At 37.7% G+C, this 72,089-nt stretch overlaps 4 protein-coding genes, 1 long non-coding RNA gene and 1 pseudogene across 8 annotated transcripts in view; 3 read left to right on the top strand and 3 right to left on the bottom strand.

The window, feature by feature from the left end:
• The window catches only part of LOC137731741 (xylose isomerase family protein), a 5,859-nt gene extending 5,720 nt beyond the window's left edge, over positions 1 to 139 (bottom strand). The window contains exon 1 of the mRNA XM_068470935.2: positions 1 to 139. This exon is cut by the window's left edge and continues 240 nt beyond it. The gene's annotated coding sequence lies outside the window, so the exon portion shown is untranslated.
• A 3,277-nt stretch (positions 140 to 3,416) lies between these two features.
• Positions 3,417 to 17,957, top strand: LOC148690194 (uncharacterized). Its single transcript, XR_015957547.1, has 4 exons — positions 3,417 to 3,608; positions 3,807 to 3,849; positions 15,280 to 17,299; positions 17,395 to 17,957. It is a non-coding gene; the product is annotated as an uncharacterized LOC148690194 (long non-coding RNA).
• On the bottom strand, positions 4,540 to 8,675 carry LOC148690195 (uncharacterized). The gene is made up of 4 exons (XM_088687830.1): positions 7,301 to 8,675; positions 5,378 to 6,286; positions 4,873 to 5,125; positions 4,540 to 4,600 (listed from the first exon to the last, which is right to left on the bottom strand). Exons 1-4 carry the CDS (start codon positions 8,673 to 8,675, stop codon positions 4,540 to 4,542), a joined length of 2,598 nt encoding a protein of 865 aa, XP_088543956.1.
• Positions 17,958 to 22,340: 4,383 nt separating the features above from the next.
• Positions 22,341 to 29,036, top strand: LOC148690196 (uncharacterized; annotated as a pseudogene).
• Positions 29,037 to 36,243: 7,207 nt separating this feature from the next.
• LOC137731877 (putative lipase ROG1) lies at positions 36,244 to 40,865 on the bottom strand. Of its 4 annotated transcripts, none has more exons than XM_068471121.2 (10): positions 40,373 to 40,865; positions 39,036 to 39,103; positions 38,627 to 38,697; positions 38,143 to 38,421; positions 37,760 to 37,923; positions 37,605 to 37,660; positions 37,443 to 37,495; positions 37,197 to 37,317; positions 36,908 to 37,005; positions 36,244 to 36,521 (listed from the first exon to the last, which is right to left on the bottom strand). In XM_068471121.2, the coding sequence occupies exons 1-10, from the start codon at positions 40,690 to 40,692 to the stop codon at positions 36,450 to 36,452; spliced, it is 1,302 nt and encodes a 433-aa protein (XP_068327222.2). In that variant the 5' UTR covers positions 40,693 to 40,865; the 3' UTR covers positions 36,244 to 36,449. The 4 variants fall into 4 exon arrangements, with proteins under 4 accessions (XP_068327222.2, XP_068327221.2, XP_088544405.1 ...); XM_068471120.2 differs by having other exon boundaries at positions 38,627 to 38,700; XM_088688279.1 differs by lacking the exon at positions 36,908 to 37,005 and having other exon boundaries at positions 38,627 to 38,700; positions 40,373 to 40,823.
• An 8,947-nt stretch (positions 40,866 to 49,812) lies between these two features.
• Positions 49,813 to 50,502, top strand: LOC137730615 (pathogenesis-related protein PR-1-like). Its single transcript, XM_068469597.2, has one exon. The coding sequence runs from the start codon at positions 49,821 to 49,823 to the stop codon at positions 50,334 to 50,336; it is 516 nt and encodes a 171-aa protein (XP_068325698.1). The 5' UTR covers positions 49,813 to 49,820; the 3' UTR covers positions 50,337 to 50,502.
• Positions 50,503 to 72,089: the final 21,587 nt, after the last annotated feature.

The raw sequence follows: 72,089 nt of genomic DNA on the forward strand, positions 1-72,089 counted from the left end.
ATTCTTTGTTATCTCACTGCGGGAGACGTAAGTGATCTTCCTTAGATAGGAAGACACACGTGGCAATGACTCAGCGGTGACGATTATCAAATGATCAATAACCAACACTTTTACTCACCCAATTGCGTTTAGTTCGGCTGTGAGAGAATTGAAATTGTCTCAATGCTTGAGAGCCTTTCTCACCGTCTTGTGTGAGTAGTTGCAATTTCGTCAATATTCTTTGTCATAGATTTCAGTTCTGGTTGGAGTCAGCGGCAATTTCTTCTTTTTCCGTTCTGCTTTTTCCCTTGTGTTTCTCTTCTGCATTTTCCCTTTCCTCTTAATGATGTTGTAGTTTGTTCTCCACAATCATTTGACATCCTTTTTTCTGGGTCAATTTCAATTTAATATGTAGCCACTTTTACCTCACCGGTTCCGGGGTTATCAACACCACCACCTTCTCTCTATTTGCCTTTAGTATCGTTGCATGTAGATTTCCACGGGCTTCATGGCTGGTTTTTTCTAGCTTGAGGTTGCGATTGAAGAGTTGTTCTTAGCTAGTGGGGCTGATCAGAGCGGGATGTGTCATACCCTGGACCCAAGGTCGGCGAAAAAAATAACCTTGCACCCGAAGCGAATATAAATAATAATAAAAAAAAGAAACAAACTTCTCTAATAGAAAATAACTGCAAAATCTTTACAAGGTGTACAAATTAAAATCAAATTCTTAAATCTCTTCTGTAACACAACCTCAGCTCGTCTAACACTAGTCTTGCCAAGTAACTCATCTGAAAAATAACAGGGTGAGGGGTGAGTAACATCTATTGTTGCTCAGTGTGTAAAATATGGAATACGCCAGTCCAGCTTGCCTTTGGCACACACTACAAAATATGATAATAATATCAAAGCCTTAGCCACATAATCCCTTCACATGTTGGTTATTCTTCATAATAAGTAGCTCACCACGTGACCCCTAAAATGGCATTTTATCCCTAATGTCCCTATGTGCCATACATTTATCCATCAGATAACCCAACGCTAAAGTTCTCATGCTTCATGAACATATCTAAATAATCCACATATCACCATATATAATAATTTCGAAAACATTTCAACAAATCTAACATGCTTGACTTGAAATAGAGAAAGATTTGAAAAATAGAGTATATCCCGCAATAACTCATGATTTTCAGTTATCAGAAAATAAGATATTTCAACACATTACATAAACCACTCACCTCAATAATCCAAGCTTCGACAAGACACCCCAGCTAGTACAATTTCTAGTCAAACTCACTAAGCCTAAACTCATTCTTTTGTCTTCTTAACTTTCTCCATCTACATCCATACATTATACCTATACTAAAACCCAACACAAAAATACTGTTCACCAGCAGTAAACTGGCAAAAATTCCCAAAAATTCCTTTGTTATCAACCATTTTGATCACTTTTTACACAGTGAAGGGACATATTTACACTCCTTGCTCACGCGTTATCATCGTTGCACCTGCTTGGACAAATTGCTGTTCACCTGTTTTGCACGTGTCGACCATCTTGGAGTAGGAGGAGGATTCTCTACCCTTTTAATATCTTTACCCTTCCATCCTGTCTTATTTGAACGGTCACGGTTAAGCCACTTCAACATCTTATATTGATTTTTTTTATAGAGATAATAAGGGACAAATTGCTGTTCACCTGTTTTGCACGTGTCGACCATCTTGGAGTAGGAGGAGGATTCTCTACCCTTTTAATATCTTTACCCTTCCATCCTGTCTTATTTGAACGGTCACGGTTAAGCCACTTCAACATCTTATATTGATTTTTTTTATAGAGATAATAAGACAAAAAATAATGTGTGAGAGCAGAGGATGGAAGAGAATAGGAATAGGAGGGTATAGAATCCTCTTCCCTTGAAGTGGGAATTTTCTTGACTTCTCTTTCTGTTTCCATTTCTCTCTCTCACACAAATCTATTGCTTTCAAACCTTTACTTCGACTACGTTGTCTGGCCTCAAGTAGTCTTGCTAAAAAAAAAGGAACCTCGCATGTAATCCCTTTTCTCTTTTTGCAAGAAATAAAAAAACGTGAATCCCGTCCCGGTTAAAAAAATATTCCTGAAGCAGCTTTAATTTCACGGTGAGTCCTCTCTCTTTCTCTAGAATTTTATTTGGGATTCTCTCTTTCTCTTCTCTGCTCAATCTCTATGGTCATATGTTGTTTCAGAAATTTGGAATGTTTGAATTTCTTTCTAGGTTTATATGGCTCTGCCTCTGAGTGAATTTGTTTCTTGCTTCATGAAATCATATGGGTTTATTGATTTGATTGTATTTCATAAAATTAGGGAGTTTTGCTTTTTATTTTATTATTATTATTTTTTTGGGGTGTGGGAATTGTTGAGAGCAGCTCCAGCGGGAGCAATTGCTTGATGGACATGCCTCAGCACAGGGTCTGATTGCCCGAGGGAGGAAGTTCAGCGTTAGTTGGTGAAGGAGCCCGAGCAAGCCTGAGCGCCAGGCCCGTGGATTCGTGCCAGCCCAAGCGCCTGAGGTGAGTTTGACATCAGCTGACGTCAGACGCCTGTTATATAAAACCACAGATTCAGCAAAGCCCAGTTTCTATTTTTCATTTTTTTTTGTTGGGTTTTTCAGAAACAAATTCACAAACCCAACAAATTATGAAGAATTGAGAAACAAAACTAGCTTTATCTGTGTGTGTTCAGTAAATTCGATTCAAAAAATCCTTTTTTTTTTTTTTTTTTTTTTTTTTTTTTTTTTTTTTTCTGCTATCTTGTGGAATGATGGAGTTGCAGAGATCAGCAGCGCTGAGATTCTTTCTAAGGTTTCTGCTGCTGTCTATGGTGAATGGGAGATTCGTGGTGGAGAAGAACAGCTTGAGGGTCACATCCCCGGATAAAATCAAGGGCACGTACGACAGTGCCATTCATGGTGGAGTTACGTTTTTTGTTGTTTTGGATAATTTGAGAATGGTATTGCGAGTTTTTCGGTTCGAATGTCGTGTTTCGGTTCATTTTGGGGTTAACTTTTTGTAATTCTGACTCCTGTTCTGAGTAGTTTGTTTGCTATTGAAAAATATATGCTTCAATTGGTCTGTTTTGGTTGGATTTGGAGATGCCATTTTTGCCAATTCTGATCAATTTGCCTTGTTTAGCTCTTCTTTTGTTTAGTCAGTGCAGGCAATCGATTCTTAAGTCTGATTAATTTGCTTCTTGTTAGATGTATCTGTAAAAGTTTCGTATATTAAATTTATGATCCTACTTTGGTATTTTTAATATACACGTGGTGCAACGAGAATGATTAAAAATCTTATCCGAAATTATAAATAAAATTATTTTGTATTATTTTATAAATAAAAAAAATAGTAATATTTTATTGCCAATTGCCAGGGTTATTCAAGTGTAGGGATGGAGATGCAAAATGCGATTACTGTTCATTAAGGGCGGTTATTGTTCATTGAGTGGATATCATAGTGTATTGCATGGGAGAGGGTTCTCACGTTGGAACTGCTATGAAAAGAAGAAAGTGAATCCCGTGAGGGAGATCAAGGTCCAGAAGCCAGTCCTCAACATCTACATCGATGAGAGCGGAGATCGACTCACGAGAGCTGCCAAGGTACCCCTTTTGCTATCCTCGCCATCCATCTCACACAAATTATGTACTACTATCATATAGTAGAGGAATTTATATTTGTTATTAGGGTATTTTGAGGTATCCAAAATGTGTAATTCACGAGAGCCACCAAGGTACCCCGTTTGCTATCCTCACCATCCATCTCACACATCTTGAACATTAATTATTTTTTGTTCGAAGGTGTTGCAGCAACTTAGTGGCCAAACACCTGTTTTCTCCAAAGGTAATAATTTTTTAGCTCTTTGGATCTTTATTGGTAATTCATTTTTTGCATCATTTTATCTGTCTGCTACTAGAAATTCCAAAATGTGTAATTCACAACCAAATTGATGTTCAAGACATGTTCAAGTCCATATGGTATTTTGAAGTGTACTCAATTTATAATTTTAGCTAATAATGTAGAAAAAGAATGTGTGGCTGAAAGTATATTATTGATACGTGAAGAAAAGGAAATATATACAATTACATGCCTTGCACCACAAGGTACTATCCCTACAAGATAGGAATACACTTATAATTAGGATTACAATCATATCTAGACTCCAACTAGGAAGCTATTTCTAACACTCCCCCTCAAGTTGGAGAGTGGATGTCAAGAACTCCCAACTTGCGTAACATAGTCGAAAACTTATCCTTCCCGAGAGGCTTGGTGAATAAATCTGCCAACTGGTGTGCCGTACCAACATACTTGGTTGTGACTGTGCCATCCGCAATCTTATCTCGTATAAAGTGACAATCCATCTCAATGTGACGAGTCCGCTCATGAAAAACAGGATTAGCAGCTATATGTAACGCTGCTTGATTATCGCAAAATAATGCAGAAGGACCATCCAAAGGAATGTTCAAGTCCTTTAATAAATATCGAAGCCAAACTAACTCACAACAAGCACCGGCCATAGCCTTATATTCGGCCTCAGCTGAAGAAAGTGAAACAGTTTTCTGTCGCTTCGTCCGCCACGAAATCAAAGAATTGCCTAAGAAAACACAATACCCAGAAGTTGAACGACGAGTGATAGGACAACCTGCCCAGTCAGAGTCGCAAAATGCAATCAACTTGGTGTGGTTGTCTGAACGGAATAACAAACCTTGTCCTGGAGTAGACTTTAAATAACGAACAACACGAAGGGCAGCATCCATATGAGGTACACGTGGCTCATGCATAAAACGACTCAAAACATGCACTGAATATGTGATATCCGGCCGAGTGATGGTGAGGTAGATTAACCGTCCTATTAACCGCCGATACTTTTCAGGATCCTTGAGAAGTTCTCCTTGATCAGATAATTTTGTATCATCCATAGGGAAAGCAATCGGCCGTGCTCCCAGAAAACCATAATCCTTGAGGATCTCTAGTGCATACTTCCGTTGTGAAATATAAATCCCACGTTGAGATCGAGAAACCTCAATACCCAAAAAATATTTTAAATCACCAAGATCTTTTATTCGAAAGTGATCTCGAAGAAAAGACTTCAGAGAATCGATGGCACTAACATCATTGCCTGTAATTACAATATCATCTACATAAATGAGCAAGGCTGTGAAAGAAGTACCGGATTTTCTGGTGAACAGTGAGTAGTCAGCTTTGGATTGTTGAAAGCCGGCAGAAAGAATGGCACTAGTGAACTTGGCAAACCATTGACGAGAAGCCTGCTTGAGACCATAAAGAGACTTGTGAAGGCGACACACAAGATTCTCCCCCTGTCGCCGAAGACCAGGAGGAGGAGACATGTAAATTTCCTCATCCAAATCACCATGCAAGAAAGCATTAGTAACATCAAGCTGATGGAGAGACCAAGACTGGCTAGCAACAAGGGCAAGAAGGCAACGCACGGTAATCATCTTGGCAGTAGGAGAAAAAGTGTCATGATAATCAATATCGGCGGCTTGAGTGAAGCCTTTAGCCACCAAGCGAGCTTTGTAACGCTCAATAGAACCATCAGACTTATGCTTTAGTTTGTACACCCACTTACAATCAATAGGAACTTTGCCAGGAGGTAAGGGAGTCAATGTCCAAGTACCGTTGGCATGTAAAGCCTCAAGCTCCTCATTCATGGCACGATGCCAATTAGGATCACGAGCAGCCTCTGCAAAAGAAGAGGGCTCCAAACTCCGACTGACAGCATAAATATATGAAAGATGATTGGGAGATAACCGGTGGTAAGAAATAAAATTACAAAGTGGATATCGCGTACCTTTAACAGAACTGGGCTGCGAAGACGATGGGTGTGGAGGCAAAATCACTTGCGAGCAAACATAGTCTTTTAAATAGGACGGGGGATGGTGAGTGCGAGATGAGGTGCGAGTGGCTGGTAAAGGAGGGGGAGGTGCCGTGGGGAGGATAGGAGGAGAGGTGGAAATGTCGGTGGAGGGTGGGACAGGTGGGGCCGGTGGTAGGGCCGGGACTAAAGTGGGAGAAGCGGGTGGCATAGAATTGAAGGGAGGAAGAGGTGATGGGGTGTCGGTGACAGGAAGCAGGGGAATAGGTAGGGTAGGAGGAGGGGAAGGGGACGTGGGGCCAGGAGAAGGGGAATAGGTAAAGTCCGGGGAAGAGGGAATGGGAAGAGAAGGTGTGGGGGGTTGGGAAGGTGGAGACGAGGCAGCAAAAGGGAAGGAATTTTCATGGAAAATAACATCTCGGCTGGTGAAGGTGCGGTGAGTGTCTAAGTCATATAATTTGTATGCTTTTTGGCCATGAGGGTAACCAATGAAAGCGCATCGTTGGGCCCGAGGGGAAAATTTTGTGGTAGGATGGATAGAGGTGGCATAAGCAAGGCAACCGAAGACGCGAAAATGGTCATAGGATGGGGTGGTAGTATGGAGGACCTCAAAAGGAGATTTATTATGTAAAAGTCGAGTAGGGAGACGATTTATGGTATAAGCAGCGGTAAGAACACATTCACCCCAAAATTTGAGGGGAAGGTGTGATTGAAAGCGAAGGGCGCGAGCAGTTTCAAGAAGATGCCTATGTTTGCGTTCAACAACGCCATTTTGTTGCGGAGTGTAGACACAAGAAGTTTGAAAAAGAACCCCATGATCAGAAAAAAAAGTGCGAAGAGAAACAAATTCGCCCCCATTATCGGTACGAATGCTTCGAACTTGAGTGTGAAATTGGGTATTAACATAGGCAAAAAATGATTTGATTAGTTGTTGAGTATCAGATTTATGTGTCATGAGAAAGACCCACGTAAAGCGGGAAAAATCATCCACAATAGTCAAAAAATAATGAGCACCAGTAAGGAAAGATTGACGATTCGGACCCCAAATATCACAATGAATTAAATCAAAAGGAAAAGTTGTAGAAATTGAACTTAAACCAAAAGGTTGACGAGTTTGTTTGGCCAAAGGACAAACAGTACAAACATGACTAGAATCAAATGAACAATTAAGGAAATTAGAGGCTAAAATTTGCAAACGGCTAGGAGAAAGGTGACCAAGACGTCGATGCCATAATGAGGATGGGATGGTGATGAGATTGCACAGAGGTTGACGGGTGGGAAGGGAGGAGGTAAGGGCTACGAGGTAATAAAGGTCACCACGTCGCTTACCCACACCAATCATCGCCTTCGAAACCAAGTCCTGCAAAACACACCAAGAAGGAAAAAATGTTACGGAACACGATAATCCATCTGTAAGCTTACCAACCGATAAAAGGTCCACTTTAAAATTAGGGACACATAAAACATCTTCCAAGTCAATCAAAGAATTTAAACGAATAGTGCCAGTTAAAGTAATGGGAGCAGTGTCACCGCTAGGCAAAGAAACAGGTAGCAGGTGCGAAGCAGAAGTATTAACCAAACATGAGGCGGAGGAAGTGATATGATTCGTGGCGCCACTGTCAATGATCCATGGACCATGACGAGAAGACACGGGGAACAAACCTGTAAAGTGATCACGGGAAACAACATGAGCCTGAGGAGTAGATGTCGTGGATGCCGTGGGTGCTGGGTTGTCATTGAGGGTAGCAAGGAGACGATGATGCTGTTCGGCAGAAAGATGTGGCATGGCAATCTGCAGGTCATGTATAGTAGGCTGCGGTGTGTGAGGGGCTGGTGGGCCAGGGTGTGGAATGAGATCATCCAAAGTGGGCTGGTGTGCATGATTAGCAGACGGGCGTGAGAGGTTTGAGGAGCTGCGGATGGGCCGAGATGTAGCAGTATGGCTGCGAGCAGATGAGGCAGCAACGCTGCGGGTAGAACCTGCGGACGTGGAGGAGCGGCGGGGAGGTCTCCACGGTTGACCATGGAGAGGATGTCCAACTGGATACCCATAAAGCTTGTGGCAAGTATCACGGGTGTGGAAGTCATAACCGCAATAGGTGCAATGTAGAGGAGGCCGATCGGACGAAGACCGAGGAGAGCTGCGCACCACCATGGCAGCAGGAGGCTCGGCAGTGCGTGAAAAACCAAGGGCACGTTGTTTTTCGGCCTGAGAAACAGAGGAACAAGGTTGGCGGACTGTGGGTAAAGGATTCATTAGAAGAATTTGGTCCCGAACGGCGGCAAACGATTCATTGAGACCCATAAGAAACTGCATAAGTTGTTGGCGATCATGTTTGGTGCTACAAGAACAAGAACATGCATCATTATAGGAGGCAAGCTCGTCCCAAAGACCTTTGAGGCGAGTGAAGTATGTGGAGACCGAGGAGGACCCTTGGGAGATGGTGGCAATTTCACGATTCAGGTGGAAGATACGGGGAGCATTAGACTGTGAAAAACGTTCATGAAGATCGTCCCAAACAGCCTTGGCGGTGGTGGAAAAAAGAACGGATTCGGCAAGGTCGGGCTCCAGAGAATGAAGGATCCATGAAAGGATCATATCATTGCAGCGCCTCCAAGAGGCGTGAGCATCAGGGTCTTCGGCAAGGTCGGGTTCTGCAATGTCACCGGTGATAAAACCAAGTTTATTCTTGGCGCTTAAGGAGATGTGCATCCCGCGTGCCCAGGTCGTGTAGTTATCTCCGTTTAATTTCTTGGAGACAAGAACAAGATTGGGATGGTCGGAATGGTGAAGATAAAAAGGGTTGGGGCCATCGGAAGAAGAGTCTCCCATGAGAAAAGGAGAAACGGCAGGGATGACTGCCGAAAAAAAAAAATTGTGGTTTAAAAAAAAGCTAGGGTTTGTAACCTGCTCTGTATACCATGTAGAAAAAGAATGTGTGGCTGAAAGTATATTATTGATACGTGAAGAAAAGGAAATATATACAATTACATGCCTTGCACCACAAGGTACTATCCCTACAAGATAGGAATACACTTATAATTAGGATTAAAATCATATCTAGACTCCAACTAGGAAGCTATTTCTAACAAATAAGACAATACTATGTTCATTCGTCTATATTCGAGTTCACATCGTTCTATTTTCAGTTTTGTAAGAGATGACCTTTTACTGATTGTTGATAGGAGCATATTCATGCGACTTAAATGGCTTGTTCTCGTGCATTTACGTTATGTTTCTTTAGTTATTTTAGTACTTTAAGCTATTTTCGTGTGTTTATAGGTCCAAAGGGCTAAAGGAGCAAAAAGATGCATTTTGGAGACTTTTGGAGCACTTTTGGGCTAAGGATGGATAGCTTATGCTTGGAGCCAAAGTGTTGGACGAAATTGAAGACCAAATTGAAGACCTAATTGAAGACCAAAGTGTTGGAACCTTGTTCTCTTTAGTTTTAGGACATTTAAAACCTTTCCTAATCCCAATCATGCCATGCATAACACACATCCATTCTAACACATTGTCATTGCACATGCATTTCCTTCATTAGTTAATTCACATGCTCCATACTTATCATCACCACTCATTACTTATCACATATCATCACCACTTATCACTTATCATAACCACATATCATATCACTTATCACATATCATCATCACTTATCACTTATCACTTATCATCATCACTTATCACTTATCACTCCACATGCACCCATAATCTTTCACTCATCTTTAATCCACATGCATCTTCCATAAATCAAATCAGCCACATCCACATGCACTTATTCCACTTCATCATTACACCACATTCTCTCTTTAATCCACATGCATTCATCATCATTCACTCTAGTTTTAATTCCCACATGCATTTCCACCCACATGCAACCATAATCATTCATAAATCAGCCACATGCATTCATCATCATAACCTAGCTGTCATTCCACTTCATTGCACATGCATCTTCAAATAAATCAGATTTCCATCATATTCACATGCATTCCATCCTTTAAAACATTGCACATGCACTCCCTTTAATTAATTAAGCCACATGCACTCCCATCCATTTCATCATTGCAGCCAACACATGCTTTCACATGCACACACAAGCATTAGCACATGCAACCTAGCTGTCATGTTCCCCCCATTTCACCTATAAATACTCATTCGTTCATTCTCATTCATACACATTCATTTCACAACAGAAATTGGTCCCTTGGGGCCGTGCCTTTCACAAAGTCCATCCATTTCTTCCATAAACTCTTCCATTTCAGAATGTAGACATCAAACACCCTTGCCGTGCTCTCCCTTACAATCCAAACACCATCCTTCCATTTCCACCACTCCCCAAACCATTCACACCATCAAACTATCCCTAGACCTTGTGCTACAACGAAGAGGAAGAGAAGAGTGCCTAAACGTTCATACAATTCAAGTTTGAGTTGTTGGAATGTTTAGGTGTTTCTTTGATTTCAATGTTTAAATTCAATTCTCTTTGTTTTGTACGTATGAGGAATGGAAGAAAAGAGTGCTTAAACGTTCATACAATTCAAGTTTGAGTTGTTGGAATGTTTAGGTGTTTCTTTGATTTCAATGTTATGAAGAACTAAACCCCCCTTAGCTAGGGGGTGATTCGAAATATATGTTTATACTTGCATTTTGATTCGATTACTTCTAATTACGTTTCATAAGTTGTGAATTCAATTTGTTTAACTGTTTTATTTATAACCTATTTATGTATGTTTATTGAGAGTGCACGCTTAATTTTCATGCATGAATATGACGCTAGAATATAAGTGAGTTTCACCTAATAGTTATGAACTTATATTCACAAGTAGTGGAGGTTGCTTATAAACAATCGCGTTAAACGAATTCTTGGCATAAGTTTCATGCGTATTCCATAGTAACGAATGCCTCGTCAACACTTATAATTTTCATAGAGCGTAATGATTCTTGCTTGTATCTCTTCTATGCATTCATGTTGAGGACTTGTGGGGAATGTTTTGAATTGTTGTATGCGCTAACCCATCCAATTCAATAACGTTAGGAAGATTTGAAGGTTAATTAGTGCATCACGGTTAACCCGGGGTGTTGAGTTTCATGGTTTATTGAAATGCAATTGGAAATCATTTTATTATGCAAGTCTAACATGTATGGAGATGAACCCCTTAGCCATTCTATCATCCATTCATTCCATTCCATCAAATTCGTTTTACAATCTGTTTCGTTTATTAACTTGTTTTGTTATTTCAAATTTGATGCGAGAATTATACGCACACAAATTAAACCCTCTTTTTATCAATTGTAGTATAGGTGCAAGTAGGGATCGTTCTGGACCGGGGATTAGGAGGGATTGTTAATCACTTGGATTTGACTCAAAAACGTAAAAACAAAGTTAAAAACGTTCACAAAGACTCAAAGGACTCAAAACAAGTTCAAAAGACTCAAAACTGCCTAAAAACACTAACTAGGCAATTTCTGACCTTAAACCCAATGTTGGACGAATTTAAGATTATGGCTTGATTCAAACGTAAAAACACAATATAAAACACTAAACTAGACTCAAAGAATGTAAAACTAAACACTTAAAACACTAAAACAAACCAAAAGACTCAAAACAACACAAACACACTCAAATCTGCCTAAAAACCACTTTCTGGGCAGATTTGAGCACTAACACAAATTTGGACGAATTTGTGTAACAAATTGAATCAAAACACTTATAAACACATACTAAGACACTTTCTAACTAAATTAGACATTAAAGTAAAGGGGGATTTAGGTTTATACGAAATTAACTAAATGTACAGATTGTAACTTAAAGCAAAATGTAAATGTGAATGTGTGATAGAATTGAATGGAATGAAGGCTAGCTAAGGGGTTCATCTCCATACATGTTACACTTGCATAATAAAATGATTTCCAATTGCATTTCAATAAACCATGAATTCTCAACACCCCAAGTTAACCGTGATGCACTAATTAACCTTCAAATCTTCCTAACGTTATTGAATTGGATGGGTTAGCGCATACAACAATTCAAAACATTCCCCGGCAACGGCGCCAAAATTTGATGCGAGAATTATACGCACACAAATTAAACCCTCTTTTTATCAATTGTAGTATAGGTGCAAGTAGGGATCGTTCTGGACCGGGGATTAGGAGGGATTGTTAATCACTTGGATTTGACTCAAAAACGTAAAAACAAAGTTAAAAACGTTCACAAAGACTCAAAGGACTCAAAACAAGTTCAAAAGACTCAAAACTGCCTAAAAACACTAACTAGGCAGTTTCTGACCTTAAACCCAATGTTGGACGAATTTAAGATTATGGCTTGATTCAAATGTAAAAACACAATATAAAACACTAAACTAGACTCAAAGAATGTAAAACTAAACACTTAAAACACTAAAACAAACCAAAAGACTCAAAACAACACAAACACACTCAAATCTGCCTAAAAACCACTTTCTGGGTAGATTTGAGCACTAACACAAATTTGGACGAATTTGTGTAACAAATTGAATCAAAACACTTATAAACACAAACTAAGACACTTTCTAACTAAATTAGACATTAAAGTAAAGGGGGATTTAGGTTTATACGAAATTAACTAAATGTACAGATTGTAACTTAAAGCAAAATGTAAATGTGAATGTGTGATAGAATTGAATGGAATGAAGGCTAGCTAAGGGGTTCATCTCCATACATGTTACACTTGCATAATAAAATGATTTCCAATTGCATTTCAATAAACCATGAATTCTCAACACCCCAAGTTAACCGTGATGCACTAATTAACCTTCAAATCTTCCTAACGTTATTGAATTGGATGGGTTAGCGCATACAATAATTCAACACATTCCCCACAAGTCGCCTACATGATTGCATAATAGAGATACAAGCAAGAATCATTACGCTCTATGAAAATTATAAGTGTTGACGAGGCATTCGTTACTATGGAATACGCATAAAACTTATGCCAAGAATTCGTTTAACGCGATTGTTTATAAGCAACCTCCACTACTTGTGAATATAAGTTCATAACTATTAGGTGAAACTCACTTATATTCTAGCGTCATATTCATGCATGAAAATTAAGCGTGCACTCTCAATAAACATACATAAATAGGTTATAAATAAAACAGTTAAACAAATTGAATTCACAACTTATGAAACGTAATTAGAAGTAATCGAATCAAAATGCAAGTATAAACATATATTTCGAATCACCCCCTAGCTAAGGGGGGTTTAGTTCTTCATAACATTGAAATCAAAGAAACACCTAAACATTCCAACAACTCAAACTTGAATTGTATGAACGTTTAAGCACTCTTTTCTTCCATTCCTCATACGTACAAAACAAAGAGAATTGAATTTAAACATTGAAATCAAAGAAACACCTAAACATTCCAACAACTCAAACTTGAATTGTATGAACGTTTAGGCACTCTTCTCTTCCTCTTCGTTGTAGCACAAGGTCTAGGGATAGTTTGATGGTGTGAATGGTTTGGGGAGTGGTGGAAATGGAAGGATGGTGTTTGGATTGTAAGGGAGAGCACGGCAAGGGTGTTTGATGTCTACATTCTGAAATGGAAGAGTTTATGGAAGAAATGGATGGACTTTGTGAAAGGCACGGCCCCAAGAGACCAATTTCTGTTGTGAAATGAATGTGTATGAATGAGAATGAACGAATGAGTATTTATAGGTGAAATGGGGGGAACATGACAGCTAGGTTGCATTTGCTAATGCTTGTGTGTGCATGTGAAAGCATGTGTTGGCTGCAATGATGAAATGGATGGGAGTGCATGTGGCTTAATTAATTAAAGGGAGTGCATGTGCAATGTTTTAAAGGATGGAATGCATGTGAATATGATGGAAATCTGATTTATTTGAAGATGCATGTGCAATGAAGTGGAATGACAGCTAGGTTATGATGATGAATGCATGTGGCTGATTTATGAATGATTATGGTTGCATGTGGGTGGAAATGCATGTGGGAATTAAAACTAGAGTGAATGATGATGAATGCATGTGGATTAAAGAGAGAATGTGGTGTAATGATGAAGTGGAATAAGTGCATGTGGATGTGGCTGATTTGATTTATGGAAGATGCATGTGGATTAAAGATGAGTGAATGATTATGGGTGCATGTGGAGTGATAAGTGATAAGTGATGATGATAAGTGATAAGTGATAAGTGATGATGATATGTGATAAGTGATATGATATGTGGTTATGATAAGTGATAAGTGGTGATGATATGTGATAAGTAATGAGTGGTGATGATAAGTATGGAGCATGTGAATTAACTAATGAAGGAAATGCATGTGCAATGACAATGTGTTAGAATGGATGTGTGTTATGCATGGCATGATTGGGATTAGGAAAGGTTTTAAATGTCCTAAAACTAAAGAGAACAAGGTTCCAACACTTTGGTCTTCAATTAGGTCTTCAATTTGGTCTTCAATTTCGTCCAACACTTTGGCTCCAAGCATAAGTTATCCATCCTTAGCCCAAAAGTGCTCCAAAAGTCTCCAAAATGCATCTTTTTGCTCCTTTAGCCCTTTGGACCTATAAACACACGAAAATAGCTTAAAGTACTAAAATAACTAAAGAAACATAACGTAAATGCACGAGAACAAGCCATTTAAGTCGCATAAATATGCTCCTATCAATTGTCAAGGTGCTTCCAACCATAAATTGATATATTACGTATCTTTATTTTTTCTCTTAATTTATCAGGAATTTATTTGCATATGTGTAGTGTAGACAATTTTAACCAATGAGTTTTAACTTTAATTGGAATTGATCTTTGTCTTACTTATGGCATATACAATGAAAATATGATATGTGTCTACTTTTTTTTCTTTTCATTTGTCGTTATTTTTCATACATTTGTGTTGATATAGGGAAGCAATGTGATATCTAACTTTGTGTGTCACATTTTTGTGTAGAATTTTTATTTTTATTTGAGACGTGGATATAAAGAGATGGATTGTGTTTATCCGGTTTATATTAATTCAAAGAAAATTGTGGCTCAAGGGAACAATTAATGATCCACAGGGCATCAAAGTATCTTACTCAATTGTATATTACACGTGTGTACTACATTATGTCTGTGCGAATACCTCTTTTCACTGTCAATCTATGTTAGTTTTGAATTCTAAGTTGATTTAACAAATAGGTCTCTTTTTATTTCAAATTAATTTGGTTCTCGCTAAATGAATCAAAGATCACAAGACTAGAACCAATGGTTTCCAAAAATGGTTGGTTCTTGAATATTTTCATTTATGCTTTTTTCAGTTCTTTGAATGGACTTCCTATAATCCAAAATGAGCTATTGAACAGCTCTTTTGCTACATTGTGTTTGCAAATCAATATTTAGACTAATAATTGAAGGCTAATTCTTTTTTGTTGAAAAATGTAATTTGGTTTTGTAGGTAAAGATTGCAAATTTGATGCAGGTATGAATACTTACACTTATTCGTCTTTGCGTTTTCTCCTTCTTTCAAGAAATTACATTTCCTTTCACAACTTCAGCCAAAACCATTCAGCAAACAAACATATTCACGAAGGAGGTTGTTAGTTCAAGTGCCAATTTCAGGCATTGATACACTGACTTTATATCAACATTTTTTGGATTGCATAGGTTATTTTTAGGAGTTGACAGAAATGAAAATTTTGTTTAGTTTCATATGTTTCTACTAAATTTTTCAGGCTAAAAAGGATGACAAGAATATTAGTGGTCAATTGTATTCTAGTTTAATGAGGGGAAGAACAAGTAAACTTATTCTACGTTTTCTTTCGTTTTTAGTTGAGCATTTATTTGTATTTTTCAAAAATTTTGGATTGTTTTTGTTCGACATTGATGATTGTGGCATTTTAGAAAAAGGTATATCCCAAATAATAATTTTGTTTGGTTTTTTATTCCTTTTCCGCTTCTCTTCTTTTGATTCCCTGTTTATATATTCTGTGTTTTCTTATGGCAGTTTTGAAACCTTATCTTTTCTGAATTTGTATGCCTTATGGTTGTCATTTAATCTACTTAATTATCATCGTGAGCATAGGAGGATGTTCGTGGCACAATACAACAAGTTTTCTTTTTGGCAAGTTAATTCATATTCATGATTCCGTTATCAGTTGCATTTGCTTTCCCATGATTTCTCATGAATTGGACGTGAATGTATTTTTATTGAGCAACAGATGCTTCAACCATATATTATTATAATTGTACGAAGCCTCAGCATTACAAGGTTTTGAAATTATCTCTTTCTTTGTCTAATTTGGTTTTTGACAAATTATATGAAATTTTATTGCTGTTAATTTTGAGGAAGTTCTCAAATTCAAGACCATATATTTTTTCAATTTCTACCATTTGGTTTCTGTTGACTTTAACTTTGAGTTGTAGTGGTGTTTGCGTTTTCTAAATTTCTTCCAATAACTTAGTTTTGTTGTAAAATCGATGGTGTGTGCAGTGGAATAAAAGAAACAAGACACAAAATTTACGAGGTTCCTCTACAGTAGTGTGACTGGAGTACGTCCTCGGAGCAGCGGTGATGCTTTCATTATAAATTAGAATAATAGGAGTACAAAAGTAACTCTCTCTATTATCTCCTCTCCTCTTCCTCTCTTTTCTCTCTTCCTCTTCCATGAACTTCATTTTTCTCATTTTGTGTGTTGTGTTCCACTTGCTTTTATAGAAGCAAATCACAAGCAACATAGTGATTAGTGGCTAGCCATCTAGTCACCTCTACAACACTCCCCTTTGGATGATTGACTCGTTAAAAATTTGATCTATTTTTGGATGCTCTCGCGGATGAGTATCTCCCCCTGATTTCAAATCATTTAGGCTGATCGTTGATCATTCCGCTTCAGTATCTTAACGAGAATAGTTGCCTAAAGATGTGCTTTACTTGTTGTTAATTTTCCACAAGCTTGTTCTTGAACTGGGTTGGAGGGTCTTCTGATTTCCTCCAGAGGTCTGAATTTACTTCTTTTATCTGGAGTTGAATTTGATTCAAGGGTGGTGGACACTTGATCTTGAATTGGACTTGTGATTTCTTCAAGGGTCGTCTAAACTTGATCTTGAATGAAATTGGACCATGAGGAGCTTCATGTGACAAGTGATCTTAGGCTTTGTCGGGGATAAACTGGCAAGTGTTTTGTTGTGCTTGTCTCCACATGTTTCAATGTATCATTTTCACTTGCCTTATTTGTATCCCTTGCAGAAGTGGTATTTTCCCTTTCTAGGCTTGGCATCTTCTCTTATAGTATTTGTCTTCTAATGCAGGAGTGGAATGCAAACCTTGCATTTGGATGGTCCATCACTTCTTGGTGACTCATCCATGCGTGGCAGCTTCAGTGTAAAAAGCCAACGACGAGCCAATTATACTGCGGTGTTGATGACTTGAGACCCAGCTCCATCAATAGTTGAAGATGAGTACTCGAGAGCAATTCTAGGTAAGCAATCAGGAAAGGTTCTAGGCAATCGGTTCCTTACCAGAAGTTTGAGTGGAAGTTTCGACATATTGCTTTCTTTATCCTTGTCTTTGCAGGTAAAAACAAGGACAAATGAAAGGACAGGGAAATTGCATGATATGAGATACTCTTGCTCTCGTCCTTGATGATATGAGATAATCTTGCTCTGGTGTGACTGGTTTGAAGAGGTATTCTCAGAGAGGAAGAAAACTGAATATTTCGAGATGCTTTGTTGAAGATGCATTCTCGGAGATGAGGAAGAGTTGGGTACTCTTGCAAGTCTGCCTTGTTATGGAGAACGAAGGTTGACATTTATAGAGATTTTTCAATAGCAAGTAGTGATGATGTGCCTTTACACTTGTCAGCAACTGTGGTGTAATTAGAACAGTAAGATTTACGCGTTTTCAACTTTGTCAGAGATCTTTGACAAAGTTGCATGCGATATCCAAAAAAACTGAGATTGCGTCTGAAAAATGCCAACGAACTTTATTCAGGAAAATCTGGCTTTCGAAATTCAGAGAGCGGTGCCTCTTCGATTCTGAACAAGTAGCTCTGTTGCCTCTTCTTTTATAGAGACATCAATTGTGTTCAAAAGTATGCTCAGAAAGTTGCTGCCTGTAGAAATTTTCCCTTTCTTGCACTTCTAAGATTTTATTTGACCTCCTTTTTCCTTCATCATTTTTGAAAATGGCTTGCCCATCTAACATTTGCTTAGATTTGAGTCTTAGGAGTGATACAGACGAGCTACGTCAAGATAATATATGACGCCCGTCCTTCTTATCTTCTAATGGTCCTCTTACAGTTGGGGGCTCTGTGATGAAGAATAACATTACTGCTACAGTGGTAGTTAGGAATCTTCTCACTCCAATGGATAACAAAATCCTTTCAAAACGATTTGATGAGTCGGCCGTTTAAGACTCCTTGGCTCTCAGCGTTCAATATGCGAGCTCTGTACCCAATATGGGTCAACGCTTACTTGCTCGAACTCACCAAGTTGAATCATTGATGGCTAAGGTGGCAAGCCTTAAACAAGATGTCAGAGGACTCAAGCACAAGAATAGAGTGTTACACATGCTTGCAAATAATTACTCGACGAGCATGAAAAGAGATCTCAACCAGCTACAGGAATCCAAAAGTCGGATTCAAAGTGATCACCAAAGGTTCGTTGCTAGATTCCGAAGGCAACTGATGTCTTCCCCTTCTGGTGTTTTGTCAAGTACTGGGGTGCCACATGATCAATCTCCAGTGCCTCCCCCTTCTGGTGTATTGCCGAGTACTGAGGCTTCACATGAGCAACCTTTGTGAAGGCTTCATCCTGTTTGTTTGTTTTAACTCATGTGTATGTACATATCTGTAATTTCTCAGAGATATCAATAGATAAGCTTTATTTCATTCAATGTATTATGTCAAATACAATAAAGCATATACTTCACTAAGATGTGGTACTTCTGGACCAAATATCAATTTATCTTTACCCTCACGAAGATAAATGATCATTCTTAGTGTCTACATCATTTGAGTATTCAACTTATAATCTTCAATCCATATGATTATTTAATATCATAAATATCATGGGTAAAATTCGTGTTGGTAAATTGTTCGATCTGCAGCTTGAGACAATATTCCTCTCAACACTTTATAATCTTTCTTGACTCTTCAGGAGTCCCAATTTAATATCAACAACTCTTCAGGAGCTCTAATTTAATGGTATTGACTTTTACAAGAGATTTTAGTATGTTGCAACAATATCATAATGAAAGTACTCTCTAAGGCAATTTATACCATCCATTCGTATTGAGTACATATTTTATGATTTACTCTTCCGGGGCTTACTTCAAGCAATTTGAATCCTTCAGGAATTTTCTACACTTTATGACATATTTTTTTTTTCTTTGGAATTTGTACAAAACAATTTGCTCCCATGTATACTTGAGGGATTTACTTATGGAGATATGATGTGGACGACTCATAGCCCTTCGTATATAATTCTCCATTCATATGAACTTGTTTATAACCTTGTATCATATCATGTGAATGTATTTCACGGTATTACAAATGCCCATATGTAACCTTCTAGGTTCAACATCTTTTGGCTATTTGTATTGTATTCAAGTACATAGGTCTATTTTTTCACGTTCTTACAAAATTGTAATGGAATTGCCTTTCTCCATTTTGGCCAATAATTTTGTTAACGGAAAAAGAACGGGACTCAATATCAACACAGCTCATTGATGAATTTAGTAGCTACTTGTAAAAACCAAAATTACCATTGGTTATCATCAATCTGTGATCCCATATTCTCATGTGCATGCGCATGCATAAAAGCTTTTCATTTCTTTGGATATCCATTGCCTCTTCAAAGGCATTACACCATCTCTTCTAGGATAGTCATAGTTTAGAGAATGAGGATCATAACCTCCTCTTGAGCATTATAGAGCTTGGATTTTAATCTCCACTTTGGGAGTTGAGTCATTGGAACCTATATGTCTATCATGCTTCATGCATGAGACATCAACATTCCCATGTCCATGGATTATCCTTTCTGGGATGTGTATCCATGCAGCGAATGTCATGCTTCCGGCATGTTGCAGTTATGCTTCGGAAATGCAATAGTTCAGTAGTGTCATATTCTTCTTCTTTCAAATGATTAAACCTTTTGAGTCCAAAGGTTTGCCACGCTTCAGGCGTGCAATAGATAAATCATTTACTGCATCATTATTTTTGTCCAACAGGAACATCAATTCATGTAAGCACATTTGCAACAAGTATATGTGATTTCATCACTTTCATTGCATCATTAAATGCATCTGGCATTTGATTTGCGTAATGTTGCAACATTCAATTATTCTCAATTCGTTTTTATATTGATTGCTTCATGAATCAAAATAAGACAAATTCTCTTCGTTCTTCTGGAACGGTCTTTTCTCATCATTCTTCTGGAATGATATTTTCTCATCGTTCTTCTGAAACGATGTTATTTTCTCCCCCTCACTGTGGGAAAATTGTCTTATCAAAATGACAATCCGCAAACCACGCGGTAAACATATTCTCAGTCAAGGGTTCCAAATATTGAATGATAGATGGTGTTCAACATCAATGCCCAATCCGCGATGATGCCTCATTTCAGTACGTTGTGGCAGTGCAATAGGCACAAAGATAATACAACCAAAAACTCGTGGATGTGTAATGTTTGGCTTGTGTCCAAACACAAGTTGTACTAAAAAGTATTGATGGTTGGCAACAGGTCTCAACCGAATTAATATTGCATCATGCAAAATAGCATGTACCCATGTAACAACTGGCAATTTTATTTTCATTAGCAGAGCGCGGGTAATCAATTTCATCCGCTTAATAAATACTTCTGCTAAACCATTTTGAGTATGGACATGAGGAACTTCTAGTCCTTATTTAATAGCCTGTAGACTGAGACTTTTATGGCTTTTATTACAATTAAGTTGAGGCACTTTGGCTCTTCAAACTTAAGGTACTCAACAAGGAACTTCATGTCTTGATCTTGAAGATCTAGGGACTTCATGCCCAATCTTTTTGCATGATGGACCTTCAGATCCAATCATTTTTATATGATGAGGATCAAGAAATTGCAGGTTTTGATCTGATCAAGGAACTTCAGGTCTTGTTGTAGACATTGAAATTTCAGTGAAATAAATGTTGACTAATGTATTAAAATTACAACCTTTATTCGTTTCACCTACATCACACACTCATTTCACCTACAACTTCCACTTACTTCACCAACCTCACACACTTATTTCACCTACATCACAACACTCATTTCACCTACAACTTCCACTTACTTCACTAACCTCACACACTTACTTCACCTACCAACTCCATTTATTTCACCTACAACATCCACTCACTTCACCAAAAAAATGGATGGTGGTGATTCACTCTCAAAGCCTATAAATAGGCCTCTCCATCAAGAGAAAAATGGGAGGAATTTACATTACACCAAAACCTTGAAGCCTTGAAACTCTAAAGCTCTCAAGCAAATCCCGAAGGATCAAGAAAGAACTATTCGTTCTTCGTCAAATCCTTCTTCAAGATCAAGCCCCAACGGCCCTTGAAGAACTTCCACCAACTCAAGATCAAGCCCCGACGGCCCTTGAAGAAAATGTTCATCGTTCATCATCCGTTCATCCTAAGATCAAGCCCCAACGGCCCTTTGGATCAACAACCTCAACAAATCCACACATCCAATCGTTCTTACAAGATTAAGCCTAAAAGCCCTTGAAGATCCGCTCATCCATCAACCTTCAAGATCAAGCCCAAAAGCCCTTTGAAGAAATCCGCACAACCATTATTCAAGATCAAGCCCAAAAGCCCCCTTGAAGACCTGTTCAGCAACCTTCAAAGATCAAGCCCTGAAGGGGGCCCTTGAAGAAACTTTCCTCAACCTTCAAGATCAAGCCCCAACGGCCCTTGAAGAAACTTCAAACCATTCATTCAAGATCAAGCCTCGACGGCCCTTGGATCAATCGCACATCCACAAATCAACACCTTACGGAGATCGAATCAAAGGATCAAATTACAAAGAGATTGTAACCCTAAAATCATTAATTAATACAAAATATATTTTTGTACACGTGTTCTTGTTTTAGGAAAATTCGTGTTTAAAAATTTGGCACGCCCGGTGGGACAATCTCTACCTCTCATCTCTTTCTCCGTTCAAGAAAACCAAAGCACACCTCCAAAATCAATGGCATCAAGCAAGGGATAAGCCGTTCTTGCAACCACCAAGGGAAGAAGCATGAGCACTTCCGCCACGAATAGAGCATCCATTTGTGCCACAACCACTCCTCAACATGCCGCTGCAAAGTTAATACCGCTAAGCAAGCAAGATGAGCATCAAAGGCGCGAGTCGATCATCAACCTGACCTTGCTGAGGGCACCAAAGCATGCTGCTAAGGCGCACAAGATGACATCCCAAAATGGCCAATGGGGTTCTTCATCAGCACCCTAGATGTCTGAAGGAAAGTCGTGTCTATTGGTTGCACAAGTTATGACCATCGGCGTCACCTCTGTTGAAGAACAATTGGCTCAAATGAGTGAAGCAATTGCAAAGCTCACACGGACTGTGGAAGAGAAGGATTTGCAGATCGTCGCACTCATCAACCAACTAGATGCGCGACTCGACATGAAAGTCGACCCAAATGTTGGTTCATTAAAGAAAGAAGTCGACGAAGAAGAGGAGCCTCCAGCGGAGAAAGTTGAAGAGAAGCTGAAGCTAGACCAAGTAACGACGTTCATGGGATCTCTCTCTATCCAGCAGCTACAAGAGATGACTGCAAGCACCATCAAGACATAATACGAAGGAAGCTCAAATGACTCCGTACTGTACTCAAAGCCTTACTCCAAGAAGATTGATGCTTTGAAGATGCCAAGGGGTTATCAGCCCCCAAAATTCATACAGTTCGATGGAAAAGGCAACCCAAAGCAACATGTCGCCCATTTCATTGAAACTTGCAACAATGCTGGGACAGAGGGAGACTACCTTGTCAAACAGTTCGTGCGCTCTCTGAAAGGTAACGCCTTTGATTGGTACACCGACCTCGAACCCGAGTCTATGAACAGTTGGGATTAGCTAGAAAGGGAATTTCTCAACTGCTTCTACAACATTCGTCGCACTATGAGCATGCTGGAGCTGACCAGTACGAAACAGTGGAATGATGAACTTTTCGTCGACTACATCAATAGGTGGCGTTCATTAAGCCTGGATTGCAAAGATCGGCTTTCTGAAACCTCCACCCTTGAGATGTGCGTTCAAGGCATGCAGTGGGGACTACACTACATCCTTCAAGGCATCAAACCACGAACATTTGAGGAGTTAGCCACCCGCGCCCATGATATGGAGTTAAGCATCGCCCGTCATGGGAAGAAAGAATCGATCCCCGACTACAAGAACGACAAAGTTTTGGGGCCACAGGTGGATAAGGCTGCGTGGAAACCCACCAAGGAAGCAATGACGGTCAACACAACTCCAGTCAAAATCCATACACGAGACAAGGCGATTCAAACCGAAGCTTTTCGTGATCAAGAGATACGTAAACGCACTTTGAAAGAGCTTGAGGAGAAGACTTATCCATTAACCGACTCTGATGTGGTTGCCATGTTGAAAGACTTGCTTGACAAAAAGGTGATCGACCTACTTGAGTGCAAACGGCTGGAAGATATGAATCGTACTGACAGTCCAAGGTATTGTAAATTCCACCGCTTCATCAGTCATCCGACGGAAAAGTGCTTTGTGCTAAAAGATCTCATCATGAAGTTGGCTCAGAAATGGATCATCGAGCTAGATCTTAATGATGTGGTGAAGTCAAACTATACAACCGTTACTTCTGGCTCTTTCAACTCAAAATCTTCACCTCAACCGCTGGGGGCATGCTTCAAAACCATGTCGGTCAAGTCAAGTGAAGTTGAAGGATGGACTTATGTCACTCCAAAGAAAATGCACAAGAAACATACGTCTCCTCCATAAGTTCACCAATCGGAAAGGGGGCAAAGCATCTACCGTCAACCTTCAAAGCTACATGAAAGTGTTGAGGATGATGAAATTATGACACGAAGATCGTCCGTTGCCATCACGTGCGCGATTTCTTCCCCAAAGACTTCTTCAATCACTCAGTCAAGACTCCTTGCTATGAAGATTGCAAGGAATGCCTCTCTAAGATCGTTTGACAAATTCAAAAAGCTCCTCGTTCGCACGAGCCTAAAAGGCGACAACTAAACGCTCCTGGCCTGCAAGAGCATAAACTGTGTACGGCAAAATCATCATCAAAATCACTATTAAAATCATTAAAAAAAAAAAACCATCACTCATTTGAACTACGTCATGACTTGATCCCTCCTCAACCAAGGGTACGTAGGCAACTTGAAACTTCAAAACTTCAAGTACAGTCACATCATCAACAAAAACACAAACACTTTGAAGAATAAAGAGCAAATTCAAGAATGCAAACACTTCATTTCTTTAAAAGAAAAAAGTCGGCCCTAAAACCTGATTACAAAAAAAACAGAAGACACTACTTAAAAACTATGTCCCTAAAACTACGGAGGTGATCTTCAAGCAAGCCTTCCAAAGTCTTCAAAGTCTTTACCTCGGTGGGAGACAAGATGGGCAATTCCATAGCCATGCCTTTCTCTTGTTCTAGGCGTGAAATCTCCTCTTAGCATCGAGAAAGTGTAGCTCCCTGCTCCCCGAGAACACTTTCAAGTCGTGATGCTTCGATGCCCAGCTGTTCTTGCTCTCGTATCAACGTATCTAGACATACCTGGACGGAAGCTAAAGAAGTCTCTGTGGCTTGATAATCTCCCGAATCAGCTTGCTGAGAAGACCAGACTTGGGTTAGTGACAAGTCTATTGCTACAAGCTGGTGAGCTCTAATATATGGACTCAACTTCTTCGAAAAAATAGCATTAAAAAGACACCAGCTGCTGGGTGGCTTTGACTTCAATAAAGGGCTGCCTGATTTAAGTGATGCCTTCTCTCCTTCCTCCACCACAAGACAGCAAATATTGCAGCGACTGTGCAATGGTTGCGCAGCGATGATGCGATCCCATATATATATATATATATATATGTACAAGAACCCAGAGAAGCAGATGGAGTACAGCGACTTTGCAAATAATGGTGCGGTGACTATGCAAACAGCAATTCGCATACAGTGAATGATGTAATAAGATGACTGTGCAAATAAATAAAAAAAAAAAAAAAAAAAGCTCCGCATGCGGTGCAGCAAGGAACCTAACAGTGCCAATCTACCATACTCGTCATCAGAACAATGTACAAGCACACAAAAAGAAGGCGCAAGCTACTGTTAACAAGTCAAGAAGAAAAAGGAAAAGAGATGGTGGCGACAGAATTATTGAAAGAAGAAAATAGGGGGAAGGATGGTGCACGGCACCAACTTGCAAAAGTATCATTTAAAAAAAAATAAAAATAAAAAAAAAGGAAGTAACACATCTTAATATGTTTTGTTTGTACTTAACACAATACGCTGAATGAAATAAAGCATGTCTATTGATATCTTCAAGAAATTACAAATGCGTACAAAAAAAAAAAAAAAAAGAAAAAAAGGAGGGAGCCTTCACAAAAGTTGCTCACGTGAAGCCCCACTACTTGGCGAAACCCTAGGAACGGGAGGCATTGAAGATAGATTATTCGAAGCCTCAATACTTGGTTGAACACTACATGACGAAGAATGTAAGAACAATGTAGGTCTTTTGTTTTTGGTCATATGTAGGTCTTTTGTTTCTTATTTTACCCTGAGTTCCAATTAGAATGTAAGAACCAAAATATTAAAGAAATAAATATGACTTTGAAATCATTGCAAATGATTGGATGATTACTTATGTGTTGATTAACGTGTTTATTTTTTGTTAGTGGCACATCATATGATTTGCATATTTGGTTCAAAAAGTTTGTTTACCTAACATTACTCTTAGGTGAGACCCACATGCAATGTACGAGCTCACATCTTCTATGTCTAAAGCCAACACAAAGGTGAATGGTGTTTTTGGTGTCATCAAGCTTCAACAAAAATATTTGGACAAAAATGGCCCCAAGACAAAAAAAATTTCAAAGGCATCCCAAAATAATGCATCAAATAAGGCAGGGGTATTTTTGTCATTTTAATAGTGTTTTTTAAATAATTAATTTTTTTGTGCTGTTTTTGTTTTTTAATTAATACCTCACAATAGGCTAGCAATACTGTGATTCAATTTCTCTATTTTTTAAATACGTTCAAAACATCTTAAGAGGTGTGTAATCCTAGTTATAAAAAAGGTCTTTCAAATGTGGATAATATTGTGATTAAATTAGTTGTCAAATGATTGTTTTTTTCTTCTAACAAATGATATTATCTACACTAAGGGGGATGAAGGGTGGACTTAGCCTCACAATGGACTAGCAATAATGTGATTCAATTAGTTGTTTATTAAATATTATTTTCTTTATTCTTAATGTAAATTCTATAGAGACCGATTTTATTATGTGGATTCAACTGCTTTAATAGGTTTATGATGGGTTTCTTCTAGCATAATCTAAGATTATTCATTTACTTCAAATATTTGACTTTTCTTTTGTCAATTTACACATATAAATACATCTAAAACGTGTAACTCGCGAATAGCACGCCGTGATTCAAAAAATGCCATCTGCACGTCCATGAGCACTTGCATGAAGGCTAGTATGTTAGAAAATGTGTGAACAAGTATGTTAATTTTTCTGTTCAAATAGTTTTATTGTACTATTATATAATAGAACGATTCTTACATGACACACCCCGACCTAAATCAAGGCGTGCTAGCCGTCACGTGAGAATGACGTAACCATGTGCACAATGCGGAAGCAAAATGATATAGGGAAATACAAATAAATAAAAACCAAACTGCTAAAAGTACTGGCTAAAATAAGGTGTTACTGCGAGATTAAGTGTGAAATACACAATCAGAGCATAAATAGCTTAAGTGCAGTCAGACTGGACAAGTACTAATTAAACAACACCCAAAGGTGATCCCACATTTGTGAAATTTGTCAGAACCACCACTAGAATCCTCGTATGCCACCAACAATAACTCCTACCTAGAACCTGGAGAGGCGCAAAACAGAAAGTGTGAGTGGGCAAAAACAAAGCTTTTCAAAATCATTTCATTTCTCAAAAGTTCTAACCCCTCGCCGTAAAACTTGTATAATTTCCCAGAAAATAGAATATATATATATATATACACACACACATACATATACCACAACCATACTCAAAATAGCAAAATTCACCAAAATGTCATGTCAAATATCTCAGCATAACAATATATGTAAGCCAGGTGATATAAATCAATGCAAATGATATGTCAGCTGGAGTCACCTAACGTGACCTGTACGGTTCAAATCCACATCTCAACAAATATACCTGCACACGAGTCGGAACCACCAAAAGTGGTCTATAAGACAAGACTAGGTGTAAATAAATACACTCTCAAATGCTACGATCACGTGAAGACTATGCGAATAATCGCGGGTCACCTACGAGTCGGAACCACCTATAGTGGTCTGTACGATAGGACTGTGCACCTAACTTGGATCCAAGATGAGCGTATGGTGCGGAAGGTGAACATCATATGAAGGATTGTACCTAAACTCCAGGCGGGAGCACTAACACCGGGGTGCAGGTTTATGAGCTCTCAATGCATCACATCGTATCTCGCATAACTAAAGCAATCTCATATATTTAATTTATGAACTTACCTGGCACTTACCTATGCGTCCGCATCACCAATCATAAATATATGCAACTACTAAAGCATAAATAAAATAGGCGGATACTTTGCATAGCATTTCAAGACATATAATCATTCAATTTCATTTTCTGGGAAAAATCTCAAGTATATAGGTATATACAAAAAACCAAAAGCCCACTCACTGATATGTGGAAGGGTCGTAGCCCCCAAGCCTCGATTGACTGCGCTCGTATTGAGGATAGGTCTCACCTATATGTGAAACAACTATATAAACGTTAATTTAAAGCACATAAATGAAACTAGCTAATAACTTCTCAAACATTGCTCAAATGGGGTGATTGAATATACCAACGTGATCTACTCAACCCCACGAACATCCCCATATTTTTAGAAAAATTTTCCGACATCCCACGCGGCGCCACGCGCCGGCCAAGGCACTGCCAGACGCACCCCCACGCGCGGCCACGTGTGTGGCATGCTTAACGGTAACCATTAACGCTATTAGGAATATTCCGTTAAAACTAACCTGACGCCGCTAGAATATTTCGTCAAACTTGACGGAATATTCCGTCGTCTTCAACCTTGGTTTGCCAGTGACCGTCGCCGTCGTCGAAAACTAGAAAAACTCCAATTCATCAGTTCTCTTCCATTTCTCAACCAAAATTCATGAACTTTGCACCAAAATGAAGCTTATCACAAGTAAAACAAAACCTTACCACTTTCAAGCCCTAAAATTCACAGGATCTCACCAGAGAAGCCTTGATAATCCGGCCAAAACTTGAAACTCGCTAAACTCGACTTCCCGACGTCCAAAACACCTTGTTTTTCTTCTCTGAGCTTCGGGAGAGTGTTCTAAAGCTTTCTAGCATCTTAGAATCTCCCAAAAACTTCACATTTACGTGTGCATGAACAGTACCTCAAACCGGAGATTATGGTTCTTGGGTTTTCCGACAGCTTCACGTCCTAAAAATGGTATAGATGTACTTAGGCGCTTGTATGGAACATGAAATCCACCTTCAAGGTCTCGATCCGTGCAAAAAATGGCTGATTCGAAGGTTGTTCGTACAACTTGTACGGAATTTGCAGAAAAATTTGAGAGGGAGGAGAGAGATAGTCAACAGGGTTGTTTGGGTGTATGAGTATGTGGTCTAGTTTGCAGCCAATCAAAACAAAGAAAATTTACTTCTAATTGGGTCCAACATAAAAGGAACAAAATGAATTGATCCCAATCCAAAGCTTAAACCGCACAACACCAGACAACGCTCAAGGGTAAATTCGTCATTTCACACCATCGATAATATAATTCAGGATGGGCTGTCACATTACATCTTGATGAAAATAAACAAACAAAAATTGAAAGAGTAATATGATTTGGATACTCAAAATTAACACATTTGTTGACATTCTCTAATACAGGTGCAGTTCATATACAGTGGTAAGACTTAGGCCTGGCAATTCCTGACATGACCTGATAACCCAACACGACACGACACGACACGAAATTAACAGGTGTTCGGGTCGACACGATAACGAATCGGGTCGTTATCGGGTAACCCGATAAGCACCTGTTAAGATAACGGGTTGGTTCGGGTATACACGTGGGTAACACGATACACGATAAGCAGAATATTAATTTAATAATTTTATAACCCTACAAAAATACTATAATAATTATATATATTAATTTAACAATTTTATACCCCTAAAAACTATAATAAATATATATATATATATATATTAAATTAACTATAATAATTATACCCCCAAAATATTAACTATAATAATTATATATATATATATATATTAAATTTTAAATTAAATTTTATACCCTAAAAACTATAATAATTAATATGCATCATGTCGTCCTTTGAAGAAAAATGGAGGGAAAAATGAAAATTATAAGAAAAGCTAAAAAGGAAACAAAAAAGAGAGGGAAAGATGGGACCTAGTGGTATTTTCAATTTTGCTTGCTACTAGTAGGGTGGGTTTTTCTACCGTGGTCTCTCAAGTGTGCACTTGTTATTGTTAAGATAAGATCCGACAACTGTATTCCTATCATTTGTACGTCATTTACCTCTCTCTTCCTCCTTTTTTTCTTGAGAAATTTTTCATTGTGACGGGAATACAAATAGTACACCATGTGTTTTAATAGAAGTGGTGAGAACTTTTATTTTTTTAAGTTATTAACTTCTTATCACACATATCCCACTATTTTTATAATGACACGTAATGTACTACTCCGTGTGCCGGTCAATTATACGTACAAAATAAATAGATTTAAATCTACTGAATAAATATATATATACACACACACCATTGAACTTGATGGGATACGCATTCTACGAAACTAGTTTCAATGATCCAACCGTCAAACATGTTTGTATGTACTTCGAGATCGCATACGCCAAAATTTGAAAAACAACAAACATTATGAGATCAAGTAACAGGACAAAATTTTTCGACGGTTATAAAACAAATCACGATTTAACGGTTATTTTAACTCCGATTTTGATGATTTTTTACAAGTACACTCCTTGACCCTATATGAATACAATGATTGAATTCGATCTTCAATTTAAAATATTTACACTAGTGGATACCACAACATCTTATGTTATACTTAATGAAAGTATAAATAAACTCTTAAGTTTTAGTGAATCTATTGTTTTGATCGGATACGCATTCTACGAAGATAGTTTCAATGATCCAACCGTCAAACATGTTTGTATATACTACGAGATTGCATGCACCAAAAATTGCAAAAAACAAACATTCTGAGATCAAGTAACGAGACAAAACTTTTCGACGGTTATAAAAAGAAAAATCACGATTTAACGATTATTTTAACTCCAATTTTGATGATTTTTTACAGTTACTGTGACAGCCTGTTCCGGATTTTCAAACCGTATGGGGTGAAATGACGATTTTGCCCCTATTATGGTTGTTTCGTTGTGTGGTTGTTTTTGGGTGTTGCTTGGCTGGTTTTGGACCACACACACTCTCCCACACCCCCCTCACCCTTTTCCCTGTCCTGCATCCCTGTCCCGAGCCCTTTCTCTCTCCCATTTCTATCCTTCTTGTACGGACGACAATCAAAACCATCCAAACCTTCGAAGATCGAGGAAACAAATTACATATTCGTGCTCGTGAGGTCTGTAGGAGTTTAACCATACCCATTTCAGGTAAGAATACCTTCGTTTTCACATCGAAATCGGGATGCCTCGATTTGGTCACTGTTCATGCACACGTTAATTCTTGTGTTTTTGAGAATTTCAAGCTTGTAGGAAGCTTGGTGAGGTCCTTAGGAGGCTCGGGATGGTTCGTTTGAAGGTTTTGGACATCGGGATCGTGAGTTACAAGCTTGGCCGGAGTTGGTGGTGTTTTCCCGGTGAGATTCCGTGTGTTTTAGTGCTTGAAAGTGGTATGGATTTGTTCATCTTGTTGTAAGCTCCATTTTGGTACCAATTTTGTGAAATTTGGTTGAAAAACGAGTGAGATACAAGGTTTTAAAGTTTCCCCGATTTTCCGGCGCCGACGACGGCGCCGGAGCTTCGCCAGAGAAGATGACGGAATATTCCATCATTTTGGACGGAATATTCCTAACAGCGTTAACGGAATCCGTCAGAGTTAACAGAATATTCCTGATGCCATTAGTGTGCCAGGCACGTGCTTGCGCGTGGCCGGCGCGTGTGGCCGTGCCTTGGCGGACGCGTGGGGGGGCGTGCGGCGGTGGAAAATTTTTCTAAAAATATGGGTATGTTCCTGAGGTTGAGTAGATCACGTTGGCATATTCATACACCCCATTTGAGCATTGTATGAGAAGTTATTTCATAAGGTTGGTTATGTGTTTTAAAATTAACGTTTTTATAGTTGTTTCGCATATAGGTGAGACCTATCCCGAGGACGAGCGCGGTCACTCGAGGCAAGGGGGTTACGACCCTTCTACATACCAGTGAGTGGGCTTTTGGTTTTCCGTATATACCTATATACTTATGCTTTTCCCAGAAAATGAATTGAAACGTTTATACGTTTTTATGCCATGCATTATGTTTGCCGTTTGTTTATGCATTGTTAGTAGCCTCTATATATATATATATATATATATATGTATGTTGGTGCTGCAGACGCACAGGTAAGTGCCAGGTGAGTATGGTTTATGCTTATGTTCAATAGTGATTTGAGATGCATAGAGAGCTCATAACCTGCACCCCCGGTGTTAGTGCTCCCACCTAGAGTTGGGCATAGTCCTTCACGTGATGTTCACCTCCCGCACCACACGCTCATCTTGGATCCAAGTTAGGTGCACAGTCCTGTCGTACATACGACTTTAGGTGGTTCTGACTCGTAGGTGACCTGCGATTATTCGCCCAACCTTCACGTGATCGTAGCAATTGAGCGTACTTATAATACATCCAGTCCTGTCGTACAGACCACTCTAGGTGGTTCCGACTCGTGTGCAGGTATAGTTAGTGAGATGGAGATCTGAGCTCTAGATTCAGCCGTATAGATCACGTTAGGTGACTCCGGCTGACAGATTCATGGCGTTGATTTTGACATTTTCCTGAACACTTGCATTTATTCGAGGCATTTGGCATGGCATATTTCTGAGCATGACTTATATATATATATGTATGTATATTCTACTTTTCTGGGAAGTATACAGGATTTACGGCCAGGGGTTAGAACTTGTTTATGAAATGGTTTTTGAAAAGCTTTGTTTTTGCCCACTCACACTTTTTGTTTTGCGCCCCTCCAAGTTCTAGTTGGATAGCACTTCTGGTGGCTCCCCAGAGGATTTCCTCGGCACATCTGACAGATTATCACCTGTATAGGACCACCTTTAGGTGTGTTTTGTAGTGTTGTTTCTTCCGAACTGCATTAGGTCTTCGTGCTCTGAACTTGTTTTTCACGCTTGCACATGTAGGTTCTTACGTTGTGTATAGCTGGTTTTTATTTATTCGTACTTTTATTATTATTTTATTAGCTTCCGCACTGTGCACATGGTTACGTCACTTCCACGTGACGGCCAGCATGCCCTGACCTCGATCGAGGTGTGTCAGTTACACTCCTTGACCTTATATGAATACAATGAATGAACTCGATCTTCAATTTAACATATTTACACTTGTGGATACCACAAAATCTTATGTTATTCTTAATGAAAGTATAAACAAACTCTTAAGTGTTAGTGAATCAATTGTTTTGATGGGATACACATTCTACGAAACTAATTTCAACGATCCAGCTGTCAAACATGTTTGTATATACTTCGAGATCTAATATGCCAAAAATTGCAAAAAATAAGCATTCAGAGATCAAGTAATGGGACAAAACTTTTCGACGGTTATCAATGAAAAATCACAATTTAACGATTATTTTAACTCCGATTTTGATGATTTTTTACAGCTGCACTCCTTAACCCTTTACGAATACATTGAATCAACTCAATCTTCAATTTAAAATATTTACACTGGTGGATACCACAAAATCTTATGTTATACTTAATGAAAGTATAAATAAACTCTTAAATGTTAGTGAATCTATTATTTTGATGGGATACACATTCTACGAAACTAATTTCAACAATCCAACCGTCAAACATATTTGTATATATTTCAAGATCGCATACGCCAAAAATTGCAAAAAACAAATATTCTGAAATCAAGTAACGGGACAAAACTTTTCGACGGTTATCAATGAAAAATCAAGATTTAACGGTTATTTTAACTCCGATTTTGATAATTTTTTACAGCTACACTCTTTGACCCTATGTGAGTACAATGAATGAACTCGATCTTCAATTTAAAATATTTACACTAGTGGATACTGCAAAATCTTATGTTATACTTAATGAAAGTATGAATAAACTCTAAGTGTTAGTGAATCTATCGTTTTGATGGGATACGCATTCTATGAAATTAATTTCAATGATCCAACCATCAAACATGTTTGTATATACTTCGAGATCGAATACGCCAAATTTGAAAAAAACAAACATTCAGAGATCAAGTAACAGGAGAAAAGTTTTCGACATTTATCATTGAAAAATCATGATTTAACGGTTATTTTAACTCCGATTTTGATGATTTTTTACAATCACACTCCTTGACCCTATGTGAATACAATGAATGAACTCGATCTTCAATTTAAAATATTTACACTAGTGGATACTACAAAATCTTATGTTATACTTAATAAAAGTATGAATAAACTCTTAAGAGTTAGTGAATCTATTGTTTTGATGGGATACGCATCCTATGAAATTAATTTCAACGATCTAACCGTCAAAATTGTTTGTATATGCTTCGAGATCGCATATACTAAAAATCACCAAAAACAAACATTCAGAGATCAAGTAAAGGGACAAAACTTTTCGACGGTTATCAATGAAAAATAACGATTTAACGGTTATTTTAACTCCGATTTTGACAATTTTTTACGGCTACACTCCTTGACCCTATATGAATACAATGAATGAACTCGATCTTTAATTAAAATATTTACACTAGTGGATACTGCAAAATCTTATGTTATACTTAATGAAAGTATGAATAAACTCTAAAGTGTTGGTGAATCTATTATTTTGATGGGATACACATTCTACAAAACTAGTTTCAACGATCAAACCGTCAAACATATTTGTATATACTTCAAGATCGCATACGCCAAAAATTGCAAAAAACAAACATTCAAAGATCAAGTAATGGGACAAAACGTTTCGACGGTTATCAACGAAAAATCACGATTTAACGGTTATTTTAACTCTAATTTTGATGACTTTTTACAGCTACACTCCTTGATCCTATATGAATACAATGAATGAATTCGATCTTCAATTTAAAATATTTACCCTAGTGGATACCACAAAATCTTATGTTATACTTAATGAAAGTATAAATAAATCTAAGTGTTAGTAAATCTATCATTTTGATGGGATATGCATTCTACGAAAATAATTTCAACGATCCAACCATCAAACTTGTTTGTATATGCTTCAAGATCGCATACACAAAAAATCGCAAAAAAACAAACATTCAGAGATCAAGTAACGAGACAAAACTTTTCAACGGTTATTTTAAATCCGATTTTGATGATTTTTTTACAGGTACACTCCTTGACCCTATATGAATACAATGAATGAATTCGATCTTCAATTTAAAATATTTACACTAGTGGATACCACAAAATCTTATGTCATGATGATCGATGAAAATTGAGGATTTTGTAAAAGGAATAATATGCAAGCTTTGAGTTCCATTAGCAATGTTTAAACTTTTGAGAAAGGCTTCACAACCTTGAAAACAAAAGCTCTTTCATTTTGCATATCCTTGCACATTTAATATTTTATAATAGACTAGTAGTGTATAGATATTTGTTTATTAGACTCTTATTTTCAAGTGTAGATGTAGTACTTAAACGACAAATGTGTTTTAATGTTTTGAAGTAATATTTATGTGGCAATGTGTGGTATGTGAAAATTTAAGAAAAAAAATACATTTTTCTTAATGGGTCATAGCGGGTCATAACGGGTTGGTTCACTTTATCCGTTGGGTAAAGTGACCTGATCTGTTAAGAACCCGTTAAGATAACGGATGTGACACGACACGACCCATTAAGATAACAGGTGTTACACGAACACGACAGATACGATCCGTTTGCCAGGCCTAGTAAGACTATCTCTATTGAGGACTGCGTCACTAAGTGTGTTTTTAATTTTTCCTGATCAAACTATTCTACAATGTACAAGATAACAACATACTAAAGATTGCTGCAGCTGGCTAACTAGTTATTTTTTTTTATAATTATATGCAGCTCCGGGGAGACAAATTCCAGAACAATAAAAGACCACCGTGGTTATTCATCGTCTTGTGTTGCAAATCTTTTACCATTCGCACAGAAAACAAAAAAGAAAAAAGAGGAAAGATTTTTGCTTGCTTCAAAATGTTAGTGCATTCAAATATACAATAAGGCCATCAATGCATTATGGTACGGAATATTGGACGGTCAAATATCAACACATGTACAAAGTGAGTGTGAGATGAGAATGCTTCATTGAATGTGCGAGTACACAAAAAATGATAGGATTAAGAATGAGGATATCCGAGGTAACTTAGGAGTAGCTAAAATTGAAGATAAGATGAGAAAAAATCGATTAAGGTGGTTTGGACATGTGAAATGAAGACCTACATACGCTTCGGTTAGAAGATACGATTACGAGACAAAAGCTCAGGGGCAAAGGGGTACACAAACACAAAATCACGTTGTCTTGAAAATTCAAGCATATAACATATTTGGGTGGACTAAATTGCAATTCTATGACACTAAATTCTACATTTTCTTCGGCATGCACTTGAACTTCCTTTAAATTCTCAATCGAGTACACCTAATTTCCAAGATTTCTGTGTACGGCATAAAATTCCGACTTCAATTTTCACCTAATTTCCAAGATTTCTATGTGAACGGTACAAAATTCCTACTTCAATTATCTCATCCAAACACATTGATTTTGTAACTTTTAGGTACTCTCATATTGCCTAAAAATTGAATGTGAAATCTTGATCCTCACCAGAATACCAGACAATAAAGTAAGGTGGAGCATCCCTCAGGCTATAAACCATGTAGATGCACTCATTTGGAAAGTAACAATTCAGGGAAATGGCTTGGAACGATAACGAAAAATTACACATCTCTGCATTTACATTTGACAACAAATATACATCCCAGTATCTTCATAGGAAACAATATACATGATAAGCTTTTTTTTTTTTTTTTTTTATTTAATCCGCACACAATAAGCTTTAAAATTGATAAATAACATAGCAGTCGTATCCATTGCTGAATCACCTATTGGAAAAAAATCGAACTTACACACGACTTAGAGAAGGAAGCAATCTATCATATGGAAAACCACATCCGCACCATCAGAATTGAACCAATAACTCTTCACCTGTATGCATGAAGGAGTAGATAGACGTAAGAAAAAGAAAGCGCAAAACACAACACGATTCGTTATGAAAATAACTTGTTACTACTACTTACTGGTACAGTTCGTTGGGAACTTCACGTGTATAAAAAGGCTTAAAACCTATGAACTAACTTCAACTCAGTAGCATTCTGCCTATAGACTATCTCTGAGTTAAAATGCCGTCCTTCAATTTTTGGTATAAAACAAAATTATGGGTCTACCGCGAAAAGGAAGTGTTTGGACCTTTGAAAAATTTATAAGTTTAAAAAATGAGCTCACAACAAAGCATTTTATGTGTTTGTATATTCCACTAATAAAATCATACAAAGTGTAGAAAAGCCATAGGAACAGAGCCAACCAAAACTTGCCTGAATGGTATTATGAGCAATATATCGTTGTGTGCTTTTCTTAAAGCTAACATCCACGCGTTCCCAAGGTATCTGAGTAAGACCTCTAATCATCTCCTCTACACGCAGGAAGGGACAAATGCAATTTCAAACTGAAAGTAAATTTTGAATATATGAAATCATAAAAAACAGTATTCTGTCATGAAGTCTTAACCATCCCCGCCCAACCCTCATCACCATCTGGGAGAAAGCCCAGGTCCTGAGATTTTTCAATAGTAAGGACCAACTCAGCAGAGAAAGTTTGACAAACCTTCCAAGTCTATGTTTAAGTCTTGAGCACTTGATGATGCTTTAATATGAATATGATCAGAAGTTTCTCGCTTGATATATACGATATGTGGATATCTCTCATCGGTTACAAGGAGGTTGGACTGCAAATAGAATTGAACAAAAAAAAAAAAAGAAAAAGAAAAAAGATCGAAGTGAGTTTGGAACCATAACAGATAGGTAACAGGCATGCAAGACATGAAGTGAAGAGTAAACAAGCAAAACCTACCTTTGGAAGTTCATATTGACGCCGGATTGATGATGTTCTCCACCCAACCATATCTTGAAAATAAGTGTACATAAACAAGATTTCCTCTGGTTCCAAAATGAAAACACGCAAATATACCATAGATCCAAATTTTAATAGCAAATTAAACAGGAAAAAGGATACAATCATAATTTACATTAGCATATGCCACACGACGCTTAAATGCACGTAATGCTGATCTGTACAGGCAAGGAAAAGATTATATTACCATCTACAAAATGATTATAATTCAAATCTTTCATGAAATCGAGGAGTATTATGGACATACTAATACTAACATGAATTTTAGGTCATCACAGTCATTAACCATTCGAAGAAGAAGAGGAGGTCTGCCATCATCATCGTCTGTTAGGAAGAGATGCTTCCCAGATCTCCCAGCAATAAAGTGCGCAGTTTGAGAAGCTCTTCTCTCGAGAAAAGGAAGACCACAGAGAAATGGGAGCTGTGAAAACAAAGTTAACAAATCAGATTCACGTTCACAAGACTCACATATTTTCTGAGAAGATTCTCTAATGTAGAATGGAAGTAACAAAAACATTAGGAATTCTTCAATTCGCAGCTACTTTTCATCACTACATACTCTATTACTCATCATTTGTGTGCGTAAATTGCTCAATTTTGTTTATCCATAGAAAATATAAAGAAAATAAACATATCCTACCTGTTTATTTCCCCTTGAACCAAGATGTGGTGTTGCGACCGTTATAAAGTTCATTGCTTCCAGTCCAGCAATTGTACCATGGTGAGGCTGGTCAATGGATTGTGTCAAATTATTTGTATGCCCATCAATTACGCAATAACCATTTTGACCCAAGGGTTCTGATTTTGGAAAAGGTTCATACAGCCTTCCGATGGCATACCTTGCAACCAACCCACCTAAGGAATGAGCCACAAAGGATATTTTCCGCACCTCAGACCTCTTTCTGATGACAGCTAATACCTGCATTCCTTTTAACTCTGTAATTTATGATTTGCCCATAGTTTCAAATAAATAACATTATAAAATTAAGATTTACCTTCGTAGTTTTCTTATACATTGTGAATACCATAAGCGTTATTATGATTAAAAAAAATGCCCACTTTAGTATCATAAACCAAGGCATGCTATGTTAAAATATGCGGATTAATATGCTATTACCAAATACCTCTTCAGCTAGCCTCTCACCCATCAAGTCAACACCATCAAATGTCAATCTTGAAGAGTTACATTCACTACCTGCTGGAAAAATTCCAAGTCAGAAACAATCATGTATTCTGGAAATAATATGATTCCTGAAGTAAATTTGCAGCAAACAAGGAGGAGCATGCATATTTGCAAGTTTGATCACTAACAGATATCAGATACAGAAGAGACTTGGAAAGGGGTTTTTTTAAACATCTTTTATACTAAAGTCTATATAGGATTATAGCTTATGAAGCCAAATTCAAACTTGACCCTCCCCAATTACATAAATGTTTACAAATTGAAAGGACGCTAACATACTTAGGTACTTAGTGAATAAGATTCTTCAGTGCACATGTAAGAAGAAATCATAAGCGAAAAGAGGCACTCACGGTGCACAACTACTTTATCAGGAAGCTTTTTCACAAACTGATCTGCAGCGTATCTCCAGTCTGAAGCACTGAAATCATGGAAAAATAATTTCACATGAAATGCAAGAAAAAAAAAAAAGGTTTACAAAATGGCAAAAAGACAAAAACAAGAATTTAGGCCTCATTTGGTCTCTAGGATTGCATTGGAATACATAACTCATTATATTCAAGGTATATTGAAGATAGAGGCAATTGATTTTTCATTTTGAGGGATTAGACATGAAAAAAACTTATCCCTTCTAAACTTACCATTTGGTGGGGATTGGAATAGAGAAGTTTCCTTAATAAGTGATCCACCTACCTTCAAGTTGGACACAATTCTATCATTTCTTCCTTCAACATAGCTTCAATATTTGGGTTATCCAATCCAATCAAGTCCTAGACACCAAACAAGGCCTTAAAATGAGAATATCTTCAATTAAATAGAGGGCGATATTTGAAGAGAAGTCTGTCAAAAGCTCAAACATAGGAAGAAGAAATATTTGAAATCACAGAATGGCAGACAAAGTAGAGGGTACAAAAGTGATTTAAGGGATGAGATTCAACTCTTGTTCATCTGTACATCCTCTTTGAGGGCAGGTTTTGAGCGCTACACATTTTATTTAGTCCTTGTTTTTACACAAGGCTGTACATAAGTTAAAGAAATGAGATTCCCAAAGAGGCAATCAGACTTTAGGAGTGTAAATGAGCTAAATCAAGCCATACATTAGGGTGCTTAGGGTTTCGGCTTGGCTTGACGTAAGTATTAAGCTTGAATCAAGCTTGACTAAAATATTTCTTTCTGAAGTTGAGCTTGGTTTGGTTTGTATCTGGGACGGGCGAATCTTGAGCTCATCCTGGCTTGGTGTGAACACGAGAAAGTGAGTCTTAGATGTCAAGCTCAAATGAACTATCCAGCACTCAAGCTGAAGTCAAGTGATCTCGAAGTGATGAAACTTGAGCTGCTTATACAAAAGTTGAGCCTGATTTTTAACAAGCTCAATATTTTGTTCGATTTTGGTTTATCTCTTTTATGCGTCCAAGCACAATGTGAATCCAAGTTTCTCTAGCCTAGTCAATAACCTACCTAAATCATCTTGCCATTAGACTTACTTCACTCCCATCCAATCCAATGAAAGCACTGGCCTGCATTCCAAAACCCCATTTTCTCCCTATCTCCACAAACCCACTTCCCTAGTGAAATGGCAGTTCAATATTATCATACAATCACATTATAATTTAACTATGTTTTTACACATTATCAAGTATATTGAAAAAATAAGAAAGTCCCACAAACTAAAATGGGGAAGATGATGTACCTGCCGATGATCCCATTGACCATAATGACAAGATGTTCCGGGGCGGCGCTGCTCTTGGGGTTGGCGGCAAAGACATCTTCCCCGCCGCTGTCGATCTCCACCTTAATCCCCTGGTGACCGGGGTCCCGGAAGCATCCTCCGGCTACAAATCGGCGGAGCAAGTCCATCCGAGTCCGAGTGACCCACAGCCCACGCTTGGAGGAGCTAAAGCCTAGGTGGTTGCTGGAGCACAGCGCCTCGAAACAGCGATGCTTTCGGGTCGGGTTGGCGGAACGGAGGACGGGGATTGCGGAATTGAGCGGAGGATTGGCCGCGATCATGTGTTTTTAGAGAGAGAGATTCGGTCGAAAAAGTGTTGGGGTAAAGTATGATGAACAGTGCAAGAATCCTATTTTGCAAATAACAAACATCTATCAGAGTTAAGATGAACTGAAGAAAGTCAGAATAGAACGATCTTGAACTAACTGTGATATTTGATACGGTTCTGTATTCCAATTTCAATCATTTCTATCAAAGAGTTTTAACGAAACATTTTTGGTATTGTTCACTTTTAACAAAAAATATATTTTTACTCTAAAAAGTCATTCATGGTACAATTCACTTACAACACCTTTTTGTTCTTTTGATTAAAACTCAAAGTTTTTAAGTCATTTTCTTTAGTTTTCCTTTTTTATTATGATATTATTGGATCGTGTTCCCAAACTGAATAAGTCTCCTATTAGTGATTGAGCTAGTTTTCTTTAAAGCAGTTCCACCGGGGAACTGATAGGCCGGCACCTAGCCAAAATAATGGCCCGGCACCCAGGCACCCAGCCCATCAGATAGGCTGGCACTCAGCCCAAGCTGGTCTCTATGCTAGCTCAAAATTGACAAAGGCATGGACCGGCCCGATTGACGTCATCTCACGCTTACACCCTCAACCTCCGCCTCTCAAACCAATCATGTCGTCCTTCTCCCCAACCTCCCTCTCCAAATCCCGAATCCTGGCGCTGGAATCATCGTGGGTTTTCTCCAGCTCCAGAATCCTGGCATGGAGGTGGCCAATGTCTTGATGGGCAGCATCGATCTGATGTAGCAGCCGCTTCTCCTTGACTTGCTAAGCATTGCAGTGGCTGGCGAAGATCTCGACGACCCTGGCCTTGCCTTTGGAGTCCTCTTTCTGACGAGAAGTCATGAGCCTGACTTGTTTTTCTGCCTACCAAAGCTGGGCAGAGAGCTCGCCCACTTGGGTCTGGAGCTCCTGAAAGTTGTCGGGAGCTAAAGCCAGGAAAAGGCCCAGGCTTTGGCTAAGGTATGAGCACAATAGCTTCTTTTAGCTGGTGTTGTTGTAGTTTGTGCCCGTTTTCAGCCAGGACTAACTGGAGAGACATCAAGAGAGAGAGAGAGAGAGAGCTTTTGGGATTGTGTTGGATTGGTAAGTGAGTCGCTTTTAGGTGTCCGTGCGTGTCTGTGACTGAGAGGAAAAATAATAATATTTTAATAAAATTGACTAGGCAATTTTTTGTTAGGGGTGGAGATGCATTTGGTCTATTACTGTTCATTGGGCTATATCACTGTTCACTGAGTGGATAAATGTGCTGGGTGCTAGCGCATTTGTGTTAGGGGTGGAAGTGCTCTTATAAAACTTGTATTTATCATATGAGCATGGACGTTCTTTTATATATACACAAACTATAACCAACTCTCACAACTATATTAACCATTGTATTCGCGTTCAAAATATAAATACCGTTAACCATATTACCATTTTTTTAATGATGTAATGTTAAAGAGACTAAATTTTACGATGGGAACAAAAAAAATTTTTGCTTTAGTGCAGTTCATCTACAATTTTAATTGAAAACAAATTATCTATAAAGTGGACCTTAGTTTTGTTATGTGGCACTGATATCATAGGTAGAACATATTTTGAAAGCATAAAAACAGCAAGACACTAGGATCAACAATATGAAGCGAGTCAATATAAATAAGAGATGAAACTTATCTCTAGAGTACGGAGAAAGGTTGGGATTGGAGACCTCTTGATTGTCTTCTACCAAGGTTCTACAAATCGTTAGGATCAACAATATTACGTAACTATAAATCCGAAAAGTACTTTTGTAAAGATTACTATTCATTATTTTATATATTTCTCATAATTATTATGTTATTATTTTAAAATTATTTTGTGAGAAATGAGGGAAGGGAGAGTAATGGACAAAGGAAATAAGGGAGAAAGTAGGGGGCTGCTGCCCAATTAGAGGGGAAAAAGGAAGGGGGTTGGCCGAATCGGGAGAAGGGAGAGAAAAGAGGGTGACCAATGGAGAAAGAAGAAAGGAGAGGAAGGGAGAGCGGAGAGAAGCATGGAATCATGGATCCCTTACCAGTTCTTTGTGATCCGACCCGCGGAAATGTGGAACCCGATGGATTCCGATAGTCCCTCCGGCCAAATTTCGACGATTTAAGTCAAGCCACCACCTGGGAATCACTCCACGACCTTCCGTCTACCCATTCTACCCCAAAATTGATGAAATTTGGCCTTGAAATTGTGAAACCCGCATGGTCGATGCAACATGGTTTGTGACGGCGATCCACCAATCCTGAAGCTAACTCTGTCAACCACCACCACCAATAGACTCCTCTCAACCTCAGGAGCAAAGCCGAAGCAATGGAGGAGGCATTGGAGCTAGTATGGAGGTCAAATTAAGGACACCCAAATTCTAGGGTTCCAGCATATTTGAGGAAATTCTGAACACTTCCTGGCCAAATTGGACTTGGCCACAGGTATGAAACTTTCTCCCTTCATTGAGATCTTCATTCCTGTAAAATTTGAGAATTTTTGGAAATAGTTGAATTTTCCTGCGAGTTAAGACGGTCGGCCGTCACGTGCAGTGGTGCATGGCGACGGCGCGTGGGCAGAGACACCACTTGACCTCCCTAGGATAAAATGGGTGCCCTAATTCCATATTAGACATCCGATTGATGAAATTCCATTGTTTGGTTATATTTCCGCTAAGGGCTGCCACTTGGTTATTATATGATTCGACGATCTGACCATTGGATCGTCACCAAACTTTAATATGTTATAGTACGTAATATTTCAAGACAATAGGAACTTAAAAATTTGGAATCCGACCTACAGATCTTCCCGAATTGGATTTCTAAGTTTGTAAAATCAAACGTCGGCCGCCACTTAATTTTAGCGTTTGGCAGAAATCCGACCGTTGGATCGTTCTGAAACTTTAAGATGTTGTTCTAGAAACTTATTGAAACTCTTGGGAAATTATATATCGGAAATATGAGGTGCGGATCTTTCGGATTGAGTTACGTAGGGTTGTGGACCGTATCGTCGACCTATGACTGATGGTTGACCTTTGGTCAATGGATTGCAAATCATTCTAGAACATCCTTGGGGATGTGTTTTATGTAAGTTACGTGTTCTATCAATAAGAATTTTGAGACGTGATTTGATATTTGTTCTAAGCAACGATCGTTCGTGACGCCGTGATATTCGTGTTAGGGAGTTGTAGTGTGGATTTCAGGTGAGTGGGTATTTTCTTTAGTATATACGTATTTTTTAGTTTCCATTTATACATTGAAAGAGAATTTACTAAAGATGCCTAGCTTAGACTAATGCTTATAAGAATTAGCGAAATAATGAAAAATTACGAAGTGATCATAAATCCTACAGGATGCACATGGATGCGTATGTTTATTGATGCCATGATTATACCTATGGCTATGAATGATATTATGTTGATTGAAACTATCAAACCACTATGGCATGACTATATTTATGTTTTATGCTAATCGTTTAATGCACCGGTGTTAGTGCTCGCCCAGGACCAAGGCTAGTCTTTCACATGTATGTTCACATCCGCACCGCATGCTCGCCTTGGATCCAAGGAGGTGCCAATCCTGTCATATAGGTTGCAATAGGCAACTCCAACTTGTATGTGACCGCGAATAGCGCCAGTTTTTACGTGATTGTAGCATTAGAGCGTATATCATTATTACATCTAGTCCTGTTCATGTCAGAATAACTCTGCATAAACTCGTGTGTCAGCATGTGTTGATGATCACTTGGTTTGATATGTTTACTTATGCAAAAGTATATGATTACTGACGTCATGCACTTATATATGAATTATTGTGCCATATTGATATCTTGATATTTTGCAGGCTACGGTGAGTATTTCCATACTATATGTAGTATGTGTATCTTGGAAACTATACATGTTTTATGGCGAGGGGTTATAACGTTTTCAAAGATTTTTATTAAAAATTTATTTTCAGGCCCACTCACCCTTATTTTTCGCCCCTCCAGGTTTTAGTAGCTGAGCTTTCTTATCGACGAGGATTCTTGGCAAATCTTGGTGTAGACAATTACCTTCGATGGCATAATTCTCACCCTATCTTATTGTACTATACTTATGGTCTGACATCACGTGTGAAATGAGTTCATTCCCGCTCACAACGCACTCTTATATTTAGGCACTTTTATGTTTAAATTTATTCAAAAATTCCACCACACTATATTTTATGGCTTTGTCACCTTCCAGGTGTCGGCTAGCACAACTCGATTCTGAGTCCAAGTGGACATTTCAGGTCGGGGTGTGTCATAGCGCCTAGGCGGCTAGGCGGGCACCTAGACGGCCTAGGCGGGGCCTAGGCGGATTTATGTAAATTTATTATATATCTTGTAAATAAGTGCCTATTTACACCTAAAAAAAAACTATACTTGTATGGATAATAAAAGAATGATAAAATGCAAAAATAGAAGTAGAAGAATACACAAATTATATACATCCAAAAAGTTCAATATTTAAAAAACAGTAAGCATATAATCATAATGAGGAGGATTTGGATGATAGACTAAATTCTTCTTGTTCATGAATGATGATGCTTGCATTGGATTGGACATAGACTAAATTATTTAACCTTGATGTATCTAGTTTATTTCTTTTCTTTGTATCCCCTCAAAAGTGCTCCAATTCGTTTCACTATTGGATGAACTTATAGTAAATCCATCATTTGCAAATTAGGTACACCATTTCCATAAGTATATCACCATGAAACCAAAAAAGAAAAAGCACACAATTAATAAAAAAATATAAAAAAACTGCCTAGGTGCCACCTAGTTCTCCGCCCAGGAGCCACCTAGCCCGCCTAGGACCGCCTAGGTGGCCGCTAGCTCCAGATTGATTTTTCGAAACAATTTGCCCAAAATCGGGGCGGGCCTTCACCGTCTAGCACCTAAGCGCCGCCTTGGCCAATTTTTAGAATATTGTCTTCTACTCTCTACAATCTAAAATGGTCTTGCTAGTGAATATTGCTTAGCATTGGGATATGCCCTGTATTGTGAAAACATGAACTATCTATCATTAAATGAAGAATCAGAATCATATAATTTATGTCCTATCTTAATAAGTCTTACCAAATAGGGATTATGTAATTGGTTGATAAGAGTTTAGACTCAATTATTTTAACCATATTGGGGCTGCAGGATCACTAAATACTAAGTCACTTATATAATATGTTACTCGAGAATCAAGTGATCTGATTGATAAGTTATTGGTACTCACAATATTTTTTTTTACATTGCAAGCTCCAATGATGCTTCTAAACATAAGGCCTCATTATCTGTATTAATTAATAAAATCCTCATTGTCAACCAAAAGAGGGTGAAAAGACAACTTCGTCTTCTATCACACAAAAAAAAAAAAATGATGGGCAATAATGTAATTTCACAGGTCCAAATTTTATTGTTTTTTATTGAAGCCTTGTGACATCCCGTCCCGGAAATATCAAAACGTACGTGTGAAATTACAAATTTGCCCCTAGGTTGTTTCGTCATGTTTTTGGTTGTTTTGTGTGGTGTTGGCAAGTGTAGGGCCACACACACACACTGTCTCAGTCTCCCTCACCCTCTGTCTTCTCCCTGTCTCTCTCTCTCTCTCCCGTACTCCCATTTCTTCTTCTTCCTCCTTCAAACTTGTACGGACAAACCCAAAACCCCTCAAACCATCACAGATCGAGGAAACTAAGGACACCTTCGAACTCGTGAAGCTCGTGCGAGTGCAACCATACCATCTTCAGGTAAGAACTTCACCGTTTTCACGTCGATTCAAGGTAATCCGTTTTGGGTACTGTTCATGCAAGCTTTGATCTAGCTCGTTTTTGGGATTTTGAAGCTCATAGGTGTCTTAGTGAGGTCCTAAGGAGCATCGGAGTAACTCGTTGGACGAAATTGGACGTCGGGATCGTGGGTTTCGAAGTTGGCCGGTTTTTGAGTTTTGAGACAGGTATGATCCCGTAGTTTTTAGCCTTTAAAAGTAGTATATCGTGATTCTACTAGTCCTAAGCTTCATTTTGGTGCAAGAATCTTGAAAAATGGTTGAGAAACGAGTGAGAAAACAAAGTTTGAAATTTTTCCAGTTTTCCGGCGCCGGCGACGTCGCCGGAGAAGGTGACGGAATATTCCATCAAATCTGACGGAATATTCCTGACGCCGTTGACGGAATCCGTTAGAAATAACGGAATATTCCTCACGGCGTCAGTTGACGTCGTCAGTGTGCGCTGCACGTGCCTGCGCGTGGCCGGCGCGTGGGGGCGCGTGCGGCAGAGGAAAATTTTTCTAAAAATATGGTTGTGATCCTGAGGTTGTGTAGAGCACGTTGGTATATTCATTTGTCCATTTTGAGCAATGTATGAGAAGTTATTACGAGAAGTTGGTTATGTGCTTTAAAGTTAACGTTTTTATAGTTATTTCGCATATAGGTGACACGTACCCTGAGGACGAGCGTTCGCACTCGAGGCAGGGGGCTACGACCCTTCAACTTACCAGTGAGTGGGCTTTTGTTTTCCGTATATACCTATATACATTTATATTCCCAGAAATTGATTAAAAAGGGTTATTATGTTATGCCATGCACTATATTATTATTGTTTATGCATCATTTCATGCATTAGTAGTGGCATACATTTATATATGCGTATTGGGTGCCGTGGACGTACAGGTAAGTGCCAGGTAAGTGGTATGCATGTTTATATTCAGTAGTAGTTTGAGATGATTAGAGAGCTCATAACCTGCACCCCCGGTGTTAGTGCTCTCGCCCAGAGTAGGGCACAGTCCTTCACGTGATGTTCACCTCTCGCACCACACGCTCAGCTTGGTTCCGACTCGTAGGTGACCCGCGATTATTCGCACAGTCTTCACGTGATCGTAGCACTAGAGCGTATATATATGTTACACCCAGGCCTGTCGTACAGACCACTTTAGGTGGTTCCGACTCGTGGGCAGGTTCAGTTATTGAGTTGAGATTTGAGCTCTATATGCAGTCGTACAGGTCACGTTAGGTGACTCCGGCTGCCAGATGTTATGTTATTGATGTGATTTATACCTGAGCACTTGCATTTCATTATGAGGTTCCGACATGGTATATTCTTGAGCAGGATTGATATACCCTTGAGCATGTTTGGCATATTTATACATACGTATATATGTTTATTTTCTGGGAAGTATACAGGGTTTACAGCGAGGGGTTAGAATGTATTTTTGCTAAATGGTTTTAGAAAAGATTTGTTTTTGCCCACTCACGCTTTTGTTTTGCGCCCCTCCAGGTTCTAGTTGCTTAGCAGTTTCGGTGGTCTCCCAGAGGGTTCTTCCGGCTTTTCTGACAGATACTCACCAGCGTAGGGTCACCTTCGGGTGTACTTTTGTCGCAATTTTTCTTTTGGACTGCTATAGTCTTGCTCTGAATTTGTATCTCACTTATGCTAGCACTTGTCTTAGTACTTTGTATGCTAGTTTTTAATTATTTCGTACTTTTACATTACTTTCTTTAGCTTCCGCACGTGCACATGGCTACGTCACCTCCGCGTGACGGCCAGCACGCCCTGATCTCGGTCGGGGTGTGTCAAGCCTCACCTACAGGTGATGTTAAAATATCTCTAATATTTAAAATTTATATATAAAAAAAAAAAAACCAAAAACAAAACCCTCTCTCTCTCTCATTTTCTAAAAAAATGTGTGTAGGCAAATGCTAGTTTGTATTACAGGATTTGCATGACTTGGATAAGTTACTCGATTAAATGAATGTTCAATGAAAATGTAGTATATTTTGTCCAAATGAAAGCAGAAGATGAAGAAATCATGAAATAAACTTATCCTTCCTAATAAGCTGATCCCCACAAACAAAAATTGAGTGGGATAAGCTTTCTTCTTGATTTCTTCATCTTCTACATTCACTTAAACAAATATATAAATTTGACATCCATATTTATTTTTAACATTCATTGAAGTTAGCAGAGAGTTATCCAAGCCAGCCCAATTCTAAATAACAATCCCTCAGCCTCAGATTTCTACGTTTTGAGTGTGAGGCTTGCCAGGAGTATTAGAAGGTTTACCAGAAGTCATTCCAGCCTTTGCTATCAACTTATAGCATATTTTTCCTGATTCACAATAATACTACCATTCTCCTTGTAGGAAATCTGCAAACCCAAGAAGTATGTCAACTTATTTACTTTGTTCCTGATTCACAAGGGATATTTTTTATAAAAATAAATTAATTTTGTAGTACCAAGTAAGGCCATTTTTAACCGAAATGGCTAAATATAGCTAGCGGCAAGGATTACAGCCTTGCAAAAAAAAAAAATTTAAATGAATTGTGTAAGACCATACTCATATACCATTTCCAACCGAAGGGGCTAAACATAACTCCCTCAATAATTTTTTAGTTTTAAGTTTATGCTTTAAATTTATTAGTTAATATAATTAAACAACCGTTGGATGATTTCAAATGTAGTTGTTGAATTTGAATCAACTATTGCAATTGAGAAGCTGGACTACAAAAAATGGACTATGAGGGAAGGCTACATTTGAAAATGAGTTTTTTGACAAATTAGTTGGAAATGAGTTTTTCGACAAATTAGGTTTTTTTTTTTTTTTTTTTTTTGCTTTTAAACCTTTAAGTCTCTCTATTAGAGATACCTTAAGAAAGCTGCAAGCTGTAAACCATTAACTTTTGTTCTTTAGACTTCTAGTTTCTCATTGGGAAGAAACTGCTATTCATATAAAGTATAGAGCAGAATATATCTTTGCTCTTATTTATACGTTTCCATCTCCATGGGTTTTTATACGTAAATTTAATTGAATAAAAATAATCACACGAATTTATTCCTTCAAATGGGAGACGAATATATCATAAATTTGGAGCATAAAATAACCAGCAGCCCACCCTAAATTATGAAATTAGAGAAATTAATCATTAAATAACAGCTAAATGAGACTTTGTGGCCTAACTATAAAGAAATGTGGCAATCATTATCGAACATGGGTGCCACCCCGGAGTTTTGACACTTTATACCCCAAAATCCAACTACTACGGCAGCTCCAAATTATAAATAAACACAACGAACCATTTACACAACACTTTCCGAATCAAAAGAATATCAAGACTTTCATAAAATGCATACAACATTGTACTACTGCTTCACCATCACCATTTTTTTGCTCCTTACTATCTCAAGAATTGCAGATGCTGCAACAAGGCAAACCAAGTACCTAAGCCAGGCCAACCAATTTGTGGATCCTCAAAATGCTGCTCGGTCAGCCAGCAGAATCCCACCATTGGCGTGGGATGCAAAGTTGGCAAGGTATGCACAATGGTACGCAAGCCAAAGGCGGTTCGACTGCACGTTAAGGCACTCGAACGGGCCCTACGGGGAGAACATTTTCTGGGGGAGTGGCATCGAGTGGACGCCGGCTCAGGCAGTGACGGCTTGGGTTTCAGAGCGGAAGTCTTACAATTACTGGGCAAATTCTTGTGCTACAAGGCAGCAATGTGGGCATTATACACAGATTGTGTGGAGGTCAACAAGCAAAGTTGGCTGTGCTAGAGTCAATTGTTTTGGTGGTAGGGGTATCTTCATGGTTTGCAACTATGACCCTCCTGGGAATTACATTGGAGAAAGGCCTTACTAAAGTAATTAATTTTCCTTATATCTTTCATAAAAATTGTTTGCTACATACATATGCACTCCTATACCTTCATGTGCCTTTGTGGCAATTGAGTACGTATCATTATGTGTATTTTTGTTAATCTATGTCCCGTTATAACTACTAAAATTAATAAAAGGTGCATGAACTTTGAGGATGATTGAGTTCATAGTTGTATCATTTTCCTTTACATAGGTTCCTCTTGAATAACTGGTGCCATCACATGGATAAAATCTTTTTTGGTTTTGCATTGTCAGGCCATGTACACTCATTTTAGCTTCTCAGACATTCTTCTTTATTTTAGATAATCAAATTGATTAAATCAAATGAAATCAACAAGCACAATGATATTGAAGAAAAAAAACAAAATTAAATAGGAGAGGTAAGAGGCTGTTAAGGGGGCGTGTTTATTGTTTAACATTTCCCTTAGCATATTTCTTATCTGACGATTGGTCATATGACAATTTAGCAATATTATATAAGTGCATAATTTAGGAGTGTCCAATAAGTAAACAATATTTCTCTATTTCGTCACCATATAACACACACACACACACACACACACACACACACACACATATAAAATAAAACACACACACACACACATAATGTTTTGTATACATACATATACATATATATTTATTCAATTTGACCTCATAATTAATCCCATTTCAGTATTGCTATCATGAAAACTATTTGAAATGTGCCATAAAGGCAATCATAAGATGATACTTTACGGACAGTTTACATGGTAAACTAAACTAGTTTATTGTAAGGGCAAAGATATTGTTTAAAACCGTCTCCTTAAATGTTATACGCTTAAACGATAAGTCCAAGGAATATATAAATAAGAGAATGTGATAATAAAAATGTTAGATTCATGAGGCCTGTCACTTTCGTAAACATATCCTAAACGTTCTTGATCATAGAATTGACAATTGGGCATTGACAATCTGGATATGTCTTCTCTCCCTGAAGAGTGACTGATCTCGAGTCATTGGTGTGATGACATCAAGACAAGTATGTAGGTACTCAATAGAGAGTGATTCCACTTAATGCGATCAACCAAGAGTTCTCATACTCATGTCACATGAGAACTCATAGTTGGAATAATGCAAAGTCGTCCTTTGACCTGAGACATCATATTTGTCTTGTGGTTAGGTCTTTAGTCTTTGGCTATGTTAAAGACATTCCATTTGAGAGTGCCCACGATATAGTTGGGGTTAACCTCATTCTACATGATCACATCCAGTAGAATACTTTATAAGATTTGGGAAGACTCTCTGGCCATATTATAAATGAGATTTAGGAAGTCGTTCCTAATCACATCTAAGGTAATCATATAGATAGGAGAATCACAATGGATCATAGACATGAATTAACTATCATCCAAACACTATGATCAAGAGTATTGAATTAGAAAATGGTCGTATTGCATGTAATCCCAAGCTGAATAGGTTCTGCCATATCTTCTAATTAGATTGGGTAACCATGACATACTACTAGGTGTCACTCATACTTTGTAGAAAGCCCTGAAGATGTATAATCACTAAAGGAAGAATTGAAAGTAAGTTTCAATTCACAATCAATTAGTTAGAGTTCTAATCGCTCACTGCCTCGTTAAAAGAAACCTAATGGATCACACACCGTGTAAGGTAATGGTGGAAGGATATAACAAAGATGAGTAAGGACAACTAAAAAGTTTAGTTGTGTATGATCAAGAATAATTAATTAGTTATTTAATCATATGAAAGGTTCTTATTGGACTTCAGAGCCCAAATGGGTTTTGGTCCACAAGGCCCATTGAGTTTAAGTTGTATGAAAAACTAAAACAAAATGGGAACTAACCCAATAACTTCTACCAAGGCCGGCCATAGAGAGAGGGAGTGTGATGGTGGAATTATTACAAGTTTGCCACTCACTTGGAAAGAGATATAAAAGCAACTTTATAGCCTTAACCTTATTATGGTTTTCTGTAAGGAAATATGAGAGAACACAAGCCCTCTTTTTCTCTTTAGGAGGCTAGCCATGTAAGAGGGGGATACTATCATCTTCCTCCTCCTATATCACTCATGTTCTTCCCTTAATCGTTCCTTGGTGTCGAAACTTAGAGGCCTCCACGTTTGGTGGTTTTTGGAGAATCCTTTCTTCCATCCAAATCCAAGAAGATATGGAGTTAAAAAGTAAAGTTCATGCATCCATATCGATGTAGCCAAGGAGCAAGAATGCAAAGGAATAAACGCTCTGCAAAGCAAAGAGGTGCTTCAAAGGTATAAAGTATCTCAACTCATTTTTTATTTTGAGTGGAGTCTTGGTTTACCACCACTAATAGTCTTTGAATTTCATGGTTTTAGTTTTGTTTTAAAGTGCATACAAGCATGCTTCCGCCACTTAATTTTTAAATGCATGTGTTATGTTGCTCAGTGAACTTAGTTTATAAAAAATTATCCTTCAAGAAGTGACTATGAGGAGAATTTATTAATAAAAAATTACGATATGTCAAGGGGACATGAAGCCAAACCCTGACCACTTAAAGAGTTCATAAAAAACAAGTTAAAACCTCTTTTAGCAAAACCTATTACAAGGAAGCTGAGAAAGGTTATGAGAATAAGCAGCTACAACACAAGGAGGGCATGAAACACACCAATTAACACTGGGATCATCAACACTATATTGGCAAAACAATCAGTAACTTGATTACCCTCCCTAAATATATGAGAAATATGAACCTGCATGGTGGATACCTTTCATTAAATATGTAAATTGATTGTTAGATTTGCTATTTATTTTGATATTTGGACTTTTCATATTTGTAATTAAGCTCATTCTGCATGATCAAATGATGAACATTGAAGTATGTGCATGCATTAACATGTATACCTACAATATACCTATGATTCAATTAACAAGTTACCTACATGCGATTACAATCACTTGTTTACCTTTCTTTAATCATTTCACACAAGCCATTAAGGCAATAATTAAGGATTGACTAGGTCACTATGAATCCTACAATTGAAACGAATGTACTGGGTCCAAGATATGGGCTAGAAGGATAATGAATAAAATAGACCGAAAAGTTGCAAGCGTGTCCCATAAAAATAAAGGCGTTTCTAAGGGGTGGACCTTGCGTGAGGGCTGAAATCCTACGGTCGTGATTTGACGAACTCACACGTAGAACCGGTTTGTTGTGACTCGGTGTGATTCAAAACTTTTAATTTTTTTATTCACTAATATGTTTTTGTAGGAGAGAAAGGGAGAGTTGAGGGATTATTCGCGCATTGAAGAGGGAAAGAGAGGCAGAGAGAGGAAGCCGGGATGAGGAATCGACTTTTAGGTGGATTGAAGCTCTGTTTCGATTGTGACCGGTAATACTATACCTTTAATTTTTCTTGGTTCACTGGATGTGTTTTTTGGCGAGAGAGGGAGAGATTAGGGTTACCTTTGCAGGGAAAGAGAGGTAGGGAAAGGAAGTTGGTGAAAGGTGGGAGTGTATGATTGTGATGTGGTTGTGGAACTATGATTTTCCAGGGCCGAAGCAAGTGGATCGGAATACAGTTACTTCAAAAGTCCGATCATGGACTCAATAGCTTTGAGTGAAGCTAGATTAACGAAGCAGTGATACCACCATCACCTTGTTCTAAGGCAACAAGAAAAGTCTAAGTGACTTCCCTGGAATGACTATACTTGTTTAGTAAGACACAAGATCTGATTTGGATATAGACACAATTAGATTCTTGATAAGTCTTAGAATTCTTACAATCTGGGAATTGGCGTGAGCCATAAGTAATCACAACTCTTAAAAGGGTGCAATATTTACTTATAGATATTCTCTAGGATTCTCCCACCGTAGAACAAGGATTATATCCTAAAAATATCTTTCTCCTAACTAGTATAAATACACCCTTCTAGGGTTCGTCTCTTGCAACGAATTCATCACACTATAATTCTTTTGCCCACTTCTTGAATTGTATACTTGCTTACTAACTTGATCGTTGGAGAGCCTTTGGCCGACACACCCTTACCTCCTGGTTTTAGGCTTGCTCACAGTTGTTTGCTGTTTTACAGGTTACTCAGATTTATACCTCTATCATTCATGGCGGTGTGCGAATTTGGTTATGACATTTGGTGCTTTCATTGAGAATGAACTTATATTTCTCTAAACTAGATCACTTTACCCATATGGAGGCTCTTCCTAAGCGATCATGCCGCAACATTATTTTAGTCTCATATGACGAGAAGCTTTCTTCATGAATGAAGTATGGGAAAACATGTTGAAGATACATGCGTCAGTAATAAACCTTGGAAGAAGTTTACAAGCTAGAGAGCGAGCAAGACTCACTAAACTTGAAGTGCGAGTGAAGGCTATCGAAAACACTGTCTCTCATTTAGAGAAGCCAAATGTCCAAGCAACACCTGCTTAGTCCCTAATAAGAATTGTTAATCTGAGCCTGGGTTCGAATGACCTGCTCCAAAAACGGGATGCAGGAAGCCTCGAAAAGAACATAACCTTTTTTGGATTGGATACCCAGGAAAAAGACCTTTCTGCAGAATCAACTGCCTAGGTGGAAAGCAAGAACACTTAAGAAGGTGAAGAGAAGGAACGAAGGAAACATGCTGAAGGTCCCGAATAGTGGCCCTAATTGACGAGCCACTTCTGTTGACCTTAGTACCGTAATGTTCTCCATCCATAATTTAAAGGTTGTTAGCTTCATTATGACAACTCTCTTGGCATCAAGCTGCAGATCTCTAATGTTATGGTTGGTCAAGTTTTGATAGATAACAAATCAAATGTAAGTATCATTTTTAAGGAAGTCACTGAAAGAATGGGTATTCTCGATGATGCTAATAAGAGAAGATCTATACTCTAGACCCTTAATGGGGCCCCAGTGTAGAATCTGAGGATAATAAAACTGGCAATTTAGGAAAAACGGTACGATCACTTGGTAGCCTTCCATGTCATAGACTACCCAACTTTTTATAACGCCACTCTAGGCTGGGACTGGTTCTATATCATGAAAATTATCATTTCGACCAACCATCGACTGCTTCGTTATCCAACCCCAATCAAAATCTTCAAGAAGTGGAACAAAGAAGGCAGGGAAGTTGGAGGATCAATGACAGGAAGGGGAACCCCTACCATTGAGAAAGTTCTTCACAGGCCCTTCCAAATCACCTAGGCTAACACCTATCCGAACTATATACGGTTTAATTTTCTTCTCGAGATAATGTAGGCCATCCATTCCAAACTCAATCGCAATGCTGCCATCTGTGTGAAGATAAGTCTATGGAAAACTTATCTCCTTATCGCCCTGCCATAGGCTATTTGTCAAAGATGATCTCTGATGTAATACTTATATCATATTTTCTTAGAATTGCACCAGTGATTTGATTTTCTTTCCGGGAGATATAGAGGCAATCCTTCACAGATTCAATCACACTCTCTTGTCAAACAATTCTATTTCCTTTATCGATAATGAAATTTCAAATTTTTTTTTTTTACTAAACATGTTTGGTTTTTTTTTTGTTTTTTTGTTTTTTGTTTTGTTGTTGTTGTTGCAGGGAACACTGCAACCGTTTAAGTAAAGTACAACTTTGAAACTTCGCATGATTGCAAGTCTAAATATTTAAAGTAACACTGTCATTTGAGTCTTTTTTAGCCCATCCTGTAAATTCGATTAGTAGCTTAGGAGACTCAAGCTGTAATAAGCGTGGCTACAATCGGCATGCTGCGGGCATGGGCATATGGCGCCCTGACCTGAAGTTTAGTGCACAATTCGACCTCCAGAAGTTTATGCAACCATAATGGTTATGGGTTATAACAGTCGAACATGGGCTTTAAGCCATTCGGGGGAATAGTCGAAACGGCGATTTGGAAATCATCCGAGGATGGCTCTGAACTCTCACCCTGAATACGACTACTTTTATTCTAGACCAATATACAAAGTCTAGGGTTCTCTTAGACATCATGTGTCCAACAGGTTTGAATGAGACATCCAGACTAGGTAATCCCCAGATGATTTTATTCCAATGGAGTTTAGGTACGCAGAAATGCTTTGGCCAAGTTAACCAAGGTGGTCTGATAAAAAATGCTAAGGTCTAATGCATAGAATCTGACAAATTGATTCCAAAGGTGTTTCCGACCGGCATGTAGGCAATCAAGTCCACAAAGAACTTTCATTTCAGAGGCACTAGGGATGTACAAGCAATTCAAACTAAGGAAGAAACCTTCCTTAAGTATGACATTGCGTTTATCAAGACCCCTAACCACAAATTGGGGGCAAGAAGAATAAATGAAAACATATAACACCCCTCATCAATGCTAAATCAAATAACATGTTGCACAGTTCATCGATACGATACTACACTCAACATTGCAAGTGCATAACTTTTCAAAAATAGTCGACCAATTAAGTTGGATATGTTACTAGAAAATAGTCAGTTGTATTGGTAGTTGATAGTGGTCGCACCGCTTGAAGCTTGTCTTGTTGATTTCTTATTGAAATAATTACAAGTGAATCTACTGCCAAGTAGAAATTTTAAATTAAACAGTCACACCAACATAATCCCAACGCAATCCTAGCATATTTCAATCAACCCATAACAATTATGTTTTATTCACATTGTAAAGTCTAGTTTTAAGTGTTTGGATTTCCTTGTTAAATATTGTAATTGAACCTCACACATGCTCAATCTAGCTTTAGGATATACTTAGATTATGGGATGTTGCTGTTGGAGTAAATGTTCAAGATGTGGCCCATTTCACCTCAAAAGGTTTGTTCATGCATGTGCATTTCATATTTATATTTGTGTTGTATTCTGTCTAGTTTGATTGTTTAGTCAGTTCTGCTCACTGACTTTTAGCTGTCTAGGCACACAACTTAAGACAGCCCATATGGGCTACTTAACACCTTCTGCTGGTAGTCAGTTTCTGGCCATTGATCTGCCTAGATTTCTTTTGCAGCCAACAAGTGTCCTTGGGACAAGTTGGATGATGGAAAATCTGATTTCCTTAAGTATATTTGCTCCCTAGGGTTTCAATTTGTTCTTGGAGGTTTAGAATTTATTTTTAAAGAGAGAGTTGTCTTAGGCTTTGAGCTTGCTTGTTCTCCATTTATAAAACCCTAATTGTCAAACCTTCCTCATGCATTAAACACCCAATCATTATGCATTAAATAAATACTGATTTGATTGGTTATGTATCAATTTGTTTTTTTCATTGTTTTAAGGTTTTGCATTAAAGTCTTGGTCTGATTTTAAGCTTTAAATCCGGTTTAGACCAAGCTTTGGATTCAAGTTAGATTATTCCTTCAACTGTTTAATTGGAGAATCTGACTGGTTATTTGAATTTAAATTTCACATGCATATCATAAAATCATATCATATCATTGATCATGTTGATCTCGGTGCCACAAGGTGATAAGCTTAATAGGAGCTACCATTTCGTGAAGACCTAAGAAGTTTATCTTATGTAAGGCAGGGTTGGACAAAGGTAAAGCTGCTCCATAGATAAGGATCTAGAAATTGAGCTTGTGTGATCTTTGTATGAACCTTTGTTTACACTAGTGGATTGGACTCAGTGAAGAGTCCCCGATTTTTTAACCTAGAGGTTAGTTTTTCCAGCAAAAAATATCTTGTGTTCAAGTTTTTTTTTTTCTTTTTTTTTTTTTTTTTTTGTCACACATCTCACATACATGATACATATATTTGTTAAACATTTAAATGGTATGTGCTCATAATCTTGTCTACTTGACACATTAATAACTTGAAATGAACTGTAGCCTTGCTGACTAGAATAGTTTTGGGAATTGAAAATTTTAATTGAATCTTTAATTTATTGACTAACAAATCTATCTTAGTTGACTAGCGGGCTTGACTAGTTAGTCCTATGGCTTACAATTTTTATATACAGGATATTCAACTTGGTACCAATTTCAATTGCTATTAAAGCCTTGCTCTAGATATACTTAGAGTGATCTCTGGGATTTGCTGGTATTGGGTGGAATCTCACCATGGACCTTGATCATGTCTGTGGGTCGTGTAATACACCTCCATTCTTTGATGGTACAAATTATGTTGCTTGGAACGAGAAGTTTCAGATATTGCTTGAGGCTCAAGATCTTATAGCTATTGATTATCTCACTCTTGAGTGGAAGGCTCCATCGAGGCTAGTTAATGGAGAGTTTGTGATTAAGCCAAAAGGTGAATATATTCAAGGAGAAATTGCTTCGGCCATGGCTAATAGGAAAGCAAAAAACGCTATTGTTTTTGCCATTTCATCTAATCAATTTGCTCATGTTTGATATTACACGATTGCCAAGCAAGCTTGGGACAAACTTCGAATTCTTCATGAGGGTGATGAACAAATGAGAGATTTAAAGCTCCAAATGACCCTTCTGAAATTTAAGGATTTAAGAATGCTCGAGTTTGAGACTTTCTCGGTCATATTTGAGTAAGTTGAAATGTTAACAAATGAAGTCTTGGGGGTTAGGGAAGCCTATTAATGAAACAACAGTTGTTCAAAAGATTTTGAGATGCTTGCCCGAGAGATTTCATGCAAAGAAGGCTGTTATTCAAGAGTTTCAAGACCTAAATGAGATCAAGCTTGGAAAATTGGTTGGGAAACTTATTACCTATGAGATGGAGCTTGACATGAATGCAAGTGACTCCAAGAAGATAAAAGAAGTAGCTCTTCAAAATGTTGAGAACTGTGAGGGTGTTATTGATGTGTGTAGACATGCCTCAGAAGATGATCTTGCCCTATTCATCAAGCAATTGATTAGAATTCTGAAAAATAAAGGAAATGATTCTAAATGGTTTAGTGAGTCATCAAATAGTCGGGAAAATAATCTACTAGAGTGAAGCATAAAGGGTTCACTAGAAAAGGAGACAAAGGTTTGTTAACAGTACTTAGTCCCTGCTTTGCATGTGATGGAAGTGGGCACCGTGCTGCTGATTATGCTAACACCAAACTCCTTGGTCAAAAGTGTGATAAGGCAATGATGGTTGCTTGGAGTGATAACAATGATCAAGGTTATGTGCATTATGATAAATCGTCAGATAATGAAGAAAAGGTTGTTGCTTTTGTTACTCCAATTGATGAAGTGCTTTAAGTGATGATGATTCTGTTCTGAATGGCAATGAGCAGATGACTTATGCTGAATTGTGCATTAATTATGATACACTCTTTGATGAGACTTGGTCCACAAAAGTATAAAACATTGAACTAACTAAGAAAGTTGCTGAGTTATAAAAGGAAAACAAGTCTCTTCGTCTAGTTAGAATTGAATTGGATGAAATGATTGGTTATTTTAAGGCCCATGTTAAGGAGCTAAATGAGAAGGCTCCTAATTGCAATGAGTTGAAGATAATGATGTCATCATTACTCTTGAAGCTCAAGTTCAAAACTTGCTACAATCTCAAGAAAACTTAACGAATCAAATTCATGTGTTGAAGGCGAATAATGTGATGTATCATAAGGCTAACAGGAAACAACTATTTTAGCTGAATGAGACAAATGATAAAGTTATTCACCTTACTATTGGGGTTGAAAATTTTGACAAGATGCTGAGTATTTGGAAAGTACACAATGATAAAAGTGGTATTGGTTTTGTAGAAAGTGGCTCAAGTTCCCCCACCAAAACAAAATTTGTGAAAGAATCTAGGCATGTATCTCAGAATGTTAAATCATGATCAAAGACAAGATTTGTTCCTACATGTCATCACTGTGGTGAAGTTGGGTATATTCGTCCAAAATGTAGAAATTTGTACTCTGGAATGACCAATTTGCTGAAGGATGAGATGGATCGTCTTGTCTCCTAATTCAATAGAATTGCTCAGCTTGTCATTCTTCTTCATTTGGAAATATTAAGTGAAGTTTGAAGTGGGTTTAAAAGGACTCAAATAGGTGCCTTGTTGTTCTAAATGCTCTATCTGCTACAGAACCACATGACTGGAGACAAGGAGGCTTTCTCATCTTTTGCTCCTTTTATTGGCGATGGTGTTGTGTTTGGTGGTGGAGACAAGTCTCAAATCACAGGGCAAGGTGATGTCAAGATCCCTGGATTATTTAAGCCTGAAAATGTTAGCTATGTTGATGGGTTGAAGTCAAATCTCATTAACATTAGCTAGTTGTGTGATGATGTGGCTGATAAGTGTGCTTCTCAAAAAGCTGACTGACATTAATGACTAAGCCTCTTCAATTGATTCATACGGATCTTGTAGGACCAATTCAAACTTTATCTCTTGGTGGCAAGAAGTACATCTTGGTAATTGTGGATGACTATTCCAGATTCACTTGGGTATGCTTTTTAAGGTAAAAATATGATACTTTATGCACAAAGTAATGTTGAATGAATCTCTGTCCAGCCATCCTACTTTAGTCAGAATCAAAATTGATCATGGAATCGAATTTGAGAATGCTTAATTTGATGATTTATGTTCAATCAACTGCATCAAGCATGAGTTTTCTACTTCAATCATCCCTTAACAAAATGGTGTAATGGAAAGGAAAAATCATGTTTTGATAGCAATGACTAGGGTGCTACTCAACAACAAAAACTTGGCAAAGCATTTTTGGGCCGAGGCCATGTACACTGCTTGGTACATCTCGAATCGGGTGTTTCTTTGACCTGACATTAATGTGAAACCTTACGAACTTTGGCGGGGTAAAAAAGCCAATGGTAAAGTATTTCAAAGTCTTTGGGAGTGTTTGCTACATTCTACGTGATCGTGAACATCGAGGAAAGTTTCATACTAAAAGTGATGAAGGAATCTTCTTGGGGTACTCCAACACAAGTTGGGCTTATAGGGTTTACAATTTGAGAATAAAAACCATCATGGAGTCCATAAATGTCAAGATTGATGACATTGATGTCACTCCCTCTTTGGCAACTCAAAATGATGATGTGTTATTTCCCTATTCTAAGGATGCCGGTGATACTTCTGGTGAGTCAAGTATGGTGTTAGAAAGTGATAATGAGAGTGAATCAAGCACTGATCAAGATTCTCATGTCTTATTCAAGGATAAATTGAAGTAGGCCAGAGGTCATCGTGATGAGGAAATTGTGGGTTCAATTGACAAAGAGATTAGAACTCGAAGACAAATAGATGATGAAGTTGTAAATGTTTGCTATGTTTCCCAGATTGAGCCCAAGGATATCAAAGATGCTCTAACTAATGAAGAATGGATCTTAGCCATACAAGATGAGCTGAATTAGTTTGAGAGGTATGAAGTCTGGTCATTTGTTGATCGTCCATCGAACACTAATGTTATTGGCACAAAATGGATTTACAAGACCAAGTCTGATGAGTCAGGAAATGTAATTAGAAAAACGGCCAGGCTTGTTGCTCAAGGATACTCTCAACTTGAAGGTGTTTATTTTGATGAAACCTTCGCTCCTGTTGCTAGTCTTGAATCTCTCAGACTTCTTTGTGCTATTACATGCCATTTGAAGTTCAAGCTTTTTCAAATGGATGTCAAAACCACATTCCTTAATGGATATCTTAATGAGGAAGTTTATGTAGAGCAACCTAAGGGCTTTGAGGATCCTCACAGGCCAGATGAGGTGTACAAATTGAAGAAGGCTTTCTACAGTCTTAAACAAGCCCTTCGTGCTTGGTATGACATGTTATCTTCTCATGTTTTAGTTCATGGTTACACATATGGCACAGTTGACAATACACTGTTTGTAAAGAAGGTGAAGTTTCATGTTGTGATTGCTCAAGTGTATGTTAATGATACTATTGTTAGCTCCACCTCTGATTCTCTTGCGAAGCAGTTCATTGATATGATGACCACTGAGTTTGAAATGATAATATTTTCATCTCTTAAGCCAAATATGCTAAGAATTTAGTGAAGAAATTTGATCTTGAATGATCAAGGATTGTTAGATCACCAATGAGTACTTGTACGAAAATCTACAATGACTCGAGTGGCAAGGATGTTGACCAAACTTTGTATAGAAACATGATTGGAAGCCTACCCTATTTGACTGCAAGTAAAATGAATATTGCCTTTGCAGTTAGGGTGTATGCAGTTAAGAGGATTATCAAATATATAGGTGGAACTGCTAACTTTGGACTACAATATATGCATGACACCAATACCAAGTTGGTTGGATATAGTGATGCCGATTAGGTTAGGTGCATTGATGATTGAAAGAGTACTTCTGGAGGAGTTTCTATGTTAGGAACAATCTAGTAGCTTGACATAACAAGAAGAAAAATTGTGTCTCCTTGTCCATAGCTGAGGCTGAATATATCGCTGTTGGAAGCTGTTGCACTCAATTAATGTGGATGAAGCAAATGCTCAGTGACTATGGTATCTCTCAATCCACATTTCTTGTTTATTGTGACAATATGAGTGCTATTGATATTTCCAAGAACCATGTTCAACATTCAAGAACCAAACATATTGATATAAGGAATCATTTCATTAGAGATCTTATGGAAGGTAAAATTCTTACCTTAACCTTTGTGCCAACTGAAAAACAGGTAGCTAATATATTCACTAAAGCCGGAGATAATTGAACGTACGAGGATCTTCGACGGTCTATTGTTCTTTGTGATATGATTTGAATAGGTTGTATAGCCTTACTTCCAAAGTTGAATATTTTGTCTAGTCTCTATGCATGTTTTTTTATAAACAGTTATCTCATCAAATAACCTTATTTTGCTTTCTGTATGCATCTCTTATCTGTCATACATTGTTAGTATTATACAAATTAACCTTGCATAATCTTTCATTGTGATGTCAAAGGTTCTCCCAATTCTCTCAGATGGCTTTTGAAAAATCATTTTTCCAATCATCCAAATCTAATGGTGTTTTTGAATTTAATGTTGCTTTGATCCTAATTGAGTGGTAGTGACTTTACTTACTCTATAATCTAGACCATGTGCCAATTCTCTTATTTTTGTCTTCTCCCTAAATCAAAACAAAAATTTTAATGGGAGAGTGTCTTATGAAACAGGTGTTCAAAAGAAAGTATATGTGTTATCAAATGGGAAAATCCTTTCATTTTGGCCTTCCATGCAATGTCATGTGTAGTGCTTCAAGATTCCTCCCCATAAGTCATGTATCAAATTGTCTTAAAATATCAATGGTAATTCATCAAAATTTCACCTTCATTGAAATGACCTTGACATTTCTCAAATTAGTGCTTCACTCAAAGTTTCATACCAAAGTTGGCTTTTCCTTCAAGGCTTATGTCTTGCTTTTTGCGAGTCTTGTCCATTGTCCGAATTATGTAGGAAGTGTTGTCTCTTAAGGTCAATGGATTATTAAAAGCTTGGTTAACTTTGAAAATGCTTTTGAGATTAAATGCTTGGTCTATGATTTCAAGATGGATGTCACAAATCCTATCCCCTTACCTTGACACATCATAGTTGCATCATGAGCAAGTGTTCATCTCTTGTATATTGTTGAAGAGTTGTCTTTTGAGAATTGCATTGCATATTGCTTTGTCACACACTTGTCATATCAATATCTCTTGGAAGCATCGATATTCAAACTACTTTCTATTATCCCATTTGTGGCATATGTTTTAGTTGTAGTTTATTGGTGCAAAGATTCAAACTACTTTCTATCATCTTAATAAGTTGCCTTCGGTTGTTTGGGAACATTTGTTTATGCTTACACTCAAATTTATGTATCAATGCTCATCTTTTTTTTTTTTTTTTTTTTTTTTTTTTTTTTTTTTATCCTGTTGATTCACTGTCCCTGATTAGATAAATGAAGTTATGATTTGGATTTATAGGGGAATGTGTCTTCATGAAGGGCATCAATTTTGGGGGAATTCAACTTGATTGCATGCATCCTTTCTAGGGGAGTTGGATCACTTTTTGTGCTTACTTGTTGCTAGTCTAATTGCAACACTTTGCTTGAGCATATCCATATAATCTATTGCAAATTCTTTATCCAATGTGCCCATGTTGGTCTTGTCATGTGTATTTGCAGAAAATTTGACTATTTTTGTGCTATTTTCCACCTTGTCTTTGTTTTACCATGACAAAATGAGGGTGAAAATTTTCGTTGTGTTTCATACCTTGCAAGCCTTTTCTTACCCATGATAAACTTCACTTCTTCTTGTCAAGAATTGTTCATATGTAGGATTCATTCTTTGGCTCTTCTCTTGAGTGTGGTTGAGTGAAATTAGTTCTAGGCTTGGGGTATTTTGTCAAGTGATGCGAACTAATTAAGCACACAAATTAAAACCCTCTTTTGACAATTGTAGTAAAGATGCAAGTAGGGATCGTTCTAGACCGGGGATTAGGAGTGATTACTAAATCACTTGGAAACTGACTAAAAAACGTAAAACAAACGTTAAAAAACACTAAACTAGACTCAAAGAATGAAAAACTAAACAATAAAACACTAAAACAAATCAAAAGACTCAAAGAATACAAAACACTTATAAACACAAACTAAGACACTTTCTAACTAAATTAGACACTAAAGTAAAGGGGGATTGAGATTTTGACGAAATTAAACTAAATGCACAGATTGTAATTTAAAGGCAGAATGTAAATATGAATGTGATGAAAATATGGATGAATGCTAGCTAGAAGGTTCTTCTCCACACATGTCACACTTGCATACAATTTGATTTTCAGTTGGTCTTTCGATGAATTATGAAACTCAACACCCCGGGTTAATTAGGTCCGCTTAAATTAACCGTCAAGTTTTCCTTAAGTTAATGAATTGGATGATTGCATGCGACAACCCAAAGCATTCCCCACAAGTTCCCTACATGAATTGCATAATAGAGATACAAGCAAGAATCATTAAGCATCATGAAAACTATAAGTGTTGACGAGGCATTCGTTACTATGATTGCATGAAACTTATGCCAAGAATTTATTTAACGCGATTGTTTATAAGCAACCTCCACTACTTGTGAATATAAGTTCATAACTATTAGGTGAAATTCACTTATATTCTAGCGTCATATTCATGCATGAAAATTAAGCGTGCACTCTCAATAAACATACACAAATAAGTTATCAATCAAGCAGTTAAACAAATTGAATCCACAATACATGAAATTCCAACCAAAAGTAATCAAATCATATTGCAAGCATAAACATGGTTTCGAATCACCCCCTAACTAAATAGGGATTTAGCCTCTCATGTTCACAACAAGAAAAATAAAATTTAATTTAAACATAATGAACAAAGGATTGATTACACCTAGAACGCCCAACGAATCCACTTGAATTTCTACGCGTCGAAGCTCCTCTTTCCTCTTCTCCTTGCTGCGGCAGTGAGGTTTTTGGGAATTTCTGGATGTTGTTTTAGTTTGGGAATGGGTTTAGGGTAGTAAAGATGTGCGGCAAGATTGTGGAGTGATGGAGGAAGGCACGGCAAAGGTTTTGGGTGATGGTGGCTGCACGGTTTTGGGAGGAAAAATGGGAGAGAATGGGTGATGCGGCTTGGTTGTAATTTAGGGTGAATGAGGAATGGAATCAAAAGTTGCGGCTGATTAGAATAATAGGAATATGGTATAGAATATTAGGGTGAATGGTGTGCCAAATGCATGGCAAAGAAGAATAATCCTATATGGTGGCTGCGGCTTTTGATTAGTGTGAATGGGAAGTTTGCGGCTGTGATGGAGAAAAGGTGAATTAGGGACGTGGTGGCTGCTTGAAAAAAATGTCAAAAAACAATGGAATCAATTCGGGTCAATATGCTACGGCTTAGAAAAGCCAAATAGGTGTGGCTTAGGTGGTAGATTACTTAGGGTTTGCTGAAATTTAAACCCTAATTTATTTTTTTGTTAATTAAAATTAAGTTAAAAACTTCTAGAATTAGGAAATAAAATCAGAAATTAAAAGGGATTAATTAAAGGGTGCGGCTAGGGTTAGGTTAGGAGAGGGAAATAGGGTTTAATTTCTCAACATTGGACAAAAATGCCCCCCCTTGCACGGCAAGGGAAGGGAATTAGAGTTAAGACACGGCGAGGTTGTGTAATTGGGCTAGGGCCTTGGTTTTGTGTCCTAAAGTGCCTACAAGGCCTTCAAAGTGGCTAGAAAATACGAACGTTTAAGTTTAGGAAAGGTTACCAAAACGGGAAACTTAGGGTTTACTTTCATACTTCAAGTAGGAATCCTTGTTTGAGTAAAAATCCTCGTTTTGGTAGGAATTCATCGTTTCTTCAAGTCTTCAACTCATTCATTCCTCTTTTGCTCCAAAAGGCTCCAATTTGCATCTTCTTGCACACTTTGGCCTTATAATCTGAAAATACACAAAAGTGGCCTTAAACACTCAAATAACTAAATAAACACAACATAAATGCACGAGAACAAGCTAATTAAGTCGCATGAATATGCTCCTATCATCAAGGAAAGCCAAAGGGGGAGATTGTAAAGTTTAGTTTTAAGTGTTTGGCTTTTCTTGTCAAATATTGTAATTGAACCTCACACATACTCAATCTAGCCTTAAGATATACTGAGAACATGGGTTGCTGTTGGAGTAAATGTTCAAGATGTGGCACTTTTCACCTCAAAAGGTTTGTTCAAGCATGTGCATTTCATATTTATATTTGTGTTGCATTCTGTCTAGTTTGATTGTCTAGTCAATTCTGCACATTGACTTCCAACTGTCTAGGCACACAAATTAAGATAGCCCACATGGGCTGACTAACACCTTTCTGCTAATAGTCAGTTTCTGGCCATTGATCTACCTAGATTTCTTTTACAACCAACAAGTGTCATTGGGATAAGTTGGCTAATGGAAAATCTGATTTCCTTGGGTATATTTATTCCCTAGTGTTTTAGTTTGTTCTTGGGAGTTTAAAATTTATTTTTAGAGAGAGTTGCCTTAAAGGCTTTAAGCTTTCATCTTATCCATTTATGAAACTCTAACTGCCAAACCTTCCTCATGCATTAAACACTCAATCATTGTGTATTAAGGTTGCATTGTTTTAAGGTTTTGCATTAAAGTATTGATTTGGTTTTATGCTTTAAATCTGGTTTTAGACCAAGCTTTTGGATTCAAGTTAGATTCTTCCTCCAACTGTTTAACTGGATAATTTGACTGGTCATTTGAATCCAGATTTCATATGCATATCATAAAATCATGTCATATCATCGATCATGTAGATCTCAGTTCCACAAGGTGATGAGCTCAGGAGGAGCTGCCACTGCCACTTCATGAAGACCGAGGGAGTCCATCTCGTGTAAGGCAAGGTTGTACAAAAGTAAAGCTGCTCCATAGATAGGGATCTAGAAATTGAGCTTCTGTGATATTTGCATGAAACTTTGTTTACACTAATGGATTGGACTTAATGGAGAGTCCCTGGTTTTTTTTACCCAGAAGTGGATTTTTATTGTGTCACACATCTCATATACACATATATGATACATATATCTGTTGAATATTTAAATGGTACGTGCTCATAATCTTGTCCATTTGACACATTAATAACTTGCAATGAACTGTGGTCTTGCTAACTAGGATAGTTTTTGGAAATTGAAATTGGTAATTGAATCTTTGATTTATTAACTAACAAATATATCTTAGTTGACTAGCGGGCTTGACTAGTCAGTCCAATGGATTAGAATTTTTATATACAGGATATTCCACCTAGTACCAATTTCACACTTACATCGGTTGTCAACTAGCCTTCTAGATCAAGGAGCTGCCTCAAAAAATTGGTGTCTGCCACCATTGATAACTCCAATAGGGCAAACCAAACTAACAATGTAACAAAACACATTAACGTTCATCATTGTATTCAATTATTCAATATTTTGAAGCATAAAGAAAATCCAAAATTGAATGCATATTTACTTTTTGTCATTCTGCTTTAGCATATTGAACTGATAAAAATATTGCATTGCATCAATTGCACAACCTCTTTCCACAGGTTTAATTATCAAATCTTTGTGCACAACATCATTGTGGGCATGACTCGGCTCCGAGTTTGGGGCACTTTGTCACGTTAAAGATCAACGGTGTATTTCGAACCACTTTCATCTTATTCAACTGCCCCTTTTTGGTTCTCTCTAACTTTCCCTTCCCCTTCCCCTTCCCCTTTGTGTACCGGACCTTCCTTTTGGTTCCGATATGCTCGCCTTCATGTGTGTATATAGCGACCTCATCGTCGTTATCGGAACCTTTCACATCTTTGAAGATGGTTGGTTATTTCTTCTACAACATAACCAACCATCTTCAAACATACATCTAAGTGACTATTCCAATCGACAGTCCTTAGAACCACCTTAAAACCCACTTCCTCCTCCGCTCCTATAAAATCCTTCCATCTCAATCCCTCGGCTTCCTCCCCTTGGGCTTCATTTATTTGTTGCTCTTCCTCTTTCCCATCCTCACCTATTGGTTTTCTTTCCCCTTCTTCCATAACAATTGTACATCACCACCAATTTCACCATTCTCCACTCCTATAAGATCATTCCCTCTTGATCCCTCGGTTTCCTCACCTTTGGCTTTATCTGTTTGTTGCTCATTCTCTTTCCCATCCTCACCTATTGGTTGTCCATCTCCTTCTTCCACAATAATTTGTACATCACCACCAACTTATTCTTCTTCTTCCTCCTCTTTACCTTTGCCATTCCTACTCCTCATTGCCTTTGCCATTCCTACCCTTACCCTTGCTACTCGGTCCAACAAAACCAAAATATCATACATTTGCAATTTGATTACTTGCACATCAAAATTATCCATAAAGAATGTATAAAGCTTTGTACTTGATTCAAATATTATGAGCCAATTTATGTGCATTTATACAAGACTTCATTTTACTAGAAGACCATATATACGTCCAAAATATTACATTAAAATTGAAACACATCCAAGATACCTTAAAATCTAACATAAACTACTATGGTCTCTCACCAATATAATTTTCAAGAGGATCATAATTACAAGTCATAAACACATTTCCTACATCATACCCAACTTTAGCACACCCGACTCTTATCGTAGTTTTCCACACAATTTGAGTATGATGCTCGCACATTTGGCCAAGCTCGCACATATTGGTCACGTAATAAGTGTAGTATTTATCTGAGTAGTTCATCCTATATTGAGAGATGTTCAGCTTCGCGGATCAGGCCCTTTAGTCATATTGGAGGACTCAAAACGTCACTTAAAGTGCTCAAATGAGAATGACTTCTTCATGAAAGTTTTTCGAATTTGTGTCTATTAAAGAGCTTCCCAATAAATGCCTAGTTGGACTTCTAGCTTCTATGAACGGAGGAAGAGTTGAGAGCAATGAGAGGGAGTAATAACTTGCAGTAAATGTTGACTAAAATATAAGAGGAATTTATTACAAAAGAAATTATGCAAGTCATAAAAGAAAAGGAGCAAAAAAGCTCACCTACCACAAGCAAGTTGTGGCTTCCAAATAATTTCAGGACTTGGAATTCCAGCTCTTATAAGAGTATCTCTATCAATCACCCAATTGCCTTGAGTTGCCCTCCACTTCAGAAAAACTCCTCCAACAGTCCACAAAATGGGAAGCGATTGGGTTAAAGACGGATGCCCCTTCAACAATTACAAAGGCTTGCACCTACTTGAAGCCCAGCAGATAAGGGGGCCCACGTGAAGCCCAGATTTGTCCAACCTGTGAGCTATTCATTGGCTCTCCTAGTTCCTCAGCCACGTGGGTCTTTGTGAGCCTTTGATTTCAATTTTTTTTTTCAATTCAATGGCTAGGATTAATCTAACTCTAAAAAATTAAAAAAATCATAAAAATTACTAAGTTCACACATTAATAATCTTACAAAGTTCACACGTTAATAATCTTACAAAGTTCAATAGACTTGCAAATTAAAGGTTTAAAATTACACAAAAAGCTACAACAATAATGATATGTGGGAATTAGACGAAGAAAACATTAAAAAATTTAAAAAATATGTTTGTGAATAGTAATCGCCTTGCCCTTGCCCTTCTTATTTCCAAATGGATGGATTTGCACAAAGGCAATTACTGCTTCGAGTGAAAAGTAAGGGCAATTTTATTGCCCTTGCCCTCAAATTGCCATTGCCCTCCATGAATTGGTGGAGATTTTTCAGCTTTTTTTCCTTTGTTTGAGTTCTCATTTTTCATCTCTTTCAAACACTTTAGTTTAGGTATTTTGTTACAATGAGTATGAATACCTTGGTTGCACTATTTCGTCGCGCAAATGTTTGCTTCTCGGCTTTTGCCCAAGCACGTAGGGGCGACAAAGATTTCATCCCCCAAACTTTATCGCAACAAAATCTCTCTTTGCGTGACAAATGGGATTTTCTTGGGAAAATACTTTTCTATAGTAGTGAGAATCTTGATTGATGCATAATTGAATTATGCAACCACTAAGAAATAATTTTTGGCAGTTATGTTTGCATTGGAAAAATTTTGATCGTCATTGGTCGGAGGAAAGGTTATTATTTACATAATCATGCTGCATTGAAATACTTGTTGTCACACACCTCGACCATAATGTCCACCTGGACTTCGACTCAAGGTCTGATGGCCTACACCAGGAAGGTGACGAAGCCATAAAATGTGGTTATGTGGAAAATGTGACTAAATTTAGACCTAAAAGTGACTAAAGGCAAGAATGCGCATGTGAGCGGGATTGAACCCAATCACACGTGATGTCAGGCCATAAGTAAAGTACAGTAAAGGTAAGTAATAATTATACCAACGGAATGTCCACCTGGACTCCAACTCAAGTTGTGCTGGCTTACACCAGGAAGGTGACGAAGCCATAAAATGTGGTTATATGGAAATTTTGAGTGAATTTAGACCTGACTAAAGGCAAGAATCCGCATGTGAGCAGGATTGAACCCAATTCACACGTGATGTTAGACCATAAGTAAAGTATAGTAAAAGTAAGTAATAATTACACCATCAAAAGTATTCTCCTATACCAACACTTGCTAAGAATCCTCGTCGACAAGAAAGCTCTACTGCTAAAACCTGGAAAGGCAAAAACAAGGGTGAGTGTGCCTAAAAATAAAACTTTGTAAAATCTTTTTGAAAACGTAATAACCCCTCATTTTAAAACAAGTATAATTGCCAAACATACATACTACATATAGTATGAAAATCTTATCGTAAATAGTAATATCTCGAAATGTAGTAATACATAATATTTCCGCGTGTAAAGCATATAAAATCTGATAATGACAATATCTTCCTAAACGAGCATATCATATTGAATGCTCATCGACATATGCTGAAACACAAGTTCATGTAGAGATATTTTGACATGAATAAGACTGGGTGTAATAATGATTTATGCTCTAGTACCACAATCACTTGAAGACTGACCCTATGCGCATCACATACGAGTCCTAATTGCCTATAGCAATCTAGGATAGGACTGGCACCTACAATAGATCCAAAGTGAGTGTATGGTACGTTGTGAACATACATGTGAAGAATGGCCTTAGTGAGTACTAACAGCAGTGCATGCGATGAGCAGGTAACGTAAATATGATCATACAATGGTAAATTGATAATTCTAGTTGACATAATAGTGTTCAATAAAATATTAATCAAGGCCATAAATAAAATCCCATAATAGTACACATACCTGTGCATCATGTAGGATTTAGTATAATATCGTAAATTCTGTCATTTTGCAAATTCTTAAAAAATGTTAGTGTAAGGCATAAATAAAAAACTCTTTATAAAACATATATGTGGAAAATAAATAAATATATAATATTTAAAAGCAAAAACCCACTCACAAATCATGTCGTTGAGTCGAACCTGCCTCGCAGGCATCG

The sequence above is a fragment of the Pyrus communis genome, chromosome 16 (genome assembly GCF_041283825.1).
Source record: "Pyrus communis isolate YQ-2024b chromosome 16, ASM4128382v1, whole genome shotgun sequence".
Lineage (NCBI taxonomy): Eukaryota > Viridiplantae > Streptophyta > Magnoliopsida > Rosales > Rosaceae > Pyrus > Pyrus communis.

What these genes read in the sequence shown, in the direction of transcription:
- LOC137731877 (XM_068471120.2), bottom strand. Translation starts at nt 40,692, where the DNA reads ATGATCGCGGCCAATCCTCCGCTCAATTCCGCAATCCCCGTCCTCCGT. An exon ending in GTCAATGGGATCATCGGCAG is followed by an intron (nt 39,104 to 40,372) that starts GTACATCATCTT and finishes CCATGATTTCAG; the next exon opens with TGCTTCAGACTGGAGATACG. An exon ending in GTGAGAGGCTAGCTGAAGAG is followed by an intron (nt 38,422 to 38,626) that starts GTATTTGGTAAT and finishes AAAGGAATGCAG; the next exon opens with GTATTAGCTGTCATCAGAAA.
- LOC137730615 (XM_068469597.2), top strand. Translation starts at nt 49,821, where the DNA reads ATGCATACAACATTGTACTACTGCTTCACCATCACCATTTTTTTGCTC.
- LOC148690195 (XM_088687830.1), bottom strand. Translation starts at nt 8,675, where the DNA reads ATGGGAGACTCTTCTTCCGATGGCCCCAACCCTTTTTATCTTCACCAT. An exon ending in TGACTTGGAAGATGTTTTAT is followed by an intron (nt 6,287 to 7,300) that starts GTGTCCCTAATT and finishes TATATGACTTAG; the next exon opens with ACACTCACCGCACCTTCACC. An exon ending in CTTCTCAAGGATCCTGAAAA is followed by an intron (nt 4,601 to 4,872) that starts GTATCGGCGGTT and finishes GTGTTTTCTTAG; the next exon opens with GCAATTCTTTGATTTCGTGG.